The sequence below is a fragment of the Lactuca saligna genome, chromosome 4 (genome assembly GCF_052625555.1).
Source record: "Lactuca saligna cultivar CGN05327 chromosome 4, ASM5262555v1, whole genome shotgun sequence".
Taxonomy (NCBI): domain Eukaryota; kingdom Viridiplantae; phylum Streptophyta; class Magnoliopsida; order Asterales; family Asteraceae; genus Lactuca; species Lactuca saligna.
The window spans coordinates 160,275,360-160,347,448 of NC_136420.1; the positions used below are offsets into that span (position 1 = coordinate 160,275,360).

General features: G+C 35.1%; 4 protein-coding genes, 1 long non-coding RNA gene and 1 pseudogene across 5 annotated transcripts; 1 reads left to right on the forward strand and 5 right to left on the reverse strand.

Annotated features, from left to right (window-relative positions):
- The first annotated feature begins 8,347 nt into the window (after positions 1 to 8,347).
- Positions 8,348 to 9,642, forward strand: LOC145040305 (adenosine kinase 1-like; annotated as a pseudogene).
- Positions 9,643 to 30,597: 20,955 nt separating this feature from the next.
- LOC145043015 (small ribosomal subunit protein eS7-like) lies at positions 30,598 to 32,426 on the reverse strand. The gene is made up of 6 exons (XM_078991549.1): positions 32,289 to 32,426; positions 31,612 to 31,698; positions 31,449 to 31,522; positions 31,238 to 31,358; positions 30,973 to 31,155; positions 30,598 to 30,896 (listed from the first exon to the last, which is right to left on the reverse strand). Exons 2-6 carry the CDS (start codon positions 31,687 to 31,689, stop codon positions 30,777 to 30,779), a joined length of 576 nt encoding a protein of 191 aa, XP_078847675.1. The 5' UTR covers positions 31,690 to 31,698; positions 32,289 to 32,426; the 3' UTR covers positions 30,598 to 30,776.
- A 956-nt stretch (positions 32,427 to 33,382) lies between these two features.
- On the reverse strand, positions 33,383 to 37,053 carry ELF5 (proline-rich family protein). The gene is made up of 8 exons (XM_078991550.1): positions 36,777 to 37,053; positions 35,935 to 36,028; positions 35,522 to 35,607; positions 35,369 to 35,418; positions 35,197 to 35,263; positions 35,033 to 35,114; positions 34,131 to 34,954; positions 33,383 to 33,877 (listed from the first exon to the last, which is right to left on the reverse strand). Exons 1-8 carry the CDS (start codon positions 36,855 to 36,857, stop codon positions 33,635 to 33,637), a joined length of 1,527 nt encoding a protein of 508 aa, XP_078847676.1. The 5' UTR covers positions 36,858 to 37,053; the 3' UTR covers positions 33,383 to 33,634.
- Positions 37,054 to 46,148: 9,095 nt separating this feature from the next.
- LOC145040306 (uncharacterized) lies at positions 46,149 to 49,925 on the reverse strand. The gene is made up of 5 exons (XM_078988252.1): positions 49,805 to 49,925; positions 48,373 to 48,870; positions 47,965 to 48,094; positions 47,207 to 47,831; positions 46,149 to 46,862 (listed from the first exon to the last, which is right to left on the reverse strand). Exons 1-5 carry the CDS (start codon positions 49,923 to 49,925, stop codon positions 46,155 to 46,157), a joined length of 2,082 nt encoding a protein of 693 aa, XP_078844378.1. The 3' UTR covers positions 46,149 to 46,154.
- Positions 49,926 to 63,495: 13,570 nt separating this feature from the next.
- LOC145038892 (uncharacterized) lies at positions 63,496 to 64,187 on the reverse strand. The gene is made up of 3 exons (XR_013679619.1): positions 64,116 to 64,187; positions 63,851 to 63,989; positions 63,496 to 63,743 (listed from the first exon to the last, which is right to left on the reverse strand). It is a non-coding gene; the product is annotated as an uncharacterized LOC145038892 (long non-coding RNA).
- Positions 64,188 to 68,798: 4,611 nt separating this feature from the next.
- On the reverse strand, positions 68,799 to 71,354 carry LOC145043017 (protein NUCLEAR FUSION DEFECTIVE 4-like). Its single transcript, XM_078991551.1, has 2 exons — positions 70,187 to 71,354; positions 68,799 to 70,003 (listed from the first exon to the last, which is right to left on the reverse strand). The coding sequence occupies exons 1-2, from the start codon at positions 70,658 to 70,660 to the stop codon at positions 68,891 to 68,893; spliced, it is 1,587 nt and encodes a 528-aa protein (XP_078847677.1). The 5' UTR covers positions 70,661 to 71,354; the 3' UTR covers positions 68,799 to 68,890.
- Between the last annotated feature and the right edge of the window lie 735 nt (positions 71,355 to 72,089).

Genomic DNA, 72,089 nt, shown 5'->3' on the forward strand with positions numbered 1-72,089 from the left:
GAAATACAAACAGAGGGAGAGGGGATATTATCAAAAGGAAGAGCCGGTGACGGAAAAGAAGGCGAATTTAGAAGATATACTTACAAGATTCATAACCGCGTCCGAGAAAAGACATAATGATCATGATGTGGCAATGCAAGAAACCAGAAACATGTTGAGGAATCAGCAAGCTTCCATTCTCAACATTGAGAAACAGCTGGGACAACTTGCACATCAAGTGAACGAAAGAAGACCGGGCCAACTTCCGAGAGACACCGAGCCCAATCCAAGAAATGAGAACATGAGCGCAATAACTTCCAGAAGTGAAGAAAAATGCACAGAAGCACTAAGGATCTCCAAGAAGAAGGAAGACAAGGTAGAAGAACCGGAGCCAGCTAAGCCCGACCCGACTCGCCGAGTCACTCCTGTGGACTCGATGAGTCCATGCGAAAAAGAGAAACCCATCAAGTCTTCGAAACCTTATAAGCCTCCACTGCCATACCCAACCAAAGCCATGCCTGCAGAAAAAGTTGAAGCATACAGAACCTTCATGAATCATGTTAACGCTCTACAAGTTAATGTGCCATTCGTGGAAACAATACTTCAAACGCCTAAATACTTCAACTTGCTAAAGGGCCTTTTTGCTGCTAGGAAGGATTTGGCTGAAGTTGCAGAAGTCTTGATGAGTGAACTACCTAAAAAGAAGGGTGATCCTGGCAATATGGTGATTTTGTGCCAATTTGGTAATGAGATCTTCACACGAGCATTGGCTGACTCGGGGGCAAGCATCAATATGATGCCTTTGTCATTCTATAAGAAGATGAATCTACCATAACCAAAACCGGTGCATATGAAGATCCATTTGGCGGACAAGACAATAATCTATCCAAATGGCGTTTGCGAAGATCTCCTTATAAAAGTTGACAAGTTCATATTCCCAGTAGACTTCGTGGTTGTTGATATGGAAGAAGACCTCGAAATTCCAATTATTTTGGGGAGATCCTTCTTGAACACCGTGTGTGCCTTAATTGATATAAGTGAGTCTACATTGACATTGAGAGTGGCTGATGAGGCTGTGAAGTTTAAAGCTATTCCAGAAATCAAGCAAGAAGAGAAGAAGATTGAAGAAGTCTCAATGATCCAATTGGATGATGAGATATTAGAAAAAGAGCTTGCACATTTGATGAAGGAAGATCCAAGCAAGTTTGTGATACACTCTGAAGAAGAAGGAGATGTTAAAAAGGACTTGGAAGAATTGGAAAAGCTACTGGAAGGAGCCCACTCAGAAGAAACCCAAGATTCTAGGGAATTCGTACCGACTCGCCGAGTCACTCTAGTGGACTCGACGAGTCCAGTCGATTTGGGCAAACACTTGTCTGACTTACATCTGCTTGCTACTGGTTCTTCACATACCTTGGATTTCAGTTATATACAGGATTCTTTAGAAGAACAAATAGCAGAAAAAGGGAAGGAAAGGAGAGTGCAATATGCCGATGTTGCATGTCTTGATACAGTCCATTTCGAGGAAGGTTTAAGCAAGGAAAAGGATGCAGAGATAAAGGAAAGGAAGGAGGAAGTTGATCACCAATTCACCACTAAACCTAGAGCGCGGACCATCATGAAATGTGAAGTTATTAAATTTAAAGAAAAGGAGGTTCAAGAGACGGTGAAAAAGAAGGGGGTGAAGAAGAAAAAGAGGAAAAGGGAAGCCCAAGCAGCTGAAGATGAAGCAATGAAAAGAAAAAGAGATGAATTAAAAAGGGCTTACAAGAAAAAGATCCACGCTTACAAGACCAAGTACAAATCACAAAAAGTTAGGCGTGCGTTCCCGATGCTCGAAGATGACAAAACGTAGATAGGAAGGAGTCTAGCTCATGACTCCTCAAAAAGAAACGCTTGGCGGGAGGCAACCCGTTATATAGATTTTGCTTTCTTTTACTTTTTAGTTTTCTTTTTATTTTTCTTTTTATTTTCCCTTCGTTTTTATTCTTAATCTTCCAAATCATCGGGCATGTCTGCTTGAGAGTGTGCATAGCCTAAGTGTGGGGTGAAATGATTCATAATAAACAAATTTTTTTTGAAAATTATACAAATTTTTAAATGACTCGCCGAGTCTGACCACGACTCGACGAGTCTACATGGATTTCAGAAAAGCATTTGACTTCGCGACCAGACTCGCCGAGTCTGACCACGACTCGACGAGTCGGTCTTATTTACAGAAAAAAAATATAATTTCAAAATTAATTTTACATTGGGTAAGTAGGGTTTTAACCCTAAAGAAATAGTTTCACATCTACACTCGTCGACGGGCCGCTTTTTGCAATTTCTCTCTCAAGCATTCATCAAGTTCTTCAAGTTCTTCCAAAATTCTCAAGCATAATCCAAAAAGAAATCATGTTCAGAAGGGGACAATCTTCGAGTGGTAGCCAAGGGGACTTTCCATGGCTAAACTTCCCGCAAATTGAATCCGCTTCAACAATGAGGAAGTGGAAGAAGAAGCTCTCCGACATTAAGAAGAAGGAGGTGTATGTGCCGAACAGAATTGATTGGGAGTGGCTGCAAAGTGTTAGATATGAAGAAGAATTAGCTCCTTACCTTTTGAAGGAGTTCCAACATGAAGGCGAGACAATGATCTGCGATGGGTGGAGCCGGGTCTTCCGTATACAAGAGCCGGTCTATTTAGAGCTTTGCTTGGAGTTTTTCTCCACGGTATCTTTTACCGGGGGAGTGGATGTGTATCACCCGGCAAGCTTTACTTTTTGTCTTGGGGGCGAGTATCGTCAATGCTCGGTGGTGGACCTTGCCTGCCGACTAGGGATCTATGATCAACCCTTGGTGTCAACAAACATCTTTCGGGCCTTTTTGGCGAACACTCATATGGTGTTCCTCGATGGAGTAACAAGCACGGGTTGGTGGAATACCATAGGAAATAAAGTTTACATCCCAAAGTCTGCACAAGAAGGTAGCATCCGATCCCCAACTCACCGCCTCATTCACCGCCTTATTTCCTCCACCATCAACCAAAGGAAAGACGATGACAAGGTCTCCAACCTTGACGTTTTCTACTTATGGAGCATAATTACACTCGGCGTCTTTTGCAACATCCCTTGGTGTATAGCTTCATACCTTTCGGAGGGTGCGGTCAAAGATCGCAAAACCTCCCGTATCAATGGTGGAATGTTTGTCACCCGATTGGCTAATTCATTCGGGTTGATGAACCGCGGTGCCTGGAACTTCATGACATTGATCCCGACACCCCCGTTTAATCCCATTCTTTTCCGAAGAGCACGGATAATTGAAAACTATGGTGGTGGCCATTACGCCATCCCAAATGATGACCCCGTTGTTGGTCCCGAAGCACCGGGAAGGAGGGTAAGATCAAGAAGAGAACGGGATGTGGAGGACGAGCCGCCGGTGATTCCGGTCGAGAATGAAGACGTACCAATGGATTGGTACAATGTAGAGATGAGGCGGATGCAGGATCAAATGGCGAGGGGGATGAACTTTAGCAACCAATCCCACATACGACTTTTTGACCACTTCAATATCCCACATATTGATGGTGGGAATTACCCATTCCTTCCATCTTGGGATGAGAGGATTGGTGCGCGACGAAGTGGAGCCGGGGGAAGTGGAGCCGCCAATGATGATGAGGAGGATGAAGATTGATTTTTATATTTTTGTGTTTTTAATCAAACAATTTTAATTTTTTTTTTTTGTTTTGTTTTGTTTTTTTTATTTGGTGTGTATGCTTTGAGATTTTATTATGTTTAATGGTTGTTTGCTTTAGTTATTTTTCAGGATTGAATTATGATTGCTTGCTTAGGATGGTTTAGAGATATAACGCATGGATGTTTTCGCGAGTGAGAGCGAGTCAAGGAAGCGGGTTTTTAACGTCAAAGTGTCGAGTCCGGTCCAAGGGGTATGAGCAATTGAGTCCGAGTGTGAGGAAGAGTTAAAGAAGTTTTTAGAGGCTAAAACAGTTGCAAAATACCAAGATTTTTCGTTCAGTGGCCAACTCGTCGAGTGCACTAAGCTGACTCGACGAGTCGCCTTGTATTTCCACAAATTCTGAGAAGGCGCGCTGCTACTCGACGAGTCCACCATAAGACTCGACGAGTCGTTCAATTTCTATGCCGAAAGACTGCTGATTTGATGCTGATACTTGTACCACTTGCTTCCTTATTCTTCCATTTCCATTCTTGAAGATCTTACACTGATTTTCGCATATTTGGAGCGGCCCACACGAGACGAAACACCCAAGACATGGATGGGATGTTCCCATGTCTAAAGTTGATTGAAGTTGGAGCTTACATGAGAGTGATCAACCTATCCACTGCTATCCCAGGGGAGTTTGTTCCAATTCCCTCTTTATTTTTATGTTTTTATGCATCATATGCAATGAGGGCATTGCATCATATAAGTGTGGGGTAGGGGGTTGGTTACATAATAGTTACATAATAGTCAAATTAAAAAAAATTTGCATACCAAAAGTATTATTTAGGATTTAATTTAGAAAATTTTGGTAAAGTAAATTAGGATTCCATGTTAGAATTGTGTTGATAATTGCATGAAGACCCAAATGTTTAGTTGAGCCTATATACGTTCTAGTGCATTTGTGGCTTCCTTATTTCAGTGAAATCATGAGACAAAAACACGACCTTGCTCAGCCTGAGGGATGCAATATGTTTAGCAGCCTAAACCTGAAATGTATCCAGGAAAGTTTTTATCATTAGCCAATAAAGGTTGAGATTGAGCGCCCCTGCTTAAGCATGTTGGGATTTGAGTGACAAAAGTGAGGTATACATGTAAAAAAGAAAAAAAGAGAGAATTACAAGAAAAATTGTAAGAATTTTGGATCAAATGAAGTGAAGATTTAAAGATCAAAATTCCAAGAAATCCAAAAAGTTGAAGATACCAAAAGTCAATACAAGTTGGTGAATTCAAAGATATCAAAGATCAAATTATCAAGAAAGTGAAGAATTCAAAGAATTCCATAGTGGTATCGAAAAGTTGTAATTCTAGAATATGTATGCTTGGGTTGCTCAATTAAAAATACCTTGAGGGTAAAAAGAGGTTTTCTGAGGATGGATTCGGAGGGTTGCATAAAATGAGCATAGTTCGGGGTGAGTGGGCAAATGTTTATGAGGATTGTGAGTATTTGGAATATGGGGGGTTCTTTAGGAAAAATTTTAGACACAAATGCATGCGTTGCGCTCTTGGCATAATGGCTGGGTTAGATTGGAGTTATTATATGTGATTCTAATGTGTTAAAATTCAGTTTTGCTTGAGGGCAAGCAAAAGACAAGTGTGGGGTATTTTGATATGTGCATATTTAGTGCGTATTAAGTATAGTTTTTTATTCATATATTAGCTAAATTATTGCATATTATGGACAAAAGGTACTTAAAAGTGTTAAATTATGTTTTTCAGTCCAAAGTTGAAGCTCGGAAGCGAAAGGAAGAAAGAGAAGCGGTTAGGAGCTCAAGAGTGGAATGAAGAAAGAAAACACCCATAAAAAGGCTTCTACTCGTCGAGTCGAGCCTGGACTCGACGAGTCCGGTCGCGGAACCAGAAGGATAATGATTCGGAAGTCAAGATAGTTATCGCAATACGGAGAATGTGAGAGGGACTCGACGATTCACCATATGACTCGACGAGTCCGAACGCATATTTAAAGATAACTCCACAAATCGAGAGAGGAGAATTCTGGGAAGTTTCAGAAGTGCTTAGCTGCAAATAAGAAGCCAGAAGAACCCTAGAAGTCGACCAATGAAGCTAGAATCCAATTCCGGGAGTAATTAAGGCATAATTTCATCATTCTACTTATTTCTTTTGTTTTGTCAACATGATTAAGCAACTTGAACTTATTTGTTTGCTGTTATTTACCTTAGTTATGAACTAAATTCTTTAGACTTCTGTTTGGGAATACAAAGTTGACGATATGGTTTGATTGATTGGTAGGATTAATTCCAAGTTGGTGAATTTTTGTTATTTTAGCTTGCTAAAGAACCTTGTGTATGAATGATAATTAATTTTCTGTTAATAGGAAGATAATTGATTAGCATGAACATCTATTGATTATCAACCTCATATGATATGTGACCACTATATCATATGTCTAGAATTAATGAATATGAAACTAGGATTAATAAGGAGATCGAGTAAATTCATGTGCAAGCTTGTAAGATGACCACCAAACAAGAGGTTAATTAAGAATAATGAATTAATTAGCTATTGCAAGTCTAACTTAACCCGAATAATTAATCTAGTAAATATAATTAAATTAAGCAATTGGCCACTATTTGAGTTAGTTTATTTGCTAAGGATGAGGGTAGTGAACATGAACCTAATCACTTGAATCGGTAACCAACGAAAGAATTAATCCATTGCACTATTACCTTAAAATCAACCATAAAGTTAACTGAGTTGAACTAAACAGAAGTTTCTTTCCCATTATTGAATCTAGTTAAATTGTCATTTTCTAGTCTTTAATTAGTTTTAGTTAGTAAGTTTCTAGTCTTGTAAAACTAGAGAAAAATCCCTATTTTCTTAATCAAACTTAGATAGAATTAGTTTTTAATTTAATTTGTCGTTCCCTGTGTTCGATACCCTGCTTATTTAGCTATACCACAATTGATAGGTTCACTGCCTTTTGTGTGTTATTTGATAATTAAAGTAGGATTAAAACTAGTTGGTTTTACACACATTAGTGTTCATAGATGACATTCTGATTTACTCGAAAAGCCAAGAGGAGCATGGAAGACACTTGCGAGAAGTGTTAAAAGTCTTGAAGAAGGAGAAGTTGTATGCAAAGTTCTCCAAATGTGATTTTTGGATTCGTGAAGTCCAATTCTTGGGTCACATGGTCAACCAGGAAGGGATAATGGTTGATCCAGCAAAGATTGAAGCTGTGATGAAGTAGGAACAACCGAAAGGTCCCACGGAGATCCGAAGCTTTTTGGGATTAGCCGGATATCACCGAAGGTTTATCCAAGGCTTTTCTTCGATTGCTACTCCATTAACAGCTTTGACCCACAAAGGAGCTACTTATGCTTGGAATGATAAGCATAAAGAAGCATTCGAGAAGCTAAAGAAGAAGCTATGCGAGGCACCGATACTTTCTCTCACTACTAGAAAAATAGCCTTTTACGACGCGCGAACCATGACACGTAGTGATTTATGATACGCAAAGGTGAGTGTCTAAAAAATAATGTCATCTCTTCCAAAATTTAAAGGATTTCAGACGCGCATTTTTGCGTGCCCTAAAATTAGTGTCTAAACAAAAAAAACATGGAGGGCACCTGCGTGTCGTCTACGACCGTCGCTTTATAAATTTTAATAGAACGCGCGCGTTCCATTCGGAGAAAATGAAATCCAAAAAACTTAAAATCCCCGCCTTCCTTTTTTTTCTCCCTCCACTTTAATTTCCCTAGTAGCTAGGGCTTTTTTTCAAGAACTTACCCCGATTGCCCTCCTGTACTGCTCGTTCTCTCTTCAACTTCCCTTTCTCTCCTTCTCACTTCGACAAACCCTTTCTCTTCTTCTCAGTTCTCGACGTCGACAGCTTCTCCCACCTCCTACGTTTCTCTTGGTGTTGGGGCCTCCCACCTCTGACCTCCGTCTAGCCCCACCCCACCGTCCAACGCTTTCCAGCGTCACCCAGCCAATGGAGCCCCTAATCTTCGGCAATCTCACCTTGCCTGCGCTTGCCAGCAACATCAGGTCCGGTGACCTTAGGGTCACTGCTTCTATTGCTCAAATTTACAAGCCCTATGTCTTATTAAGGTACGTTTATCTTGATTCTAACTTCTCAATGTTTTTGTTCTTCTATAAGATTCTCATGGCTCCTTTACTTTCCATCTTCGTGATGTTAGTGTTTGTACTCCACGTTGCCTCTGAATCCACGAGAGAAGTGGTAGAACAAATCGATGGAGAAGAATTCACTGGGTAATTGCTTTTCAGGCCACTTCCTGATCAGAAAGCTCTTTCTGATTTTCACTTCGAGAGTAGGTTTCCTCCGACAAATTCTTATAGACATCACCACTGGATTTTTCCCAAACCTATCTATTAGCTGGTATGATTACAATAGTTCGTTAGTTACTTTACTTGATCAGATTTATTTTTTTATCTAGGAATTATTTGAATCCTTAGGTTTAACAGTACCAAAAACTTTCTAATTGTTGCTCTGGTCCATCCTAATTGAGTATAGGGTTTAATGATTCATTGATTAGGATGATTTGTGAAGTTACATTATATTATTGTATTACTTTTTTATATAGATTTCAACCAATCGTATTTGTGGTCTAAATTAGTATTTGTGGTCTCATGATTCAAACAATTAATGTGCCACTCTGAAGCCTGAACGATGAGAGCACTAGTGGGTGGACCATTTCTAACAGCTTTTAAGGTTCTGAAAGCAACCATGGCTGAATTTTCAGCTCTTAATGGTCAAAGCGTTTCTTACGTTGTACTCTAGTTCCCTAATGGCACAGTTAACCCACCACACACCCATCCACAAGCTTTGGAGCCGTTGTTTGTTCTCATGGGTTCTTTAGAAGTTGGGTTTGTCGACACTACTAAGAATCCAGGTTTAGCACTCTCTGCATTTGGTACTACAAGCGTAGGGATTGTATCTGTTCCAAATTCAGTTTTCAATTCGACCTCATCAATGATCAGATATTGGCCATGTCATTCAAGACCGACGTTGCTACCATTCAAAAGATAAAATCCGGGTTTTCAGGCTAATTAAGTGATAAGTACTCGCTTAAAAATACCGCATGTTGTCCTTTGCAGGTAACATTTTTTTTAAATAAATAAAAAATAAGGAGCTTGGTGGGGGTTGATGTTTGTATTGTATGCTGTTGCAGTGAAATGGGTGCTCATTTTTCAGCTTGTGGGAGATATCTAGTTACTTGTGTTGCATGTGTGCTTCCTCGGTTTGAGAGCACTTCAATTACTGATTTTATATATATATATATATATATATATATATATATATATATATATATATATATATATATATATATATTCTAATGATGATGATGTTTATCAGGTGCACTATTATGTGGATGAGGGTGCCAACCTATGAGCTGGCAACTGCTACAAGGGAGACCACTTAAAGAAACCAGAGAATTGGGCGTTGGGTAAATCTTTTAACAATTTCAGTCTTTTTTTTAATATATTATACTAAATTACTAATATTAATTATCATCATCATGGACAGTTGAAAAAGGCCAAGTACATCTATATTGCTGGCTTTTTCCTTACAGTGTCTCCTGAATCAATCCAGCTTGTAGCTGAGCATGTAGCTGCAGCCAACAAGGTAATAATGAATGAGTAATACACCGATTCGTATGAACTGAAAATTTCTTATCTTTCTGACATTATTACCCCCTTGTGTAGTTTTTCACAATAAACCTGTCAACACCATTCATCTGTGAATTCTCGAAGGATGCCCAAGAGAAAGCATTACCTTATGTGGATTATGTTTTTAGAAACGAAACTGAAGCAAGAACATTCTCAAAGGTTCATGGGTGGGAGGTAAGAAAAAAAAAATTGGTTAAAAGATGATATGAGTATGACATTGACAAACTTTTTTATATAAAAATTGGTTATGATGTTTTACAGACTGATAATGTGGAGGAGATTGCAATTGGTTAAAGAAAAGCCGATTGAGGAATGTGTGAGAGCTGGATGTTATGCCTCAAATGTGATCATTCAAAGATCAGGCTGCACCTACCTTGAGAAGCCTGACTTTAGCTAGATTTCTTCATGAATGTGGTGGATACTCGCCATTCCAATATAAGGAAATCTCGGGTAAATTCCTATTCCTAAAACAAACTTTGGCCTTATTTAAGAAAACCGTTGAGTTCGATTGAAAATGACAAAAAAAGTTAATTGTTTACATATCTGTGGGTGTGGATGAGTAATTTTATTTAATAAGTAATTTTTAGAGAATTCTTTATATTTTGGATTGTTAATGCAGCACCTTTAAAAGCTCCAAAATGGTACCAATGCAAAGCTGGAGTGTCTTTTGGTTTTGGTGGGAAACTAGCTCGTTTCTTTTCACACAACTGGAGCTTCAGAGGTAATTCTAATGGTTTTCCACTGCATTCTCTTTTGCAAATTGTGGGAAAAAGCAACATACTTTGCCTCTTTACCAATATGGCTAATGCATATTGATTCTAACCATATTGGTAAAAATTTAAGTCTGCATACTCACATTGGTAAAAAAGGAAAACTGTGTTGCTATTATTCATAAATTCCCTGTTATTTTTAGCTTAACATATTTTTTTCAATACTGTTTTCAAGTTGATGTGCATGAGTGGGTTATTGAACATAGTTTAGTTAGCACCTCATCTGAATTCGAAGCTGCATGAGTGGGTTCCATAAAGTTGGCATGAAGTAATTAGATTAAAGAACCTTTTACCCCTGCTACTTAGGACCTCTCATGAATTCTTTGCTTTAAAGACTCTTTTTCCCTTGCCTTTTCATCAGGTGCAATTAGACTCACTATAGATATTTTATATATAAGAGGAAAGAGATTCAAACTCATTAAGTCTCAGTAATTACAAACATGTCCTTCATCCTTCAATGTGTACAATTACAACTTCTATTATTAAATGCCTCAAGTGATAAAGGGATCTTTTGGGGGTTCTTTCTGGATTAACCAAGGAGTTCAACATCGACAAGTTTCTAGGTATATGCCCTTGTATAACTTGTTATAATTTTCTCATTTTACTGAAATTTATCATATTTCTATAATGTCACAGGCTAGGGTTCGACGTGCTACTGTTGTGAGTTTGGATGCGGACCCCTGTTTCAAGAGAATTGCATTCGTATAAATTATAATGCTGGTTAACATTTCTGTGTAAGTAACTATTTTATTCATATCTTGTTTCTCTCTCTCTCTCTCTCATCCAAATCACATTTCCTTTCTATAGTATCTCAAGTAGCAGCATAATTTCAAAGAAAAAGCACATCTGATGTGCTACAAAAGAGATTCACAAACTTGATTTTTTAAGCCTGATGTTTAAAACTACACTGAGTGTGAGATAGAAGTTTATGCAGAGAAGGAAAAAGATAGAAGTTTTTGAGGATGCTGCTGATGAAAAAGATAGAAGTTTTTTAGGATGCTGCTGATGAAGTTTATGCAGAAAAGGAAAAAAAGATAGAAGTTGTTGGCACATAGTAAGCTAGATAATGCAATTGTATATAAATGAGTTCATTTTTTTTTATAACATTTACTCACTATTGGAATAACTATTTGTATTTGACATATTAGTGAAATGAATTATATTTGTTATTTATGGTATTTTATTTTGTACTATGAGATTTTTAATGTATTATTTAATATGAAAAATTAGTAAATCTATAAATAATATTTTTTAAAACATTTAAAATTATGATACGCAAAAATGTGTGTCATCTTTATTTATGACATGGCCTTTCTTGACAGGGGCTTTCTTGATGCGCATTGCGTGTCATTAACACGCGCGTCGTAAGATTACGACACGCGAATGCGTGTCGTCTTCCTTTATGACAGGGCCTTCCTTGATACGCATTGCGTGTCGTAAACGCGCGTCGTAAATGAGCGTCATAAATGCGGGTCGTCTCTCTTTATGACAGGGCCTTCCTTGTCGCGCATTTGCGCATCGTCTGAGCCTTTTACGATGCGCAATGAGCGTCGTAAAAGGTTGTTTTTCTAGTAGTGTCTACCCGATGGAGTTGAAGACTTTGATGTTTATAGCGATGCGTCTGGGGTTGGGTTGGGTTATGTTTTGACCCAAAGAGAAAAGGTGATAGCATGTGCGTCTTGACAACTAAAGGAGCATGAAAAGAATTACCTGAATCATGATTTGGAGTTGGCAGCGGTGGTTTTCGCTCTGAAAATATGGAGGCATTACCTCTATGGCACGAAGTGCAATCTTTTCACTGATCATAAGAGTCTCCAATATCTGTTTAATCAGAAAGAGTTAAATATGAGGCAACGACGCTGGCTAGAGTTACTCAAGGACTACGACTGTGAGATACTTTACCACCCCGGTAAAGCTAATGTTGTTGTTGATGCTCTTAGTCGGAAAGTCAATGTTGAAAGAAGGAGGCCAAGAGCGTTGAGAATTGAAGTTGTCTCGACAATTGTGGAGAGTATAAAGAAAGCTCAAGAAGAAGATTTACAGAATAATGACCGAAAGGAGGAACGTTTGGGTAAAACATTAGTGTTCGGTATAAACAGTCACGGACTGAAGGTGTTCCAAGATCGGATTTGGGTACCTAAGTCAGGAGGACTAAGAGATCTTCTGATGGAAGAAGCTCACAATACCATGTACTCGATTCATCCTGGTAGCACTAAAATGTATAGGGACCTGAAACCCTACTACTGGTGGCCAACGATGAAGCTTGACGTTGCAAAGTATGTGGCCGAGTGTGTGACTTGTGCGAGAGTCAAGACACAACATCAGAAACCATATGGGAGTTTAGAACCTTTACCTGTGCCTATGGGTAAATGGTAAGACATTGCGATGGATTTTGTCACTAAACTACCCAGAACAAAAAGTGGTCACAACATGATTTGGGTGGTCGTTGATCGATTAACTAAGAGTACACATTTCATAGCAGCCAATGAGAAATGGTCTATGGAAAAGCTTGCAAATTCTTACGTAAAGGAAATTGTGAGGCTTCACGGTGTTTCGTTAACGATTGTATCGGACCGTGATAGCCGTTTCACCTCAAGATTTTGGAAAAGTCTACAAGAGGAAATGGGTACCAAGTTATGTTTAAGTACAACTTACCATCTGCAGACTGATGGTCAGAGCGAAAGAACAATACAAACACATGAAGATATGCTGAGAGCATGTACCCTGGAATTCCTAGGTAATTGGGATGAACATTTACCTTTGGTAGAATTTTCCTACAATAATAGTTTCCACTCAAGCATAAAGATGGCACCTTATCAAGCTTTGTACGGACAGAAGTGTCGTACGCCGTCTTGTTGGCTTGAGGCTGGAGAGAAGTATTTTATGGGACCCGAGATGGTTCATTAAACCGCTGAGAAGTTAAAAGTGATCAGGGAAACAATGTTAGCATCTCAAGATCGTCAAAAGAGCTATGCTGACAAAAAGCGAAGACCGATGACTTTTGAAGTTGGAGATTCAGTTTTGCTTAAAGTCTCGCCGTGGAAGGTACTTATAAGATTTGGGTAAAGGGGAAAGTTGAGTCCAAGGTTTATTGGACCGTTTAAAGTTCTTCAGAGGATTGGGAACCAAGCTTACAAGCTAGAACTACCAGAAGAACTGAATGGTATTCATAACACTTTCCATGTGTATTATTTGAGGAAGTTTATGGGAGAAGTTCCCGATATAATTCCAATTTCTGAATTGAGAATTGATGAAAACAAGAGGTTAATTGAAGAACTAGAGGCAATTGTTGACCGAAAGACTAAGAAGCTTCGACGCAAGATGGTCGAATTAGTGCTTGTCCGTTGGAAACATACGAATGGGTCAAATCTCACCTGGGAAACGGAGAGTGACATGTTGAGTCGTTGTCCGCATTTGTTTGTTGATGTGTGATTCTGGGGACGGAATCATCCTAAAGGGGAGAGAATTATAACGCCCGCGTTTCCATGCTAGGCATTACTGTTGATGTAATAGTCTAAGTTAACCTTTTTAATTCTTTTGAAGTATTAATGATGAAATATTTGAGTATTATGTGTTTTATGCTTAGTTGTGTGGCTTAATTGAATTAAGAATAAAATAAGCATCAAAATTAAAGTGCGAGATAATCCCAATATCTTTTCATTAAGTTGTAGTGGTCGAAACAAGGATTCCAGAGATATAAGGAATGCCGAAATCCGAGTTATAACGAAGAAGTTATGACCTGTCGAAGTTTCGCGATAGAAACGACACGAGGCCGAATGATGTAAAATATGAATTTAAGATAGAGCAATATCTAGCCTTAGTGATCTAAATGAAAGTCGTAGGGTTCTTTAAACCGAGAGCGTGCATAAAAAGAACGCCCAAATCTGACTTCGTATGAGGAAGTTATGATTTTTCAAAGTTTCAACTAAGCAGTATGCAGCTCAAATACTCGATTTGAGACCGAGCAGCTTTTAGCCAAAACAATCTGAATGAGAATCGAAGATCTCGTCGATAGTAGTGAAACGATAAAAAGATAGGTTAAAAAGGGTGTCGGATTAAGAAGTAATGAATTTATAACGGAGTTTTCCTGTCCTGGCCTACTAAAAATAAATTCAAAATTAGCCGACGGAGTCTAAACGAAAGTTGTAGATCGTAGTCTCACCTACACGTGGATATAAAGAACGTTGAAAATGGAGTTCGTATGAGGAAGATATGAATTTTTGTAGTTTATTAAATATTTTCGATATTTAATTTATATATATATATATATATATATATATATATATATATATATATATATATATATATATATATATATATATATATCGGATAATATCCGAAGCGGGGAGGAGTCACCGTTCCGATCAACACTACGCCCAGCGTAGTGCTGTACGCCCAACGTACAACTCGAGTACTCCGAGTTCGTAAGCAATGACGTTGAAGCTCTGATGACGCAAGCAGTGACGACTTCGGAGGAGTACGCCCCGCGTAAGGGCAGTACGCCCAGTGTACTGCGAGGCCTCAGCCTCCTATAAAAGGGCATGCGAGGGCAGCCTTATTCTTTTGCCAAATTCTTCCTTTCTCTCTAGTTTTTTTTACTCGATTTGCGTGCCATTTATACCCCGAAGCCCCGGTATCATTCCCGAGCCCCGAAGCAAGTTCCGAAGCCCCGAAGAAGATCCCAAGAAGTACAATTCCCGATCCGATGCTCTGCCCGCGAGGAGTCCGGTTTTTGTGAAGATCTTCCAGATCTACGGAAGAATACTACTTCTACAAGCCGTAGTGCTGTCTGATCATCTTCTGATCAAGTGAATGTGTGGTTACTTTCTACTAACGCATAATTATGAAGTATTTTATACGAAATACGTGTTATGTGTATATTTTGTTGTTATATGCATGAATTTATATTCACTTTCTTCTATCTCATAGATACGATTTATTCTCTATGAAATACGTGTTATGTGTATGTGTCTCATCTGTTGTTTTGGAATATGTATTAAATGAGAATGCTATACAGGTTTTAAACTATGTATAAAAATATATATTTTTATCTACTAATATGTCGGGTAGAACATGAGTAGATAGTTGATGTGTGATAAACAGATGAGACGCCTCGATGTTGTTTTTGATTCAGTCATCTAGTGGAGTTTAGATGACGACCACAGACTTTTCTAGACAATCCTGTGGAACGCTAGCAGGTTTGCCACCTGTAGGTGTTAATGAACTTGGGTGTTCATTCATTGTACTCAATCCCCCTCATGGTTGCCTTATTTGACATATATTTCCGGGAAACCCCCGAATGCATATGTTGTCACCCCGATGAAATATTCTAAGACTAGGTCCCTTGTGTTAGTTGTTTTAGGGACGTAAAGTGAGAATAACGGGAATGGGTAATTGGGTTATTGTTGGTTGGTGGAATTAAATATAATTATTTATTGTGGGTTGAAAAGCCTATATGCTCACCAGGCTCCCAAGCCTGACCCACTCAGTTTATTTGTATTACAGGAAGTGGCGGAAGGGCATAAGATGGATGAACCATCAAGTTGTTTTGTTTACAAGTCTGTATATGTATATATTTGTTGAATGACTTGTAATGTTATCGTTTATGCTTTATGGTCTGTATCGGAACATGACATCCCGAGTTTTGATTATATAATGAAAATACATTTCTTTAGGAAATGCTTTGGTAAATATTATTTTATCATACTTTGTTTTTGGGAACAAATTCCGCAACTCTTTTAAATCAAAAGGATTTACTCTTAAATTATTTTAAAAGCATAAATGAAAATCGGTCTTTTCTGGCCGAGATTTTGGGGATGTCACAATACCATCCTTGTTCAATACCCTACACAAGGAAACCTCAAGCCTTTTAAGAAAACTAAAACAAATAGGAGTCATAATATGATCACAAACTCCTGAATGACTAAATATATGAGAAAGTATGATTTAAAACTTGGCTCTATCTTTATTCCTAGCACCAGTGATGCTGCAGCAGCTACGATCAAGATAATAAGTGTCAAATATTTCCAAGCTTCCCAAAGGAAAATTTGTGGTCAACATAATTAAAATACCCATGGTCGGCTGCAGTTGTAAATAAAAGCAAAGAAGAAATAGTTATTGTAGAGATATAACATACAAAGAAGCTTCTTCCTTTTTTCACAAGATAAGTGTTAGATCCAAAGGAATTTCTCCTGTTTCTTAATTCATCTTCATGTCTTTGTACTTCTTTGTCCAGATTGGTTTTCAACATCTCAGATAACCCTTGCACCTGAAAATATATATAGGTATAGATGTATATATAAAGAGGTTTTGAGTTTTGATAGTGAAGGAAAAATATGTTTGATAAGCTAAGTAACTTGCCCCTCCATATTGATTAAAAGAAGTTAGATTATGGTCCCTGGTCACGGAAACAAGTTGCTCAAGTGAAATACCATAACCACAACTTGGAGATGCAGGAATAATCGCAGTGGGCCCAAGCACTATATATATGAAGGGGAAATAGAAGGAAATTAATTATATGTAGAATGTAGCTAGCTCAACATAAGAAAAGATTATATTTATATCATAAGGGAACTTGGGGGACCAAATACCAACTGCATTTTCTCCAGCCAATTTGAATAACAATGCAGCCTAACATAAGGTGATCAGATGTTAAGTAATATATAACCAAACTTAGGATTGGGAAGCTATATATAAAAATTTATGGACAAAATTACCCTTATGAGTTGAGCATGTGACCTGATCATCCTTCTCCTTTTTTCCTGCTCTTCATTCTTTCTCAAGTCCAATGTGTATCGGAAGCGATGTGAAGCATTAAGCACAAGGGCAGCTTGTTGTATATATAGGACAATAAATTACAATGAGTTCAATTACTAAAGCTACATCCAGTAGTAGTAATCTCAGTATTTCAGCATATCACTTTCAGATCCAAAAAAGATTAACGATAACTACATTAGACGTGTTATTCATTTACTACGAGTGATAATTTTTTTTTGACCTTTCAAGATGTAAATAAACTCAAATCGCAACACAGTAGTAGGAGTGATTAAGATATGTATATGTTAGGTAAACATTTTGTCAGTGTGTCCAGATCCCATAGGATTCAGAGTATCTACTACTTTCCATAAAATTATCTTATCTGGCACGACAAATTTACAATTAGCTATCTCATCATGTTTAGAAACTAGTTTTACTCATGTATCAGGCAGGTAGGTATCTATTATCTAAGAGCCAGGCAAAATGTTAATATATTTAACCAAACCTTATGTAGTTATGCGTATTTAATGATTTAATCCTTTGAGATATGGAAAACTGAAATGCTGAAAGATGCTTACATTTTTCAAGAACTGACTGCACCAAATGTTGGCATCATTGCAGTCAGTCCCTATAAGATTGTTTAGTATATATGTTATTATTTATAAAACCAAGGGCAAAAGGGGAAAAGAGTATAATCTTTTTACCTTCATCTCCTCAATTTATGAATAACAAGAGATCATCAACACACACACACACGCTCATGATCCTCTTCAACTTCAACATTTTCAAGCATACCTTAAATGCAGGAACCGGATAACTGATTACATCAAATGTCTCAGATTATAAAATATATAAAAAAATGGAAAATTTTACCAGTCATCTAATATTTCTGTAACAGGCTCCTCATAAGTTGAATGCTAATAAAGGTGAAATGAAAAGAAATATATAAATATATAATGTTAGTTTTATATAAAAGGATTAAAAAGTTATAAGTGGTTTAATAATTCAGCATGTTGGTTATCTATCAGCTGTGTGTGCATAGACAGGGGTAAAAAGGTCATTTGATCATGAAAAGAGAATGGGAATGACTTACATCTTTAGGTCTTGATTTTCTTGAAGGTGGGTTGTGAGTGTGAGGAGCACGTGACACCCTACCTTTGCATTCCTCCTGTCAAAATGATCAAACTCATGTCTTGAAGCATCTAAAGACTCTAACAGCCTTAGGCAACGATGTTTTTATCAGCCTCAAATTTTCATCAGTCTGGAATGGAATAAATTGATATCGGAAGTTAGAAGGAAAGAAAGAAATGTAAAGTCTAATTCAAAGATCAAAGTGACACCCTACCTTTTCCTTCCTCCTGTCAAAATGATCCAAAGCATCATACAATAAATCTGTTGGTTCTGTGCTCCCAATCTTGAAGATAGATTCAGTAGAAGCTAGGACCCGTTGAAGAAACTCCATGTTTAAGTTAAACAATATCCTAGCTCCATCACACTCTGGGATAAGGATAATGGGTTCATCATAAAGATAACGAACCAGATCTCCATAAAGGCCTACCATCAGAAGCATATCATCCTAATATAGCAATACACTGTCCATTCCACACCAAACAAGTTGCTCTGGAGCTAGGGTAGAATGTAGAAGAAACAAAAACAAGAAATCATTATATAAGGAGAAGATAATGAAACCTGATTGAAGCCTTGAAGTTGCAGGGACGTCAAACTGAAGACAAAAAGAAGAAACAATGTTTTGTGAGAGAAGACACATGAAGAATGTACCTTTTGGGAGTGAACCAAGAAGGAGTGGGATCAGATGGGTCTCCTTGACGGGCGGCGCGTAGGTCAGCGACGGTGGTGGAGAGGAGAGATGGGTTGGAGGAGAAGGCGGAAGCGCGTGCTTAGGTTGATGGCGAGCTTCAGCTTTGATTTCGTTCTAGACCCAATCGCATTCGTTTTCTCAGCCATTGATGGCGGTTTGTGGAGACGATGATGAAATCGTGGACTACGACATTGCGTTCTGATCTTTAACTGGTATCTTAAGATGGCGGAAGTGTGTGCTTAGGTTTCTAGATGCACTCCAAAATCTTAAAGCTTATCGGGTTCGATGTTGGTGGTGGCAACTTAGGGCTTGCAGAGAGAGAGAGAGAGAGAGAGAGAGAGATCAAAGAGAGCAAAGGTAAAGGAAGACGAGCTTATTCAAAAGGATGTGCTGATTCAAAAGGATTATTAGGGTTCCATTGTAGGATTCTAGTGTATATTGAGTTTTTAAGGTTCAATGGCGGTGGTAGTGGCGATGGCTTAGGGTTTACAAAGAGAAGGAGGGGTGAATGAAAAGGGAGATACTGAGGAGAGAGGGTAGAAGCGGGGTTCTTCAAAATTTTAGAATTTCAGACGATTTCGTTTTCCCCCTTTAAAAACGCACGTTTAGGCAAATATATATATATATATATATATATATATATATATATATATATATATATATATATATATATATATATATATATATATATATATATATATATATATATATATATATATATATATAAAGCGACACATTTAGAGGACACACATTTTATGAAAGGCGCCCTCCGCATTTCTTTTTTTTTCTTTTCTGACACTAATTTTAGGGCACGCACAAATGCGTGTCCACTATCCTTCAATTTTTGCAAATTGACATTATTTTTTAGGGCACACACCAATGCGCGTCCTCTATCAACGAGTGTCATTGTTTGCGCTTCATTAAAGGGTTTTTTTCTAGTAGTGTTGTTATGTAGTAATAACAAGAACACCTTTGAAGATCCTTGGCTCTTGAAACCTTAGTTCCCTAAATGTTGCACCTCTAATGGAGTCACAAACACCCAATGCAACAAGATGAGTGGAGAGACAAAGAAAAATCGGCTAGGGTTTATCATCCATAAGCATTGTCCGAAAATCTCATATGGTGGGGTTCTTTATATAGTTGTGGGCTGCTAGGGTTTCTGGAAGAAACCCTAATTCCTGCTTAAGGCTTAAGCACCCCATGGACTCCTCCTTATGAGGACTTGGACAACATCTATAGGGCCTCCCTATATGATTTTGTCCACTCCTAATTAAAGAGTCCAATAGCCCAGTTATGCAGCTATCAATGATTTGCAAAACAACCCCTCCATTATTAATCAGTTCCTTTAATCCTAAAATTAATACCAAATTAATTTTTGATTAAATACTAATTAATAATATGATTTCCAAATAATATATTAATCTTATAATATGTTAATAAAATCATTTTGAGTACCAATTTATTATTTCAAATAATAAATCATACTCTTTCTCTACCAATCATCATGTCAAGTTGAATGAGTGAAGGCAACCCAAAAGGACCATGCTCCAATCAAATCAAGTACATACCAATTATAGTTATGGACTTAGATACCTAGTCTAACAATCTCCCGCTTGGATAAGTCTAATAACTATGATTGGAGGTATGACTTCAAAATTTAACCAGTAATTGTAGCTTTCAAAAGTCGTTGTCGAAATCTGAACTAGTCAATGACGTGTCCTTTAGTTTTGTGATAAAATATTCTACCGTTCTACAAGATATCGTTTGGACATGAGACATGGATTATAATCAATCGCTTTCCAAGATTTGTTTCCCGATTTTTGATTTATGACAACTGACTCAAACTACAATTAAACACATCAACTTAGTCCAGGCTTGGCCAAGCGCTTTAGATGTCATCACTAAATCATCAAGGTGCCCACAAATATCGCTTTTATCCCATTTCGGGTAAAAGGAACGGATAAACTTCGACTCATATTCTTGCACAATTTACTCATAAAATCACACACAACAATACGTTTTATAACATCAAGTTACTAATGCGTTTACGTATTATCAATGCACAACCGACTTGTAAACAACAATTCATATGTCTTCGTTTCAAGAATATAAGATATTATCATCTCAAAATTACTCGTGATAAAATCCATGAAGTAATTCTTGATCATGAGTTTATCCAATACTCAAATTCTTATTTTAGGAGTACTCATGAACACTGCAACAAAAATTTTCCATGTCTAAGCACTTAGACAATCTACAGTCGGATTCATGACGGTCTTAATTCACTACTTACTTCCAAAGTATGATCGACTGTGGATGTTTGAATAACATAGTTATTCGGGAAGTAAAACATGCGAAGTGAAACATAAGAATAACCTAATTAACTATGGTCTCAAAACTTTTGAGTATAAATAAAACACTTATTGTTTTATCACCATATTAATTAGACTTTATTCATTGTATAATGTTTCGAGTAATCAACTTAATACTTGAATTAAAACATTAGTCATGCCATGCTCCAAGCACCCACACTATGTTTATATATGGTCCTTTCTTTGTGAAATAGATCAATTGAACACATTTCCAATGATGCTCATTTCACAATTCCAAATCCTTATCACAGGTATATGAATACCAAATTCTTGTCACTACTAGAATCCGTTAGAGTCTAAACTTACATGAAATGATCCTTTTGTAATATATAGGCACCAAAGTCATAGAGACTTGGCAAATGATATTACAAAACATTCATTGGAGATTTGTTACAAAACAATTCCATGGAAATGAAGTCTCGCATTCAAAGAACATTCCTTGAACATCCTTCTTGCATTAAAGCTTCTAACTTGCACATATATCTCAATATCCAACTCCCATAATGGAAACATTTCCATATGACTATCAATTCTGAACAAAAGTCACCTCTATTCAGAACATGTCACTATGGTCCGTCCAAATTAATATTATACTTCCAACTGTCCACAAGCAACCAATCTTTAGTAAACCTCAGATTGTCCTTGATAGTTGTTTACTACTTTAGTCATATCCGGTTCTAGTCATTTTCCCTCTTAATGCCCTGGGCATTTGGAAAATCAGAATGAGTGAATATTATAGCATATGCAATCGATCCTTACTTGATCAGTCTTTTGCTACAATATTACCATATATATTGAATTTTCTATGTTGAATCATTTCAACATGATATTCATATATATCCATGACTAAGTTTGATTAAAATTTCAATCTAAGCTTTTAGATTCGAAATGAAGTATAAATGCCCTCTCCCTTAAGCCTTACTATAGCTAAACAATTTCCAAATTCTGCAACTATACAAATTTAGAACTTTGTTTCCTATAAATAGCATTGCTAACTTGCAACAATTTACATAATAATCATGCTCCCATTATCATAACAATTATGTTCTCACCAGCATAACAATTATGCTCCCACTAGCTTTGACATGTACTAATCTAAAGGACATGTCATTGAGTAGTTCAGAGTTCGACAATGACTTTTGAAAGCTACGATTACTGGTCAAAATTTTAAGTTATACTTGCAATCATAGTTATTAGACTTATCCAAGTGGGAGACTGTTGGATTAGGTGTCTGAGCCCACAACTATAGTTGGTATGTACTTGACCCGATATTAGCATGGTCCTTTTGGGTTGCCTTTAATCAGAGCAATTTGATAGAATGGACTTTTGAGAAGAGGTTATTTGTGATTTATTATATATTATAGGTATAGTATATTAATTGAGAAATCATATTATGTAATTAGTATTGATCAAAAATTAATTTAATGATCAAAAGAGACTGATTAAATTTACAGGGACTGATTAAGTAAATTGGTAGTACTTATAGTATGGGCCAATGATCCATGGTTGATTAGGGTGGGCTAAACCTATTTGATAGTCTATGAAGGTTTAACCCATGTAACCTAATAAATATTAATGGTCAGGGTGAATTAGGGTTTCCATGGATGAAACCTTAGTCTTTACCACACTATAAAAGCACCCCCTTAACCCTAAAATCGGACTATGCATTCTTGTGAAGAACTATAACTGATTTTGGTGCTATCTAGCCACTTCTCATAAGCCTCCTCTTGCATTTGGTGTTTGTGACACATTAGAGGCATCACATTTGAGGTGCTAAAGCTTTTAAAGGCCAAGAACCACAAGCTACATTAAGAGGTATCCATCTAAATTGGTTTTATGTTGTATATCTCAAATTGTATGCTAGTTAGGGTGTGTGCTTTGGAAAATTGAAATTTCATATATAATTAGAGAAAGCTTAGATCGAAAGCATCTAGTTTGCATGTGCACCATAGGAGTGTTATGGTGCTCAAAACCCAACAATATCATCATCATGTCTATGATCCTCAGCGTGTCATCGCATGGAAGCGGTTGTGGCTTGTGAAGCATATAGTCACTTCAACCTTGAAGTTAAAGGAAAGTAATGCATTCTCTTAAAGGGTACGCGCGACCATGTGGAAAAATTTCTCGACGGTTTGTACCTGTCTGCATTGCAAAATTTGCACTGATAAATCTTGTTGTCTCCCATCCAATATATCATACATCTAGACCTGCAGCAGCCAATCAGCTCCACAGGCAAACCTAGTGACTGTATTAGCTTTTTGCTCTCGTATAAACTACCTGCCATATTATTCTCCTCCGGTAACCCATCCTTCATCAATTAACATATAGCATCATAACATCGTTCAAGTATGCAATACTTCGATTTTATATTCAATAGTCTAACTACAACATATTATTGTGTAGCCTTTTTACATCCAGACCACGACTCTATATATGTTACCTCTAGCATATTAAAAAATAATTTATCTTTTGCAATTGGCTCCTCCTCAGGATTACTAGTCGTAAAATCTGGAGCCATTGCATTTATTACCATTTCTCTGTAACTATATTCATGCTTTTCATTCAACGTTGTGTATGAATCATCTACCCCTAAAGACGTATTTTCATCAATGGATGTTTCACCATGTTTATCCCAAAACCAATAACTTGGTACAAAACCTGACTTGTACAAACGATACTTTGCAGAATCAGGTTCTAGATGTGGTATGTTACGACATTTGATACATGGATATTTGATTCTATCTTCGTCCATATGCATTCATCCATATTTCCGCACTTTTGTGATTTTGGGATTGTATTTTTATAACTATTTTATTTTGAAATACTTTTGGATGATTTGAGATAAATATTTGATGATTTTGGGTTGAATTAAAACTGAAATTTTTACTTGTGGTTTTTGAGATGTTACACCAAGAAACCAGTTAATTTATCAAATTTAGACCTTTTTGACTTGTTTAGCAGGTGATGAGATCAAATCATAAATTTTTGCAAAATAATGAGACTTTTCTGCAGATTTCATCAAAATTTGTACATAATGTATAAACATATTTTTTTTACATATTTATATGTATTTATGTTTTTTTTAATTTTTTATATGTATATGTTTATATATTTTTATGTATTTTAAATGTATAAATGTATTTTTTCCATATTTATATGTATTTTTAGGTATTTTAAGTATTTTTTATGTATTTTGATATGTTATTTTTTATGTATTACATATTTATATGTATTAATACGTATTTATGTATTTTTTAAAAGTTTTTTACATATATGTATATGTATTTTAATGCATTTTAAATATATAAACGTATTTTTTCGATATTTATATGTATTTTACAGTAATTTACATATTTTTATGTGTTTCTTTATGTATTATGCACTTATAAGTATTTTTACATTATTATGTTTTTTTTATATAAATGTTTATGTATTTTGAATGTATAACCGTATTATTTAATGTATTCATATTTTTTTACTTCAAGTCGTCTGCACAATTTCATCTAGTTCCCACAACTTCTTCGAGTATGTCTAGTTTGTTTTCCTACATATCCACAAATTTTCAGCTATTCTCGTTCACTTATTTTGAAATTAAAAAATAAAATAATAATTTATGCACATAGAAAAACTTATAAGTGAAAATATTTTCGATGTTTAATTTGAAAACTTATAAATTACTATTTTTTTAATTCGATTTTTTAATTTCAATATAAACGAATGAGAAAAGCTTAAATTATTTGGGTATACTCGAAAAAACTGTGAGAATTGGATGAAATGGTGAAAACGACTTAAAGTAAAAAAACACATAAAAAAATAATACAGTTATACATTTCAAATACATAAAATTATCTATATAAAAAAACTTTAAAAATAAATAAATATGTTAAAATACCTATAAATACATAATACATAAAATAACACATAAAAATACATAAAAAAATATGTAAAATACTTAAAAGTACATATACATACAAAAAAATACGTTTGTAGATTTAAAACACATTAAAGTATAAAAACATCTATATAGAAAACTTAAAAATAACATAAATAGATAAAAGTACATATAAATAAGTAATACATAAAAATATGTAAAATACTTAAAAATACATATAAATACATAAAAAAAAATATGTTTATACAATTATAATACATAAACATCTATATAAAAAATTTTAAAAATACATATAAATATATAATACATAAAAAATAACACATAAAAAATATTTAAAATACTTAAAAATACATATAAATACATAAAAAATATGTTTATATATTTAAAACACATAAAAATACATAAATATATACATGGAAAAACTTTTAAAAAATTATATATATATATATATATATATATATATATATATATATATATATATATATATATATATATATATATATATATATATATATATATATATATATACACACACACACATTATACACAAAGTTTTGACAAAATTAGTAAAAAAAGTCACATTATTTTGTAAAAATTAACAATTTGGTCTCATAACCTACGAAACGGATCAAAATGACTTAAGTGATGACATTCAAACATAAAATATTCGGGCAAAAACATCGTATTTAATCTTATCAAAAACTCAACTTTGATGATAACATTTTTTTCAAGTAAAAGCAATTATATTGATACTTTACTAAAAGTAAAAATATTAAAATCATCAAAACTTTATACAATCAATTTTTAACAATTAAGCTGTTTTTCACTATTTCCAAGAATGTTATCAAAAATAGTAGAAAAATAAGATTGTTATCTAATGTTCTAAAAGTAGGTATGGTACCACTATCCGAGATTGTATGAAGTATAATATGACTCATCTAATGTTCTAAAAGTGGCTTGATACTACTATTTAATTTATTTATGTAGAATTAATAACATTTATACAAAAAGTAAAATTGGGTTGTTTGATAGATTTGTATATATAATGATATTAACCTTTTGTTTTATTACAATGTTACCTATGTTATCATCTTGATTTTTTTTTTTGTCAAAATAGTATCTCTTATAAATAAACCCACTTTGACTTTGCATGTGGAAGGGGCTATCAAACGTAATAGAATATGAAATGTTAAATGATGTTAGGCAGCCTAAAGATTAAAATAAACAAGCTGAACAAACAGCTAACTCGCTAAGGTAGAGGCTTAAACGTGAAAGCCAACATGTAAATAGGCTACCCACTACTTTCAAACTAATTAGTAATTATCCATTAAGCATACTTTTTCATCCATTGGTTGCACCTATCACCCTACTAAACATTACAAAATACAAAGTAAACGGTGATAATGTGGATATTACATGTATCAAAATCGGGCATCGGATTACTTGTTAATCGGTTATAACTCCGATCTAGAATGGAAGTACGGCAACCCAATAAGTACATAACCTGTTTTTTATTTTATTTTTATTTTTTATAAGATTACTAAAAAAATAAAAAAAAATAATTTTTAATAAAAGTTTACTCCAATCCAAGTAGGGGTGATGATGTGTTGGGATAGATCATAAACACGTTGATACGTTTAAATAAACGGATTGAAAATATCTATCCATACCAAAAAAATAAAAAATAAAAATAAAAATAAAAAGAAAAAATTGAGAATTGCAACTCAACTCAACCCAACACTTTTAGTAAAGAGATAGATTGAAATAGATTGACATGTTTATTGTATTTTTCAACCCAACTTATTTAATAAACATGTTGATCATTTAAATTTTCGAAAGAAAATAAAAAAACCTTGAAAATCAAATAATCATCTAAAAAGAAATTACACAAAACTTAAAAAACTTCAATGATTTTTCATGTTTGAAAATAATACAACCATAAAAGTTGATGACACAAACACAAATAAAATGTTTACAACTATAAAAACACTATACATATTTTATTCATAGATGCTACTAAACTCGCTTTCATTTTAATCATCTTGAATTCTAACAATGGTTACTAACCCGTGTTTTATGAGAGTAACGAAAAAAGGAAACTTATTAAGGTAATTAACTTTTCGATATGTTTATATTTTGGTAACTATCTTTTTTTGTACATATCTAAGTAACAAACTTATTGGGAGTGTTCACATATAACCATTATGACCTGCTATAGCAGGTTAAATCCTAGATACGAACGCTTTCAACAAGTTCATTACCTAGATGGAAAACAGTTACCTAAATATGAACAAAACAAACAGTAAAAATTAAATTACACAAATTGTCCCTGTGGTTTGGAAGAATTTATGTTTTTGGTTGCTAACTTATTTTTTTTAACTTAGATGGTCCCTACTGTTTATTTTTATTGTGCGTTTGGTCCCTGTCTTACCTAAAAGACTATTCTGCCCTTATTAATTTATTTTTTAATTAATTTTCTTATTTATGTATTTATTTTTTACATATTTAATATATATATATATATATATATATATATATATATATATATATATATATATATATATATTACACATATTTGTATCTTCTCGGATGAACCCTACTGTTTATTTTGAATTAATTTTTTTTTTAACTCGGATGATCCCTACAGTTTATTTTTGTTACGCGTTTGGTCTCTGACTTACCTAAAAATACTATTTTTCCCTTATTAATTTTTTTAATTAGTTTTATTATTTATGTATTTATTTTTTTATAAAAAAAATTAATATACCCCACATATATGTATCTCCTCACCGTAAACCTGAAACCACATTTGAGAAATTTAATTTAGGTTTTATTGGTTACCATCTCATCTCTAATCCTCCTCATCTTCTATTTCTTTTCCATCTTTAGTAACATCGACGTCTTCATTATCCTTCTTTTTTTTGGTACATCAACTCTGACGAACCAACACCATAACCTATGTCTCTTCATCTTTAGTGAGTTGTGGTGTTGATTCGACGGATTTGAAGAACCGAAAAAAGAAGTGATGACGAAGACGTCGATATCACTAAAGATGGAAAATAAATAGAAGTTGAGAAGGATGAATGATGGGATGGTGAGGAAATACAAATATGTGGGGTCTACTAATTTTTCTTAAATATATAAAGCATAAGTACATAAACAAGAAAATTAATTTAAAAAAATTAATAAGGGCATAATAGTCTTTTTAGGTAAGACTGAGAGTAAGTTTGTAACAAAATTAAACAGTAGGGACCATCCGAGTTAAAAAATTAAATTAATTAAAAAATAAACAGTATGGATCTTCCGAGGAGATACAAATATGTGTGGTCTATTAATTTTTTAAAATATGTAAAAAATAAATAAATACATAAATAAGAAAATTAATTAAAAAGTAAATTAATAAATGCACAATAGTATTTTTAGATAAAACAGAGACCAAACACGCAAAAAAATAAAACAGTAATGACCATCCAAGTTAAAAAAAATAAATTAGGAACCAAAAACAAAAATTTCTCCAAACCACAGGGAACATTTGTGTAATTTAATTTTTACTTTTCATTTTGTTCATATTTGGGTAATTATTTTTCTTTTACACATCTAGGTAACGAACTTGTTGAAAACGTTCACATCTAAGATTTAACATGTTATAACAAGTCATAATGGTCATATTTGAACACTTCCGACAAGTTTGTTACCTACATGTGTACAAAAAAAAGATAGTTACCCAGATGTAAACATACCGAAAAGTTAATTACCTTACTAAGTCATATTCCCACAAAAAAAATCAATAATATAATAATACTAAAAAGCATAAATAAATTTAAAAAAAAAAAAAAAAAAAGGTATTAATTAGTTGGTTGAGTTGGAAAGTTCGAGTTGGGATTGCCAATTATAAATCAACGAGATATTTATTTTGTTTAATTATTTAATAAATGAAGATTAAAATTATAAAACATAATCTTTTCTCTAAAGGTACAATTGTAAACATCTTTGTTATTTCAATTGTCTAGTCTTGGATGTTGAATTCATCATGGATATCAACTTTTTGCTCTTGGATATTTTTATAGTGTCTTCCTCGTTGATGTTTTTAATAATCTTCTTCGTTGACCTAAATGGCTAAATTAGTAGATGTTCATGATAAATCTTTTGTTAATTATTTTTCAATCTTATTTTTCGTCGTGCTTCATCTCACATTCAAGTGAAACAATGTGTTATATGTGTTTCGCTCCATACAAATAATATTTTAAACTAACTCAAACCTTCAACTATTGTGTTGTGTTACATATATCTATGGAAGAGGGTTTAATTGCTTTTAGTCTGCTTTATTTCTATTTCCTATTTTACTTAGTAGTTTGAATTTAAATAGAGGCTTTTACTAGTAATCCATCATATTTCTTCTAATTGAATCAAAGAGACCATAGATGTTAGGAACGCTACTAGCCTAACCATGACAACATAGAAGAACAATAAGGTTTCATTTTCTAAAACCAATTGGTAATGAAAAGTATTACACATTGCCTTATATGTTAGCATCTAGTTTCTCTTTTTACCGGTATAGGATTGGGTTTGCACCCCAACGTTCTTCCCCTCAAACCCAAGTTCTACTCTTGTCCTCCCCTTCAACAATTGTTCATCTATTCAAATCCTTTTTAATAACGCTGATACTCTCGAGACATACTCACCTAAAATGGGCCATTAGGAAGACTTTTGATACAAAGCTTCACGATCAACTTCGTTGGCCCAGGAAAATTCATACGACTATAGCTCTGATATCATATGTTAGGAATGCTATTAACCCATCCATGACAACATAAAAGAATAATAAGGTTTTATTTTCAACATAAAAGAATAATAAAAGAATAATAAGGTTTTATTTTCAACATAAAAGAATAATAAGGTTTTATTTTCTAAAACTAATTGATGATATATGCTAGCAACTATATGGGATTGTGTTTGCACCCAAACAATAGACTCCTCTCAAAGATTCATGAAGCACTCAAACTCTTCTTGCATGATAGTAGGTTCCCCGAGCCGACTTGTCAAATTGTGGAAAATACGAAGATAGATCCTGCACAAAAATTAATTGAGATAAAAATGTTCGAAATTGTTTATTAAGTTATGTTTTAAGTTTAGGTTTAAATCATTCATGTTTTTAGTCGTTTTCATGTTGTAAGTCAAGTATTTTAATATTATTATGCTTGTGTTTTTAAAAATTAATATTTGTTTAACAAATTAAAATTTGCTTACCAAATTAAATATTTGTTAAAAAAAAATAAACAAAATTAAAAAGAAAATTATTTGACATACACTCCCCCTTGTTAACATGATTATATATGTCTAGTTGGAAGGCAAACAGAAAAGATACCAGCATGCAAGCACACAACCACTCATTCTAACCTTAATATCGACCTTCTGAGTGATTGATGTCTTTAAATCATTCAGTGATCATATTAAACTATTAATCAAGAAACTAAATCCTTAGAGTCACTGGGTGCTAAATTATGGGACATAAATGTTATACATAAAACGCTTACAAAATCAGCAGATGATCTGGCAAGGTCTTTTTAACAGAAAATCGTTCCAACTTTAATGGTCATTTTAGCAAAAATAGTCATAAAAATCCAAAAGACAAAATCAAGATAACTTCTAGAAGCAATTGCTTTAATACCCATATTCCTAATCCAACTACAATCATGCCCCAATAAAAGAAGCAAACGTCAATTTAACTAACACCAAAGAACAACTGATGATATACTTTTCAAGTCAAAATTTTCAACATAAAATATAATTCAACCAACTCAAAACCCTCCAAACACATTTCAAGCTTCTGTAATTGGGTACTCAAACACAACATCTTTCCCAGAAAGCTTCCTGTAAACTCCACTGAATGTCTCCAACTTGTACTCAGTGTCATTACGAGCTTTTGGATCCAAATAAATCTAAAACAAACACACAACAAAAACCATTAACACAAATCCAAATTCCAAAAAACTTTATACAAATAACTACATTTACCTTGATGATTTTGGATCCATCGAGCCTATATCTAACACGTTTCCCAACTATCTCAGCAGGGTGCACCACATCTTCCAGCATGGCATCATGGACAGCTGTCAGGGTGCGTGAACGAGGTCTGGTGGCTGCTGAGCCTTTCTTTGGTGGCCTAACAATCCTTCTGGTTGCAATCACAACAACATCCTGTAACAAAATTTATAACTTTTAAATGATTGAGTTTTGTTATAAAGAAATACAAATGGGGTGTTGTGTAAATATTAAGTACCTTTCCACTGAACTTCTTTTCGAGTTCTCTAACAAGCTTAGTGTGGATCTTGCGGAATGGTTTTCTTAATCTGTAGGGGACATGGATCACAACAGCCTTTTTGTTTCCAACATCAATTTGACTGGAAAAGAAGCATCAAATTGAGATTAATATGTGATATGATGGAGGAAAGGGAGAGAATTTATATGGGAATAATGGGTTTGATTCATACTTTGCAGAGTTGATGTACAAGTCCTTCAAGTCACTCTTGAGCTCTTGGTGGGTGTTTTCCAAGTCAAACAATGCCTGGGTGGAGATGAAAGATTGAAATTAATGAAGAGATTGTTAATAAAAGAAAGAAAGTTTGTGGAAGAATGACATTAATGGGGAATTACCTGAGCAACACTCTGCTCGAACTCAGTGGGTTCTGCATCCTTGTTGTCCTTTTGGATCTTCTTCATTGAGGTATACATCTTGAAGATCTGGATTAACAGCTATGATGGATTAGTAATGTTATATGTATATAGGTACAGATCAATCAATTGGAAAATTAGGTTACAATAGCTCATACAGCTTAGACAATTTAATGATCATTGTAAACTGAATATAAGATATACGCCAAAAAACAGTTCAATGAAAACAGAATTAAAGACTCCATTTTCATAACACCAAGGCAATGCATGTCCGGAGCGCTATGAGAAGAACAAAGCTTCGGGCTCACCCGTTCTTCACTCGAGGCTCCATAACTCTACTGCTACTATTACTAAGTAAACGAAAGCTACACTCTGAATCCATAACAATCTCCTTACAATACTCGATCACAAGCACATGTACAACGATACAAACATCGAACAACTCAAAAACACTCGATTGAAAAGTAATTACCTAATGTTGTATCGTGTAAGCATACAAGAAGACTAAAACCAAAGTGCATTCACAGAAACTATTTCTACACATCGGATATTAATAACGAGGATGGTACAAGAAAGTAATGCGACTATGAAACGATTTGTTAAAAGGTTTGAAATCAAATGGATATTCATTGAGATGAAGATGAAGAATGAATACTTACGTTGAATCGAAGGGTGGATCCTCTTGGAGGAAAACCCTAACCTGCTTGGAGTTTCAGCTCGGGAGGAGAAGGCTGCTGCTATGGATGTTGGGGACTCAAAACGTATTAATCAGAAGGGTTTTGTAATGCCCTACTTACTTTCTGGTTTCTAGGGTTATACTTGGGCTGAATCTACGGCCCAGTTTTATATCGGGCTGAAGGTTATAATTCTCTAAAAAGATCAAATTAATTATTTTTCAAAGATATGGTATTATCGTAAAGATTAGATCATTGGATCAAAGAATTTTTTTTTTAGGTCTAAAATCTAGATCTTTTTTATTTTAAAAAAAAACATTATTTCAGTATTTTATAACGCTTGAGTTTCATTCTGTTAAATCTTTTACTAATGATTGTTTTTCTTATATGTTTATTTTTCTGTTTCACTCTGTAAAACCTTTTACTAACGCTTGAGTTTTATTTTTCTCCAATTAAGTTCTTAAACCCAATTAATTTTTATGGGAGCCAAACTACTTCAAACAAGAATATTAACTTTTATCAAGGCACTTAACCGTAGGTTTAAAAAGATCTCACAATTAGTGTTTAAAGTATGAATAAAAAGAATCTATCAAACTAACGAATCTCAAACACCCACTCTAAAAACCTATATCATACACTCCACAACTGTATAATATAAACAATATTTTTTTTTTTTCATAAATAACAATTTATGTTTTACTAAGTTATACAATACAACAATTTATATTTTATAGATTTATATATTTTATAATCGGTTGTGTGTGGAAGAAATATGTTTGTGTATTTGGCAAAAATAAAAATAGTTGCCTCCCTATCCATAATCTTTCATATTTAGGAAAAAAAAAAAAAAAAAAAAAAAAAAAAAAAAAAAAAAAAAAAAACAAGATTTTGCAAAATGAGTTACAAAACCTAGATTCGCTAAAACTATTTAGCAAAATTAAACGTACTTTGCAAACTCCTTAGTCCTTATCAACCCAAATTTGTCAACAAAATAGTTTTGTGAATTAATCTACTCTTGCAGACATTTTTGCAAATAGAAAGTTAATTTTTATACTAATGAAAAAAAAACAGCTCCAATATTAAAAAAACTAAATCCAAAAGTTGATTAAAAATCCTTTTACAGAAATAACATTTCCCTACCTTAGTGTTAAAGTCTTAACCCATGGCATCTAACAGCTGACATGATCCAACACAATTTAAAATCAAAGGACCACTTAAAACTAAAAGCCATAGATTTTTTTTTTTTTTTTTTTTTTTTGAAGTTCCATTACATCAAAATAAAGAGAAAATTAAAATGGATGACAACAAATATATATCCAATGCTCTCATTCTCAGTTGTCAAGAGCACCAAGAGCTTTCATATCCTCCAAGAACGCCATGTAAGAATCATCCACACTTGCAGGTTTCACTGATGAAGAAGAAGATGATGACAACACTTTCACTGTTGACTGTTTCATGACAGCTGGCGTTACTACGCCAGGCTGGACAGAACCAACTGACACTGATGAAACGGATGGCTTCGGTTTCACCTTCGGTCCAGCTGTCTCTCTCCTCACACGTACTGATGCTGGCACCTATTAAAATATATTCAAAACTAATTAAATACTAAAAAAATTATAAACAATCTTTTTTTTTAATTCTTCCAAATATACCCTTTATTAGTTATAACATACTCAATATTCTACATGCCCTTTTATGTCATTTTACATATTTCAGCTAGTTTTACCAAACGTCATTTTTTATCTGCCAGATAGATTATCAGTTATCAGTTTTGCAGCCAGCAGTTAGCTTTTCAGCTATCAGTTAGATTTTCAGGTAGTGACTTACCATGGCGGTTAGTTGTGGGGTATGTTGAGCTAAAGGCCTTTTAACAACAGTGGAAGCGGCTGATTTCACATATGATGGTTTTTGAGGTACAGTTGGTGGTCTTGAAAACTGATCGTCCATTGGAATTGGTGGTGGTCCGGGAGGAAGTGGCGGTCTCATCATTGGTGGCGGCCCGAATGGCGGCCTTGGCATCATCATTCCCGGATGAGGTGGTGGTGGGCCGGGAATTCCTAGGGGGGGTAATGGTGGTGGTCGCATGTCTGGAGGTGGTGGTGGTGGTGGTAGTGGAAAGCGAGACATCCCTGGCGGTAGCATGTCTGTTGGTAAAACCGGGATCATCCCGGGTGGTGGTTGACGTGGAGGAGGTGGTGGTGGTGGAACCATTTTTGAGAAGTCCTTGGCTTCTAAACCACCTTCAGATTGGTTTCCGGTGGGCTTTGGTGGTGGTGGAGGTGGTGGAGGAAGCTGAGAAATGTTGGAATCTGATTTTAAAGACTGAGATTTCTCCCCAGTTCCGGCAGTCCCCGGAGGCGGTGGTGCTAGGGTGGATATGGATTGTGGCAGTGGAGGAGGGGGTGGAAGAGGGCCAGGCGGTGGCGGCAAGATAGTGCCGCCTACCTCTGTTGTGGCGGGCTTTGGCGGCATTGGTGGTGGAGGTGGTAAAGGTAAAGACGGAGGTGGAGCGTCATCTCCGGCCTCTGTATCGCCGCCACTTTGTGGCAGAGGAGGTGGCGGTGGTGGTGGAGGAATCGACGAGTCAACATCATCTGACTCTAATCCTGCAGCATCACTTGTTGAACCTTCCACTAAGGGTATAATTGGTCCTGAAATCAAAGCAAAATAACTGTTTCAGATCAGTAGAGTGGAGGGGTAAAATGGTCAAAAGTTAAATGAAACCTAACCTATCGATGACTTGTACATTGGAGGCTTTCCAGGTGGAGGTGCACCAGTTGGATTCCATTGAGGATGATAATAAATAGAATCCTGCAATTACAAGTTTACAACTCTTTGAGTAAATGACCATTTTGCCCTTGTGTATGCATGAATTATGAAGTCAAAAATTTACCTCAGGTTTTAGGTTCTTAGCTCTTTCTTCTTCCTCAGCAGTCCGTCTTCTTGGTAGTCCCAGATGACTGGAGGAGATAATAGAAAATTTATACGATTAAACTTTATAAAAATGAGGTCTTGCTTTTTTAAGTAAATTTTATATTTCACTTGCAAATTTGTATAAACTTAACCTGAACATAACTGGAGCTTCACCCTTTTCCTTCATTTTTTCTTCATATTCCTGTCAAAAAAAAAAATGTGAAGTAGGCTATAAATTAAATATACACATTTGTTGATATATAATTAGATTTTCATATGATGATCACCTAAAATATATATGTTACCTTTCTTTTCTTCATAACAAGATTCAATGTGTCCTCAAGTTGTCTTTTTTTGTGTTTTCTGGCTTTATCCAAAGCACCATCCGCCTCTGTAACAATTATAAGCAAGAAAATAAGAATCTTGAAATAGTCATCAAACAAATATGCTTAAAATTCAAAAATGATAACAAGTTTGATCATCAAAGAATTTTGGCACTTAAAACACTAAGCCACCAACAATTACAAGAAAAAATTCAAATACATAGACTTCATGGCTAAAAGATTCATTTAAGAGAATAGAACTTTATTGTTGAAGGAAGGAGGAGGTTCAGATCAGTTTCTTACATTTTGTTAAGAAGAATCAACTCATCAATTGATACACACACATGACACATTCATACATAAATACTACAAAACTTGGATCATTTAGAACTTACTCATTGCTTCCAACTTGTCGATTTGCTCCTTGAGGGTTTCAGGATCCTTCTTCAGTATCCCTACTTCTCTTACTTTCTTTCTTTCTTTCTTGTTCTGTCATAGATAAGCATACACATAACAAAAGAAACAATATTAGAAAGTTCCATCTATAACACGGATATTAAATGTTGATAAATAGTGTCATAATAATGCCAACTCATCACATCATTATAAGCTCATCTGGTATTGTAAATAAAACAAAACTAGGGAAATTTGATTCAAGATAGCTTGGAAATTGGCATACAAGGGATTTGCAAAGATAAATGATCTGTGTGCATCAACATGACATCAAAAGAGATAAAAGCATCAGATTTATGTCTAGCATTTGTATGCTTGAAATTCAAACCTATTTGATTCGGAAACCCTAAACATCTCAATCACTTATATAGCTGAAGCAACGAATAAGCATGCATATTGTCAATGAATGTAAAAGTGGTTGCTCTTTGCCCAATGGATATCAGTAACGATGTATTTATCAGTAATGTTATTCAATCGGCCATTTTTACTGCACCTGAGTATATATTACCTACATTTCAAGAAGTTCAAATAGTGTAGGCATATGAAACTCAGTAATTTCTAAAGTCAAAACGTGGATGATTCCTCCGAAGGATTATTAAATCAAAATTTACAATTTCCATTCATTAACATAAAGCCGAAACTTTCAAGAGCAGGAACTGAAATTAGAGAAATGACAGAGCAGCACGGTTCGATTAAAATTAACATGATCATAACAATAACAAACAACAACGACTTTAAGAAATTGTTGAAGAATAACATAATCAATTCAAAAGGGAAAACTTACCCTCTTCAATTCTTTCTTGCGAAGCTCCTTCCTATAAGCGTCGGTAGGGTTCATGACTTTGCCCCCCTTTGTCGTCTTCATCTTGATAATCTCTGTATACTTTATGTATCGAATTATATCTTGGATCGAATTGCAATCAAAGAGGAGGTATGATAAGAAGAAGAAGTTGGTGTGGTGAGCTACGATTGTTCGTTGCGTCTTCTACCTCAAAACCTCAATGGGGAACTGAACCTGTGAACCTCTCTTTCGATTTTCACCTCCGTTTTTTCTTTTAAAACCCCCCTTTGTCTTGATTTACATTATTACATCCGTACGATCATCGGATCAAGTTGGAGTCCAAGATCCGGGTTCTGGGCCTATGTTTTGGGCCGGGTAATTTAGACCACATGGTATGGAAACCGTAGGTTTTAATCTTGACATATGTTTTTAGTTTATTTTAGTATTTGTTTTTATTTTGTGAGTCAAATAACTAGGTAGAATAGGTCATGTTAGGAACTGAGTATTTGGGGTAGGTTATGTAGGCTATAAAAGCCTCTTATTTTCATACGTAATTAAACAATACAATGTGCATTGTTTGAGAGGGAGTTGAGGGCCTGATTTCCAACATTTGGTATCAGAGCCTAGGCTCGATTAGAAGAAGGAGGTGGGCAATTACATGTAAATCGCATGAAGGTTTGAGGATCGGCTGCACAGCAACAAAACTAGTGTGAAGAAAGAAGAAAGAAAGAAGAAAGAAGAAAGAAGAAAGAAGAAAGAAAGAAGAAAGAAGATAGAAATAAAGAAGGAAAGAAAGAAAGAAAGAAGAAAGAAGATTGTGACAACCCGTTGTTGTCTACCTGAGAAAGAAAGAAACAGAAAGGTACAACTCTTTTTACCAAATTACTTGCAAAAGAAAGAAGAATGGCAGGAGGATTAAACCAAGGAGGATCAAACCAATGGGGTTCAAAAGAGATTGTAGTTCAAGGTACTGTTGTACCATTTTAATGCCCAAAATTAACAGAAACTAACTACACCACTTGGTCTATTATGATTGAAACTGTGTTAAGGGCATATGGACATTGGGATGCTATAACCAAAGATGTGGTTGAAGAGAAGAAAAAATATACCACTAAAGGTATAATTTTTCAAACTCTACCGGAAAATGTTCTCTTGCAGGTTGCTAAACACCAAAGTGCCAAAGAAGTGTAGGAATCAATCAAGGTCTGTTATATAGGAGCTGAACGGGTGCAAAAAGCAAGGTTGCAAACTTTGAGAAATGAATTGGAGACGCTGAAGATGAAGGACAATGAGTCAATCAATGATTTTTCGGGCAAAATAAGTGGTATTGCTGCCAAATTCAAAAGTCTTGGTTCAACTCTTGAGGAGGAGGTGATTGTAAGAAAAATTTTCAATTCGGTTCCAAAGAAGTATTTGCCCATTGTAGCTCCCATTGAACAATATTCCGATCTAGAAACTATGACATTTGAAGAAGCGGTTGGAAGGGTTAAAGCCTATGAAGAAAGGTTTCAAAGCCTTGAAGAAAAGGAAGGAGATCATGATCAACTGATGATGGCGAGTGAACAAAAACATGGTGAAAGTAATGGACACGGAAGAGGACGTGGAAGAAACTTTGAAAGCGATGGAAGAGGCAGAGGAAGAGGAAGAGATCAAGGTGATAAAAGTGGATTTCGGTGCTTTAATTGTGGAGACTTTGGGCACTTTAGTTATGAGTGCACAAAGCGGGATGACAAAGACAACAACAGAGAAGCAAACTTGCTCAAAGAGGAAGAACCGACACTGCTTTGATGAAGAAACGAGTCAAGATTAAGGGGGTGAATGTAGGTTTTAATCTTGACATATGTTTTTAGTTTATTTTAGTATTTGTTTTTATTTTGTGAGTCAAATAACTAAGTAGAATAGGTCATGTTAGGAACGAGTATTTGGGGCCCTGTTAATGGATGATTAAAATTAGGGAACGTGGGCTTAGTTGAGTTTAGTTTGTTTAGCTCCATTAGGTTATGTAGGCTATAAAAGCCTTTTATTTTTCTGGAAATATATGCAGCCGTATGAGTTACAACTACTCTTTCTCTTCATCTTATTTTCATACGTAATTAAACAATACAGTGTGCATTGTTTGAGAGGGAGTTGAGGGCCTGATTTCCAACAGAAACTTCTTCAGCGCGGGACTTCAACCCTCCAACTCAATAAGGGAGCGCAACAAAATTTTCCTCGTTCTTTTCTTCTCACCAAAGTATAAGAAATTATCATTTTTCACTGTATTTCATTTTTATTTTATTTTAAATAAAAATAATTGATTTTTAAGATTTATAATTTAAAAAATAAATATAGTTTTTTTAAAATGATTAATAAACACAAAAAACAATAAAAATTAAAATTCTTCATTACATAAAATAAAATTTACATTCAATATAAAAAAAAACTTACAAAATAAACAATATTAAAAAAACACAACCTAGAAAGCATAATTAAGCATTACATAATATTCAAATTTGAAAAAAAAAAACAAAAACAAAACAAACTACGCCACTCAGAATCATCGTGATCCTTGTCATCGTCATCATCGGCATCGTCACCCTCGACGAACATATCTGAATCTTCATCTAATTCGTCAAACAAATCATCGTGTCAATACTTTTATGTCCGACTGTATTAGAGTCCTATAAACATGTTCCACTAAATCCGCACAAAAGACGTGATGAATGCCGCGATCATGTATGTCTTTTCTATTTGCTCTATACTTTTGCGTACCGACGGCTAATTCTTCAACATTTGGCAAAACTTCGTTTTCATTATATCAGCATATCGCTCTTCCTTTGTCTTCAAGAATCATACTATGTAATATGATGCACGCATACATTATGTGTTGCAACCTTCTCACTTCAAAAGCATGCCCCTGCTGCTAGTACTTGTCAACGCCTCTTGAATACACCAAATGCTCGCTCCGCGTCCTTCCTAGCTGACTCTTGTGCCTACTTAAACTTTACTATTTTTTGTTGTTTGAACATGCGAACGATTTCACACAAACAAATAAGGTAGAATATATCTCGTCAGTAAGATAATATATGCGGTTATATGCTACCCTATTTGCATGAAAAAGTACATCGTGCGACTTTCCAAGGCAAATGTCATTGAGTATCGACGACTGTTATAGAACATTGATGTCGTTGAATACCAGTGTTTTAGTGGTTTCTTTTGGAGAGAATATGTATAAATTCTATAAAAATAAAGTTGAGTTGGTTTGGTATTAATAAAGTGATAAAAATATTATATATATATATATATATATATATATATATATATGTATGTATGTATCTATGTATGTATGTATGTATGTATGTATGTATGTTTGTATGTATGCATATCAATGTTGTGAAAATCGTTTGGTGGTCGACTGGCATTAAGCAATTAATCGGACTAGGCGACGATTAATCGGGGACCCTAAATTATTAATACAATTATTTAAAAAATGAATATATCCTACAAAAATAAGTATTTGAAAATTTATATATAATGACCCAAATTTTCAAATAAAATTTCATTTTTAATTAACCAAAACATCTCATAAAATAAGAAATAACAAGGACAATTGTTCTCAAAATCCATAACATCAACATTTATTTCAAATATCAGATTGTCCCATCAAATCAAATGTTGAATAGTGCATGTCGCGCCATCAAGCCTTGCCCTTGCCCTTAGGCTCAGATGTACCTGAAACAAATCAACAAACTGTAAGCTAATGCTTAGTGAGTTCCCCAAAGCATACCCCACATAATCCATATTAGCTATAAAAGCTACATAAACCACATAAACCATGCATACAAACATATATGGATGACGTGCGCTCCTCCCAGGGTCTTACTTCAGGATGTTATGGGCTCCCCTACATGGTCTTACACCTAAGTTTCATGGGCTCCCCATGATCTTTAGCTGCAAAGTCATGGGCTCCCCTACAAGGTCTAACATCCAAGTGCTATGGGCTACCCCATGGTCTTTACCTGAAAATCCATGGGTTCCCCTACATGGTCTTACATCCAAGTGTGGCTCCCCCATGGTCCTTGCTTGAAAAGCCATGGGCTCCCCCACATGGTCTTACATCCAAGTGTTGGATTAGGTATTTATGCACATAACTATAATTGGTATGTACTTGACCCGATAGTAGCATGGTCCATTTTGGGTTGCCTTCACTATAACAATTTGATAGGATGGATATTTGAGAAAGATGTTATTTGTGATTTATTAATAGATTATAGGTATAATATATTAATTAAGGAATCATATTATTTAATTGGTATTGATCAAAAATTAATTTGGAATTAATTTAGTGATCAAAAGAGACTAGTTAAATTAATGGGGAATGATTAAGTAAATCAATGATACTTATAGTTTGGGTTAATGATCCATGTTAATTATGGTGGACTAAATATTTGTGGAGTCCATGAAGATTTAGTCCAAAGGGTTTATCATATGGATTATTGGAGTAAGGCCCAATGAAGTTGATTAGGGTTTACAAGTTGAAACTTTAGGAATTTCACACTATAAATGTAACCCATAATGCACCTAAAGTTGACCACACTTGCATGTTTTTTCCATTAGGGTCAATCGACACTTTAGAGAAGAGGAAATGAAAGAGACGAAGAAAGGGCGTATAATAAAATAGAGAGAATCATGGTTTAGGGGCATTCTAATAGGTTTTTTTATATAAAATGACGAAAGTATCCCTCATGTGCGAAACACGTGGGGGGGGGGGGACTTAACGTTTGGAATTGATGACTAACGGACACATAGAACAGGCGGGTAATAAAAAAGAAAAGGTGAGGATGGTTCGAGTGCAAAACAAAAGATAGGGACCAAACGCGCAACTTTAGCCAAACCATAGGGACTATTTTAGTAATTTGTTCTAACTTTTTTTTTTTTTTACCGTTGAGGGCATCTCCCTCTAGTATCCTCTTCGGTCAGCTTCCGTGTAGAAGATGTGTACCTCGAAATATACTCTTAAACACCAACGATTACTGATTTGGGGGCAATAGAAGAGGGATGAAAGTTGGAGTCTTCGAGAGAGTACTGAAGATCATGTCCACTTTATAAAACTTTCACATTTTATGGGTTTTAGAAAGGATAATACCATCTTATGTAAAATGAGAGGAGGAATCAATTGCATCTATTGGGGCGCTTTGATAATCATGTATGGTTTATTAGTGATAAAAGTCAAAATTAGATTTAAATCAAAAACCCGATTACCAAAAATACAGGAATGTAAATTTGTGTTATTAAATATCTTCCTAATTTACTCTTAGATATTAATTAGGTTATACATTCATACAATAGTTAATGGTTATATATGATACTCTCTCTCTCTCTCTCTCTATATATATATATATATATATATATATATATATATATATATATGATACTCTCTCTCTCTCTCTCTCTCTCTCTCTATATATATATATATATATATATATATATATATATATATATAGGGTTAAGTTCAAATGAGAACACTATTTAATGTGAGAACGTGAGAACAATACTTTATGTTACTATTCTACTATGAATTTTATATATACAACGATATGACATTATTCATCAACAAATATACGAACAATCACACATTAATATTCACATTAAAATTTTGTATGTATAGCTTTATGATATTATTCATCACCGAATATATGAACAATCACATATTTAACATTCACATTATAATTTACTAAATTACTACACATATATATATAAATTTTATAGTAGAATAGCTATATAAAATTGAATATTCATATTATAATTACTACAATACTATACATATTAAATTCATAATAGAATAGTAACATAAAGTAGTGTTCTCACGTTCTCACATTAAATAGTGTTCTCATTTGAACTTAACCTATATATATATATATATATATATATATATATATATATATATATATATATATATATATATATATATATATATATATTAAACATTCCAAAAGCTTATTGTTTGAAAATAGGCTCACTAACAAACAAAAGTTTTCATAGTTTTTGATAGTAGTATTTGATAACACGATTATCTATATTCATATTATTTATTTGAAAATATGCTTGAAAATTATCTAAATATTTGAATAATATTTACACACGAGAAATTAAATTCTTATATCTTTCTTTCTATTTATTTTTCTATCCATTTGAAATGACGACAAATATATTAAAATATAATTAATATTATCTGAATATAACACTACTCACATTTTCATATACATAGGAATATAATAAGAGTATAAGTAGAAAGAAAATAGAGAATGATATTTAATTTCTCTATTCATATAGAACTGAAATTTCCGGGTTGCATCTGTACGAATATAATAGAAGTATATATAGAAAAAAAAATGAAAAATGATATTTAATTTCTCTATTCACATAGAACTCGGTTGCTTCATTCCCACATCGCCTTGTAGAAAGAGAAGAGATAAGTATCTCACCTATAAAAAAAAAGGTTTGACAACCAACATGGAATCTTACATTTGCTTGGTGGCTTATCTTCTGTGCTCAGTTTTTGTTTTAGGCTTGAACCTTTTGGTGTTAAAGGTTTTTTTAAAGCTCATTTGTTTCATTTGGCCAATTTTAAAAGTTTTTGGGTTTAGATTGTATAATAAATTGAATCATATGCATGCAGTTAAAAACCAAACATAACTAATAAAAAATGAACAGTATAAAATAACCGAATAATCGAACTACAAAATAACTGCACCATTTGGTTTAGTAAATGGAATAACCGTATATGTGGTTAACAGTTCGGTTTTAGCCAATAACCACACCAGACTGTACCATATGCTCACCCCTATTTCCAAGAGTATGACCACACGGCATGTTCTACATCCCTATCTGCCACGTCCGCTAGGTTGGATTCTCTATAAATAGGACTTATTCTTTTGACATAGAGAGATATACACACCACCTCATAATTTCAGTTTGGAAATGCAGTAGGGATGTTTGCACTTCCACTTGCGGATGGGTTTTTTTTTTGGAAACATGAATGCACTTTAGTTTATAAGCCAAGGTGAAGAATGTAAGGTAAATGACATAAGTAACTATGTAGGGGTGTTGTGTAAATAAGAGAGAGTCATTGACTATATCACATTTAGATGGTAACTTGTTAGTGATTGTCGCTATAGTAGCCCTATAGGAACAACATGTCGTTGCCATAAAGTTGACTAATTATTTTTGACTTTTGAAGCTACAATGACCTCTCGTCTCAACATGTTTAGGTGGGAACAAAAGTGAATTTGACACGTTCTTGAAACATCCGTGGGGACAACTTATCGCTCTAATAAATAACAAAAATTAAAAGTAACATATTTTTTAAATTGTTTGACAGAACTAAGACGATGTAGTATGGGACATGTTTGCTTGTTATGGGCTGAGATGGATAGCCTAATGCCATTGTAACGGGGGAACACCTCCCCCTACTCGTTGCTTCTCGTCGTGTTACAATTCGTGCTCGTTACCACCGGGGCGTTTCTTCTCCAATTTCTTCTATTTTTCTTCTTTAATTTTGCCTCACGACGGTGTTGTGAGTTGGAACACCACCCCTGAAATCTACGTAACAATTCAGTGACGTTTTTTTTGGTTGCCCGTACCATACAGCCTAAAGGTTTGACATCGTTTTGGGATAGCTATAGGGACGACTTGTCGTCCTCATAGCTCTCTATGCCCAAAATTAGAATAGCCCTCTCGTTTCATTCACGCACGCTCAGTCATCAATCATCGGTCTCTCTCTATCGATCTATCAAAGATTCTCCCCTGGTGACTTCCACACCTCCCACTCTTGGCAAATCTTCTTCCTCTCTCTACAGATCCTCATGTTAGTTGTCGAAGACCACCGATGATTCTTACTACCAGCTTCCTTTTCACCTCCGGTTAAGAATTCTAACGATTGCAAGCCCCACTCCGGCGACATAGGTTACTAATTCTCGGTTAGAAACTGGAATTGGTGTTTATGTTAGTAATTATGTGTTTGAAACTGGAATTGGTGTTTATGTTAGTAATTATGTCGTCTGGATAGCTTCACCAAAACGACATCGTACTCCATTTCTGCAAGATGGATAAAAAATAAATCAAAATTAATTTTTAAGCACCCTATAGAGACGACATGTCGTCTGCATAGGGTGACCAAAACGGCATCATCTTGCTTTTCTGCGGCAAAGAATTAAAATAAATCGAATATATGTTTTTAATTCCTCTTCCCGACGACATGTCGTCGGTATAAAAATTCGAAATACCACCAATATTTTGCCGCTTCCCGCCAAGCCTATGCAGACGACATGTTGTCTATATAGCTTTTCTGGTCAACAACATATGGTCAATGTTTGAAAACTCTATCGAGACGACATGTCGTCTCTATAGATCGACTTTTGCCAACGACATATGTCGTCTGGATAGGTGTCGTCTGCAAGGGTTATATCCTTGTATGTTTGGCTAGTGTAATTTTAAACATTTTCAAACAGCTAGAATGTTTTTGTAAACTTGTATAACACTTTAAATGTTATGTGAAATTATCGTATTTTAATGTTTCGCAATTAAATTCACTGTTTTTTTTTTTTTTTTTTTTTTTTTTTTTTTTTTTTTTTTTTTTTGTAAATTTACTACTTTAGAAATTCTGTGACGTTAAAACTTATACATAATAGCATTATGAGCATACCTATAGAGACGACATGTCGATGGTATAGGTGCATCTATAGAGATGACATGTTGTCTCTACAGGTACATCCACCACGACAATACATTGTTGCTTTGGGATGACACGTATTTACTGTATATCTCTATCTACGGAGACGACATGTTGTCTTTATAGCTGTATCTATGGAGACGACTTGTTGTGTCGATAGACGCACCTATAGAGACCGGAGATGACATGTCGTCTCTATAGCTTTATCTATGGAGACTAATATCGTATAGCGACGAACCAAAAAAGAACGACATGTTGTCTCTAAAGACTACCTATTGCGACGGTATTTATAGCGACCACAAAAAGATGTATTGCAATGGGGCTATGGTGACGAGAGCTATAGGAACGACATGTCGTTCCAGAAACCTATAGGGATGACTTTTGAACCTATAGAGACAACATTTGTCGTCCCTATAGGTCCCGTTTCTTGTAGTAAGCAATAAAGAGTTAAATATCGTTCACTCATAGTCCTCTTTTACTTCTTTTAAATGCATCACATTATATGCTTCCGTTTAACGCGATATTATAAGCGAGTTTTGTAGACTAAGATGCTGAGCCATACAACTACCTTCTGAAACCCGATATCATTAAATGTCACATTTTCATGTCTCGTCTTATGGAATCAAACAAAATTATTATAACAATTATTGAATTATATTACAATATTAGAATTATTGAACTTGCAACAGTTTCCATATTTTCGAAGTACATCTTGAAATGAAAGGTACTGTAAATGGAAACCACCTATGTTTAGAGGAGTTTTCATAGTACAGAACATGTTTCCTGGGCTGAAAGAGGTACCTAGAACCATACGTCCACTGAAATACGTCTTTCAACAACGGAAATTGCAATGTAGCAAATAAAAGAACCGGCATTGTAGCAAACAGGGTGATAAGAATGGGTATCCATTTCAGATCTTTATGGTATAGCACAAAGAAGCTAACACTAAAAGCAACCATCATGGTTGTTATCGAGAGGAAAAGTGTTGCTAGACCTAACATTAGCCTTTTGGGTAATGACTCCAAGAAATCACGTTCGGCGTAACGAGAAGTAAGGATAGATAAGAACATGAGTATTGATGTTGATGCTGAGAACAAAGACATAGCATCTGCCAACACGAAAAGTGTAAATGTTCTTTTTCGATAAAAGAAAGGGATACCATTGTCTTGATTGTATCCACCTGGAACTGTAAAAGCCGCCGCGAATACAATGGTGGCAATAAGCGTCGCAACCACCATACACTGACTAGCCGTTCCTTTCATCCATTCCTCACCTTGTTTGACTAAATCTTTGTGTTCCTTAGTGAATAAATCGTGTGGTGTTAGACCATCTTTGTTCTTCATTTCCCGATAAGAAGGAGGGATCATCTCTTCTACTTCCTACAACATAAAACCGAGTAGATCGATTTAAGTCAACTATGCAATTCAATCATAAAGAACATGAACATGCATGGATACATGAAAGTTTCATTGATATAAAACAAAAAAACTAAACTTATACATAAAAAAGAAGAAATTTCATAGGGGCATCCCCCCTCCGCTTAGTCTATAGATATAGATCCGCACATGGTTGCATAAACATAAGTGGGTTGCATTTTAAAAAGTTTCCTACAAAATCCTCTAACAATGTATATTACACAAATGTCAGATATTCACGGATGAAAATGAGGCAATAAAGAAAAAAAAAAAAAAAGGAAGATAACGTAGGGAGAATTAATACATACCCTGAACCACAATAGTTCTCGTTGCATCTGCAATGCAACTCCAGATACATCCTCAAGTTGCTTTTTCTTGGCTTTCCTCCCAACTAAATGCAACATATTGTTGTCATTTTTATCTTTAAGAGGAGTTATCAGGTCCTTCATTGAGCCTATCTCATATAATATATTGTAGATCCCCTCGTGACGATGTTTGACAGCAATGTGAAATATACTTTGGCCATCATCGTTTAGTTTCCATATCAGATCAGGATATTTACGGATGAGCTCAACTAGAAATCTAGTGTTGCCCATCTTTGCAGCAACAAATAATATTCGAGAAGAGTATTTTGTTTTTACATTATGCTCCGATACTGCATTCGGACCTTCTGAAGCTGTAGCAGCAGGCTCTTTGTTTTTCTGCATTTTGACGACATTATCAGCAATGAGTTTTAGTAGTTGCAGTGTTTGATTGTCCTTGTCAGAAGCTGGTTTATCATCTTGATTGATGGGATTATCAGGCGGCCCTCTGAGTATGTTATCAATTTCCTCCTTTGGCTTCTCCGCAATATTTTGCCAAACGATTTTTAGTAATTCTAATGCTTTCATTTTATTTTCCTTCTCAGAAACTCCCATCTTTGGATGCATGACCCTAAAAACTAAAAGCAACAACCAGAAAAGAAGCCACGTTCATAATGTATACCAGATATTACAAGGATGACATTAATTAATTTGAAAGTACTAGGTTTGGATCTCCAAAAATCAAGGAGTAGAGAAGCTTACGCCAATATATGGTTCTTTTGATGATATTAGATTCTGTTTCAGCAAATGCTTCGGTCTTTCGAGCCAAAATTTGAAGCAAACTTCCAGTACCACAAAGTTCCTGGCGATCTTTTACTATCTGTAGTGCGATATCTGAAGAAAAATATTTGACAATCTCTCTTTGTGAGGGGAAAATTAATCTATTTGACAAAAGCAACAAAAGCCAACAATGAAGGAGCAAAGAAAAGTACAACAATGAAGGAAGGAGTATGACCCTGTAATTATCCTTTATATATAAAAGGCAAATTAATAATAACAGATTGTAACTAGTTACAACATTTTATTACTAATTTGCCGTTTATAAAGGATAACTACAGAAACACCCTTCGTCATACTCCGATAGATCAATAACTAAAAGCTAAATCGCTTACCAAACATATTACTCTCGGCACACTTGTGAAGAAGCCACTCACAATTTTCAGGTGTCCAACAAGTATGACGCAACTTGTGGGACCTTTCATAAAAATACTTGGCCACGTCTTGATGTCCAAACAGGACAGCCATATACAGTGGTGTCATTCCGTTACCACAAACCATTCCCACTAAAGCTCTATTTTTGTTCACCATAATCTCAACTATTTTAAGGTTTCCAGCTGCAGCTGCTAAACAGAGGGCAGTGTTGGAACTGTTATTACGAAGTTCGAGGTCCTTTTCATTCATGTATGTCAGAAGATGTTCCACAAACTCTTCCACATGTTTGCTTCTTTTTGCCGATGCAGCAACATGAAGTGCGGTTTCATCATTTTCAGTGATACTATACCTTACCAACTCTGGCCTTTCATCAAGAATGGCTTTAGCAGCTTTCCAATCACCTTTAATCGATGCTTCATATAGAGGGACGGCAGTTTTGATGTAATCTTTTCTACTTCCTATGAAGTATAGTTACAATGCAAAATTAGTACCACATTCATCCGGGACAATTGAAGTATATATTCTTTAAACTCTTTAGCATCATTAAACATTAATACTAGTCCATGGGCGTGTTTGGCAAAAGTAGCTGTTAGCTGGAAGCGGGTAGCGGTTAGCTGGTAGCGGGTAGCTGGTAGCTGGTAGCGGGAAGTTGTAGCTTTTATTTGTTATATGAATGTTTGGCAAAAGTAGCTGGAAGCTTTTGAAATATATAAAATTACATAAAATGACAATTTATTAAAAATAAAAAATATATATAAATATATTTTTAAGGGTAATTATGGAAATTGATTTCAAAAGCTCCGGAGCGTTTTGTTAAAAGCTACATGAAGTAGCTTTTAGAATCGAAGCGTTTTGTTAAAACTAAAAGCTAAACGCTTGTACTGCCAAACGAAGCTTTTTGTTTAAACTAGAGCGTTTTGTCAAAAGCTAAAAGCTAGAAGCTCCCAAACGCTTCCAAAAGCTCCATGCCAAACACGCCCCATACATCATATTGAATAATATGATCATAGAGGATGAAGGAAAAACAATTTGTCACTGTAATGAAACTAAGAATTTAACAATATTGGAAAGAGTAGTTATTGGTACACCATAATATTGACTTGGCAACACAATTACTCTTCTCCTCTCATTCTTCGTGTCATACATGCATATGCAAAGCATGCCTCTAGCAGTTTATGTTTACTTTCATTTGTTTGAATAAGTCTTTGCCTAGTTGACAGTGGTTTCCTATTTTTCCTAGCTTAGTGGTTAGTTATTTTCCTTGCAGTTTATGCTCTCGTTTGTAAGCCTATATGGCAGATTATCTTCTCTATTTTTACGCATCAATATACACAAGTTAGGTTGTGTTAGTATTTTTAGGTTGTGTTTGTTTTAAAAAAAAGCTCTTCTAACCTCTTAATGCTGCATGGCGCAGCACACGCGCAACACTTTTAAGTTCGCAGCAGTTTGTTTTTCCGTAGACTTCGGGCTCAAAAACCTCTTCCCGTTCTCTTCCCCACACAACATTAGGCATGACTCTTCTAACCACTTATAACCTCATCTAAAAAAACACGCTACAAAAAAAAAAAAAAAAAAAAAAAAACGCTACAACCTAAACAAAAAAACAACGCTCCATCCCCCTTCTTCTTCTTCGTTCTCAGCTCCAAGATTGGTCGTCGCTGCCCCTCCCTCGCCGGTCGCCAATGTTGCTGCCAAGAGCAATTTCTTAGCACCCTTCGCATCAGGTTAGTTTTTTTTTTTTTTTTTTTTTTTTTTTTTTAAATATTTATAATAGGGTACAGATTCTGTTGTACTTGATATTCTATTTGGTGAAAATGGACGATTTGGTCTATCAATAGTGTTATCATCTTTCCACTTTGTTATGCAAGAATGGAATGAATCATCACAAGGCAATGAAAAAGCATATTCGTTTGTTTCAAAGTTAGCTTCTGTGATGAAGTAATGATTAGGAATGTCAAAAAGTCCTGTGGGACCCCGATCCCGCGGGGGCTCCGTCCCGTATGGGGCATTTGTTGAAAAAAATCGGGGATGGGGGCGAGGGCAAGGTTAACCCCCGTTTTAATTTCGGGGGCGGGGGCGGGGGTTGGTAGTCCCGTCCCGAAACCCCCGTGGGGTCCCCGTTAATAAATTATATAAATTGACACGTGTTAATTATATAAGTATAATAAACAAAAAAAATGATTTTTACGTACAAAAATTCAACAAAAAACATGTTTTTAAGTTGTTTGTAACATGTAAAATTATGTTATAAATATCTATTTGTTATGCAAAAAATAGTTTCTTTTAGCCAAAACAAGAACTTATTTTAGCTCAAAATCAATCGGGGGCGGGGGCGGGGGTTGGTAGTCCCGTCCCGAAACCCCCGTGGGGGCCCGTTAATAAATTATATAAATTGACACGTGTTAATTATATAAGTATAATAAACAAAAAAATGATTTTTACGTACAAAAATTCAACAAAAAACATGTTTTTAAGTTGTTTGTAACATGTAAAATTATGTTATAAATATCTATTTGTTATGCAAAAAATAGTTTCTTTTAGCCCAAACAAGAACTTATTTTAGCCCAAATAAGTTAGCTTAAAATCAATCGGGGGTGGGGGCGGGGGCGGGGGTGGAAAGGATGGAGATTTCGGGGGTGGGGGTGGGAGAACGAGAAAATTTTGGGGGCGGGGTTAGGAGATGCAATCCCCGTTCCGTTTGCCCCCGTTGACATCCCTAGTAATGATAGGCTGAATTGAATGAACCATCTTTGATGTAATGAAAACATGTCTTTTTACCATGTATAAATATGAAAGATTTTTTAAGAAATTATTATTTGCTATTTGATTGATTTAATTTCTTAATTCAATACATTTTTCATTCTTTCAACAGAAAAAATTTGTTGATGAGATTTGAATAATCATTGGTAAAATCTTTGTTGAAATGGATTTTTTTTTTAATTTATTTGCTCAATTGTTATCACTTGTATTTGTTGAATGGAGATCAAGTTTATGCTTATATGCAAGTTTGTGCTTAAATATGTTGAATATGCTAAACTTTTTTGTTGATTGTGTTGTATAATCTTTGGTTATATGGTTTTTTTTGTTCGTTCATGATGCATTGTTGTTGAATATGTTAAACTTATTTGTTGATTATGTTGAAATATGATTAATCTTTGTTGCTAAAGTATGTATTATATATATATATATATATGTGTGTGTGTGTGTGTGTGTATGTGTGTGTGTGTTATTAGCAATAGGAGATCAAAATACATGGACCAATGAGCAAACAAAATGCTTATTGCTCACTTGTATTGAAGAAGTACAAACCGTGGGTAGAAAAGATTTGAGTTTGCATAAACAATCATGGCACAAGTTAGGAACAACCATTAAGGAGAAGTATGGCGTGGATTTGAATCAACGACAATTAAAAAACACATATGATAACCTTAAAGCCAAATACACAGGATGGTTATACTTAAAAAGCAAAAGTGAAAACTTTTACAATCCACAAACAAATACTTTTAACTTAACAAATGAGGAGTGGGAGGACTTTAAAAAGGTATATATATATATATATATATACACACACATTTTTATATGTATATTGTTTATATAGTTGCCATTAATTCTTATATTAGTTTTGTTATATTGATTGGATTTAGGCACATCCGAAAGTCGCTTCTTTGAAAACCGTCCCATTGTTGTTTCCATAGCTTTGTGCAGAACTCTTTGATGGAAACAGTGCATCTGGTAATCTCAGTTATGCCACATCCCAAACACCATCGGGATAGGGATAATCTTTTTTCCATGTCGCACCACTAAAGCTTATGGACGCCCCTTCCATTAACATAGATAAAGACGATTATTTTTCCAATCATACTAGTGCGCATTTTACTCAACAACCACCTTTTGTTGCTTCACCTTCTGCTGTTTCACCTTCTGGTAACCCTAACAAAAGAGCTAAACCCTCAACTCTTAGACCTCGAGTTCATAGTGCCTCACTTGATCCACCTTTGTGTGCCTCGCCTAAAGCTTCTATTACTACTGATGATTTAGAGAAGCTTGAGTTGCTCGAGTTAGGCCCAGTAGACCCTCTACGATTTGTTGTGTATCACATTTTTGGAGGGACCATGAATATAAGAGAGATATGGGTAATTTGCCCAATGATCCAAAGATACTAAGAGGATGGATCGAGATGACAACTACAAGTTTAGGAGTTCTAAAGGATGGAAAGATTGTTTGTTAAGTTTATGTGTTTGAGTTGTTTAGGTTTTATTTGCTTGTTTTGGAACTATATGGTTATGTTTTTTGGTTATTTGCTACTTGGATGTTATTTGTAGTATTTGGTACTTGAATTTTATTTTTTTGGTACTTGAATCGTATGTTATTTGGTACTTGAGATTTATGTTATGTTATGTTATTTGGTATTTGAATATAATGTTATTTGGTATTTGAGTTTTATGTTATGGTTTTTGGTATTGGAGATTTATGTTTTTTTTGGTACTTGAATCTTATGTTATGTTATGTTTTGTTGATTAATAGGTTCGTAATGGATCACGATAAAAAGATACTACTCATAATTCTAATGTACTTGTACGTCCGCTACTTTTGGAAGAGGGGTGTCAAACGAGTGCGGGGAAACGATTCGGAAATGACATGACATGAATTTACGTTAGAGTTACTTCACCGTAATCCTCTACAATGTCTTTAAGTTCTACTCATGTCCCGTGAATCATTTGTCTGACTATGTTCTCAATTTACAGTAAACTACGCGTTAAAGGATAGCAAACATGTGTCAGTTGAGGAGAAGATGACAATGTTTTTGATGATGATTGGTCATAACCAACATTATGTGATTATCAAGCGGAGATTTCAACACTCAAAGAAAATAATTCATAAGTTTTTTCATGATGTGTTGGACAAAATGTTGCTTTTCGCACATGACATTATAGTACCAACTTCTTTTAATCCAAATCCAAACATTCCGGGACATAATAGAGGCTACGGCGGATGTTCCAAGGAGCAGTTGGTGCACTTGATGGCACTTTGATACATGTTGTTGTCCCTGCAAACAAATGATATTTATATAGAAGTAGGGGAAAAGACGATTGTTACCAAAACGAATTGGCAATATGTGACTTCAACATGATGTTTACATTTGTTGTGGCCGGTTCGGAAGGGATAACACACGATTCTAGAATTTTATCATAAGCATTAGCAAATCCACATGCACCATTTCCGCTTCCACCATCAGGTAAATTTATGGTTATTTAAATAGTTTTATCTTAGTTTGAAAAATAAATCTTTTTTTTTGTTTTTTTTTTTTTACAGAAAAATATCATCTTTGTGATGCCGCCTATGCAAACATTCGAGGTTTTATGGCACCATACCGTAATGTAAGGTATTGGCTTGGAGATTTTCGTCGAAGACATGCATTAAAGAATAAAGAAAAATTTAACCATGCACACGCAAAACTTCATAATGTCATTGAGCGTGCTTTTGGTGTCTTGAAAGAACGATTCCCTATATTGAAGAGGATGTCACAATTCTTGTTGGTTACACAACGAAACATTACCCTAGCATGGTTTGCGCTTCATAATTTTATAAGAAGAGAGGGACTACATGATGAGTATTTTGCACGATATGATGAAGCAAATGTCTCGGTTCTGAATAACAATGCAGTCGTTGATAATGATGAAGATGAGATTCCAACACATGGTACTGCAACGGACCGTGAATATATGACCCAGTTACATACAGAATGAAATTGGCGAACAATTGATGCAAAATATGGAATGAGAATTATTAAAGTTTGGTTGTATGATTTTTATTTAAAAATGTTATTGTAAGACTAATTTGGATGTTTGAACTTTATTTCAATGTTTTAAGACTACAATTATTAAATTTTTGGTATTAAATAACTATTTTCGGTTTATTAAATTACTTTGTTTTAAATTTTTTAATATCTGCAGCAGCTTGCAGACGTTAAAAAAACAAACACGCTTCTCATTACAGTCTGCAGCACTTTGGTCCACCTTTTCTGCTGCAGATGGCTGCAGAGGTGGTCTGCAGACTTCAGATAGTTTCACTTCGGAAAAACAAACAACACCTTAGTGTTGTGTAATTATCTCTCTTCTACATATAATTTTGTGTCTCTTGTTTTGTACAAGATACATAGCTTATCTTTAAGTTAAAAAACTAGTATCAAAGCCAATCCATTGCTGAACTCTAAGTTGTTGGTGGTGTGAAGAGACTCAGCAATCAAAATCACAATACGTGGTCCACTTGCATCGTATTTGCAAGGTCAAGATCTGTGGGAGGTTGAAAAAGGTGTTGAGACAATTCAACCTGAAGTGGAAGACAACAATGATGTTTTACAGAAATGGAAGATCAAGGTGGGCAAAGTTATGTTCATTTTGAAGACAATGGTAGAAGAAGATTTGATCAAACATATCAGAGACGTGGTGAACCCAAAGGAAGCAAGGGACACATTGTTTGTATTATTCTCAAAGAAGAATGAAACTAAACTCCAGCTTCTAGAGAACGAACTTCTTTTGGTATCATAGCATGACATGACTATTCCTCAAATTTTCCACAAAGTCAAAACTATATGCATAAAAATTATGAAACTTGATTAGAGGCGCGAATTGGTGAAACAAGGATGAAATGTATCCTAATTCATGGCCTAAAACCAGAATTTAGAAGTTTTATTGTTGCGATCCAAGGATGGCCAACACAACCATCTCTTACTGAGTTCGAGAATCTGTTAGCAAGACAAGAAGCTTTAGCGAAAGAAATGCATGTTGTATAATTGTATTTGTAAAAATAGAAGAAGAGGCCTTGTATGTGGAAAGAGGGAAGGGGAAAGGAAAATTCAGGTCAAACTAAAGCTATGTCCAAAAGCATTACTCAGAAAGACATAAAAGTCAAGATTCAGAAAAGAAGTCTTGTCAATTTCTCAAAGAAGGGTCATCGAGAGAGAAGAATCATAAATATGTTATGAAGAATAATTCGATTTCTGTATCACAATTAACTTTAGCCTAACACTTTGTATTGCTTGGTCCTGATGACATCAAGACTTACAAGCAATTTCATAATCCATCAACAACAATCCTATAAGGACATCAGTGTGAGTCCATCTATGTTCTCTCTTCCGAGTCAACGTATGTAGACAAGACAAAAAGAACCAGAATGTAGACTTATGGCATATACATTTGAGCCATGTCAACTATGAAAAGCTTGATTTAATGATGAAGAAGAAAATGGTTAATGTTTTACCACAAATAAAAGTGAGAAAAGATATTGTATGTAATGGTTGTCAATATTAGAAGGCTCATCAACAACTATATGAAAGATCAAGCTATCAACCTAAAGCTCCTTTGGAATTGGTGCAATCTGATCTGTTCGGACCAGTCAAACAACCATCAATTAAAAGTATAAAGTATATGGTGACCTTTATAGATGATTTTTCACATTATGTATGGGTATAATTTATGAAAGAGAAGTCTGAGACTTTTTCCAAGTTCAAAGACTTTAAAGATGAAACTGAAAGAATGGTCAAAAAGATTATACATTGCCTTCGTTTAGATAATGGTGGGGAATATCTTGCAATTGAGTTTGCTAACTACCTAAAGGCACATAAGATTGGAAAACACTTAACATGTCCCAGCACCACACAACAGAACAGGGTCTCTGAAAGAAAAAATCATCATTTTGTTGATATATATGGAAGTATGATACATGACAAAAAAATCCTTGGGTGTTTATGGGCTAAAGTTATGAGAACAACTGCTTATGTTATCAACATAATTCCTCATCAAGGTATGCAATATGTGTATCCATTCTAAAGAGTGATGAATGTCAAGCCAAATGTAAGCCATCTCCAAGTTTTTGGATGTGTATGCTATGTGTTTATACCAGGGCATCTTGGTCACAAGATGGAAAAAAAAGCTACTAAATGCATATTTGTAGGGTACCATCAGGAAAGAAAAGAATGGTGGTGTTGTGATCCATTCGCCGTGAAATGTTATGTGTCAAGAAATGTTGTCTTTAATGAAACATCATCATGGTGGTCAACAAACCATGAAATCCTACCAGATTCTGAACAACTTAAGGGGGAGTTAGAGTCTTTTAAAGTTAGCTTCAATCTTGATGAAAAAGAGATTGTAGTTGAAGATAATGAAATTAAAGTACAAAACCAACAACCATGGCAAACCAGTGTGTTTAATCAAACCAATGTCACCGATGAGAACGTTGAAGCGACAACCCCTAGAAGATCTACCAGACTCAGAAGGCTAAACCCTAGATATGCTAATACTAAAATAGTTGAAAGCAATGTTGTTGAACCAGATTCGTCTGATCAAGAACACACAAAACAGGAGGGGGTCAAAGCGATAGAAGAAGTGGTAGCCCTAATGAGAAACGAAACTTGGGAATTGGTTCCAAGGACCAGTGATGTGAAATCCATTTCATGTAAAAAGGTAGATAGAGTCATCCCATCCGATGCCTTTTTCATTACCGCTCCGTGTATACAAAGTAAAATATCGAGCAGATGGTACTATAGAGAGATTCAAAGCCCACCTAGTAGCCTATGGATTCTCTCAACAATATGGCTTGGATTATGGGGACACTTTCAATCTAATAGCCAAACTCACTAGTATACTTGTTCTCTTAGCCCTATCAGCAAATAAGCGTTGGAATCTGTGGTAGATGGATGTGAGCAGTGCATTTTTATATGGCGATCTTGACCATGTAAAACACATGGAGCAACCAGAGGTTTTGAAAGTAAGAAGTTTCTCAATCACGTGTGTAAGCTCAAGAAATCTCTCTATAGACTTAAACAGTCACCAAGGGCATGGTTTGGCAAGATAGGTTAGTTTCTCGAGCATAACGTGTGTAAGCTCAAGAAATCCCTCCATGACCATGGCTGATGCGAGTCTCTTTGTGAAGAAAATTAGAAACAAAGTGGCAGTGGTACTGGTGTACGCTGATGACTAGATTATTACAGGCGATCTTGATGAACATATTGTACAATTGAAAGAGAACTTGAGCACTCGTTTTCATATGAAGGACCTTAGCAAGCTGAAACACTTTCTAGGGTTGGATGTAAACTATGAAGATGACGATATAGTGTTGCATCAACGAAAATATGCTACTGATCTGTTAGAGAGATTTAGCATGCTAGAGTGTAAAGATGTTGTGACACCTATGGACTCTAATGTGAAACTATGTGCCAGTATGGGAAGAGAACTAGAAGATACCACAATGTATAGAAATATTATAGGAAGTCTCATCTATCTCAGTCTAACAAGACCCGATATAGCATTTGTGGTTAGTGTTTTAAGTAGGTATATGCAAAATCCTAGGAAGCCTCTCCTTGATGCCATTTATATAGTAATGAGGTACATCAAAACAACCTTTAAATATGGAGTTAGGTTCAAGAGGGAGAAAGACTGCACAATATCAAGTTATTGTGATGTTGATTACGCAGGAGATGTAAACACCCATCGCTCAACTATGGGTTATGTTTTCATGCTGGGTTCGAGTGTAATATCAGCCCTAGAGAGTATTTGTCTTATGCTGCTCCTGCAAGATTTGAACTAGGTGGTCGATTATAGCATTCATATTTTTTGTGATAATGCGTCTTCCATACATCTTGCTGAGAATCCAACTTTTCACACCCGAACCAAGCACATTGAAGTTCATTATCATTTTGTTCTTGAAAAAGTTCTAAAAGGAGAAATTGATTTGAAGTATGACAAATTTATTATTAAAAGCTTGACAAACAAGAAGCTAATTGAATTCTGTGACAAAATGGATATGGTGGAACCTTGTGTTGAGAGGGAATATTGAATTGGAAACACAATTACTCTTCTACTCTCATTCTTCGTGTCATGCATGCATGTGCAAAGCATGCCTCTAGTAGTTTATTTTTACTTTCCGTTGTTTAAATAAGTCTTTGCCTAGTTAACAGTTTTCTATTTTTCCTTAGTGGTTACATCTTTTCCTTGCAGTTTATGCTCTCGTTTTTAAGCCTATATGGCATATTGTCTTCTCTAGTTTTTATCAGTGTTCTAAAAGGCGCGCCATGGCGTGAGGTGTGACTTCGCCGTTACAAAAAGCCTCATAACGTTGCTGTTAGGCGTGGTGTGTGGCAAGACGTGATATGACATGCCATGGCGCATTATGGCGTGTTATGGCGCACGTTTTTTCGTTTGAGACACAGTTTTTTGCTCTTTGTTATGTCTTTTCTAATCGGAGATACAAGTATTGTGGTTTTTGTTAACTTTTTGTTATTAGTTATTAATCTAACACTTCTAAAAACTAGTTATATTTAATATAAATTTATATTTATGTAGTAATATAATTTTAAATTAATACAAAATCGTCGCATTACATCACGCCTTCTTTAGTTTTGGTGTTGATTCTTAGTGTTAGGGTTTTCTAACCCTTTTAGAGGTTGATTAAGGGGAGCATTTGGTCCCTTCTCGAGTTTGTGTCTTGGATCTGGACCCAAAGAGGTCCAGAGACCTTAATCCTTGGAGCTTTATGAGTCATTTTGGGAGCCATGAGCTTGGGATGTCATTTTTGGGGCTAAATCACCAAGTTAGACCATTTTGATGTTGTATGTGTGTCAAGGTCTAAAATTTACATGATTATAATGCTTGGGAAGGCCTGATCTACGAATGTATGGAACAGATCTGGCCTCAGGAGTTGTATGGAGTTTGTGCATGGCATTAACTCGCCGAGTCCGAAGAACAGACTTGGCGAGTAGCATGAAGGTTTCCCGTAAATCACTCAGTGAGTGGCCTTACCGAGTTGGGGAATAACTTGGTGAGTCAGGGAGAGTCAGGGGGGACTGAGTTCAAGATGGAACTCGCCGAGTTGTTCTTGAGACTCGACGAGTTGAGTCAAGGTGGCCCTACGATTCATGCCAGGTGGAACTCGTTGAGTCAGGGGAAGTACTCGACATGCCAAGAGAGGGTCAAGAGAGTCAGTGGACACGTGTAGACTCGCTGAGTCGCCCTAGAGCACTCGACGAGTCGGGTCAAAGTTTGACCATTGACCTTGTTGACTTTTAGGGTTGAGTACAATTGTATTTATGAGAGTATTTACTTTATGTGATTAGGCGGAGGCTAGATCACATTTATACCGAGTCAGATACTTACCGAGACATCGAGGTGAGTCTTCTCACTATACGTTACCTAGAGTGGTATATTGTGTGGACCAGAGGGTCATATGTGTTATGTATGAGATTATGTGCTATGTGTTATATGTATGTTGTATGATGTTATAGACCGGACCGAAGGGTCCAACGATACAAACCGATCCGGAGGGCCCAGCGAGCTATGACCGGACCAGAGGGTCCAACGAGCTACGGGACTGGAGGGTTCCGCTGAGACACACCGACCGAAAGGTCGTATTATAGCCTCGAGTGGCGTATATGTTGTATGCGGTATTTTGAGGAACTCACTAAGCATTTATGCTTACAATTGTTGTGTTATGTGTTTCAGGTAGTAGTGATGAGCGCGGGAAGGCGTCGGCATGATTCTTACACACACACGCATTGGAGTTTATGTTGGAGATTCTGGGGAGATGTTTTGTGATGATAACATTGATACAATATGTTTTGACATTATTTTATGAGAAAATGTATGTTTTAAAAATGAAAAAAATTGTTTTGAAAATTTACGCTGTTTTGAGATTCTGGGCCTTACCACCACGCCACACCTCACGTCATTTAGAACATTGGATTTTATGCATCAATGTACACAAGTTAGTGTTATGTAATTGTCTCTCTTCTACATATAATTTTGTGTCTCTTGTTGTGTACAAGATACATAGCTCATCTTCAAGTTAACACATAATACATAATGAACAGACGGGAAATATACGATAGCATTAAACACCATGACCTTTGTGCTGATTTGGTGGAACATGTCTTCAATGCTTATATAAATCGAGTTGTTGACAATTGGTACAACGATTAGTTCGACGATAGAGATGAAGAGTCGGGAATGTTTGAAGGACATTCTGATGATGATTTTGACGATGTTTTGAGTGAAGATGAGCAACGATGAACTATTTTAATATTTTTAGTTTCGTTTGAATTTTAATGGAATAGTTTTTTATTTTGATTAAGTATTTTTTAAAATTAATGAAATAGTTTTGTTTTTATTAATCTTATATAACTATTATATTATATTTTAATATATTTAACAAAAAAAAAACCGAGAGTTAGTGAGAAGTGACAATTTCCTATCTATTAAGGGGTGAGGGAAAAATAACGCAGGGCTAATGTGATAGACAAAAAGTTAGAGGAAGTCACAAGCCTTAGTGAACTAAAGTGAGAGGTTGGGAATTGGGTTGTTCAAAATTTTTAGTGTAAGATTAGGAAGAGGTAGATCTGGCAATGGGATGGTTTTGGAGCGAATCGACCTTGATTCAAACCCTTTTAACAAATTTGAAAATCCAATCCAAATCCGTTCCGTAACCCGCAAGGTTTTGAATAATCAAATACATACCCTTTTCCACCGAATCAACGGATATCCAAACCCGCCCCGCAACCCATAGGCTTTTTGAATTATCAAACACATTTTACTTAATTCATAAAATAATATTTCTTAAATAAAATAAATGTTGATTTAGAAAACACATTAAGTACTCGAGGACTTCCGATTGGAATTAAAAATCACTAGTGTAGTAACTTCTGATTTATTTTTTACTGTCAATTGTAGTGATAGAGAATAACAATGACAAACTATCTTTAAGTTTGTGAATGAGTTTATTGATTTATGATGAAATGTGATGATTGTTTGATGAAATATAATTGAAATGACATCATAATTCTTAGTAGAAGACTGGAAGTCTAGAAGTTGACTCCTTGATTTTTATGTATAAACAGTTTGGACTTTGGCATTTTCCCTTTGGACTTTCGATTGGAATTAAAATTAAACTTTAAGTAATATAAAATATAAACCAATAATTTAAAAATTATACGGGGCGGGTTATAATCGGAGCGGATCAGTAATGATCCATACCCGATCCTTTTAATAAAAAGGTTAGCGGGTATGAGTCGTTAACGGGTAAACGAATCAAAAACTATGCTCCAAACCCGTATAATTCTTAAGAGTTTGGATCGGATCAAGGTCAAAACCCGCTCCATTGCCAGGCCTAGGAAGAGGGTAGATTTAGGTTTATGTATTGTGTTTTAATTCTCTATTTGCATCAAAGAAGTAGTAAGTGTATTTTTGTTTTTTGTTCAGTTGTCCCTCTTACCATGAAAAATGAGGTTCGATGAGACTCACCTCATTCCCGAGACTCATTTGAAGAGGGAAGGCGAGGCAAGCAAAAGGAATAGAGGTAAAGGATGATATGATCTTGTTCCCAAGTTTTTTTTGGGACGATTTGGAAAGAAAAGAAGAGAAGATAAGGGAATATCTTCCTTTCTAATCTTCCTCCTAAATTGGAGAGATTTGGAGAGAAGTCGATCGTATCCTCATCCTTTTTTTTTGAAGTTCACACAATTACCCTTTCATATCACTATATAGAAAGACGATGTAAACCAGAAAACATATTACATACAAGATTTTGCACCATTCAACGTCTTTAAGCTTTGTCCACGCAACCTCAAAGGTAAAAAAAAATGTTTCTACGTTCTTATTTTAGGTCACTGTTATTATTTGCTTTGTCCTCAACCATGAACTGATCCTAAAGTTTTGGCTTTTGTTGATTTTCCCCCTACTTTATTTTCATACTTCCGTTGCTAGTGTATTTCTTGGCTTGTAATTTATTTTGAGATTAGTACCTTATATTTTTCTTGGATTATTAAACTTCAACCCATCTCATAGTTTCATGGATGTTATTGGTTATTTGATTTACTGTATATTCATTTTGTTTACATGGGTTTATATACAAAATAACATGGAGCTACAACTAAACTCTATATCCATATAATCACAAACTATTGACACATGAATAACATAGCCAAAAGACTACGACTGTTTGACTAAGTTAAAAATACTAATTCATATGAAATTAATGAGTTGTGTATTAGCCATTATTAATTAGAAACTAGTTTTTTTTTTCTTCATAAAACACGTCACATTGTCAATGGATATTTTTGACCTATCTTCACCAACTCATATTTTGAAATTAAGAAAAATGCAATAGTTCATCTAATTTGTCTGGTTCTTTTTAGTTTGGTTCATTTTCGGCCTATTGATATTTTACTTTTGTATTATATGTTGGTGGTATATTTAGCACGAGGGGCATAATTGTACATTTGTAATTTTTGTTTGATATCAAACTTATCTGATATTTATTCTTGAATTCCGTTATTCCCCTGATAAAAAACTTGACTTTTGTTTGTTTTCTAAAACAGCTAAGAAACATTGGTATTCTTTTCTAATTCTGGTAGGAAGGTCAAAAAAAATTTATATATATATTTTTTTAGCGAACAAACAAAATGAATCATTAGATGATTTAAAAGAAAAAATTCTAAAAAAATTTGATGATTCATTTTTAATTAAATCTAAAAAATCACTTATATGACAATTTTAGTTAATAACAACAAAATCATCATAAAATGAATAATCGATATGTTTTTTTTTTTCAGTAATTTTCTTTTGCGAGTCATTTTATTTTTTATTATTCTAGTAATTCTTTTGTTTTGTTCAGCAAAAAAATATATAGAAAAAAAACTTTTTATCTTCCTAGAAAAAAATTTGTTGTTAGTGGATCTATATCCATATTAAACTTTGATACGGATATATTTAATAGTTAATGGGTTTTAAATTAATGGTACGTCAATTAGTCGATGGTTCGTAACTTTATTTCATCTTTTCATTTTTAAATTAACAAAAGTATATAGGTTCTTTCAATCACTCATAATTAGCCTAGCTATGCCATTTACATAAACAGTATAACCACTTCATGTTCAGTTGTATACCTGCTAGACTAGTATTTCGTAACAATAAATGCATTGTGTAATTTAAATAATAATAATAAAACTCTGCAAAAAGAAACATAGAGTTGTTGATAATCTGGGCATGAATACGGCACAGTTGGCAAAACAACATTAATCGTTCCGAACAAGGGTATAATTGTAAAGCTGCATGTTTTCTTTTTCTTTTCTCTTCAAATTTGGAACACATTTTTTTTATTACCCTTTCTTTTCTTTGGAATTCGAACTTAGGAACACGAAAATACAATTCCTTTCTTTTCCCTCGGTATACTCATTCCCTTTTCTTTTCTTTCCTTTACTGAGACGTGGGAACAAGGTGTGATAGTGGAAATAGCAAATGGAAGGTTGTGAGCACATTCAAGAGTGTTGAGAGGTTCTTTGTTTCTCCAAATGCGGATATTATTAGTCAGTTTTTGTAGAAGTTCTGATCTCAACAAATGGAGCAATGCATCTAACGAAATAAAGAATGGAAAATGGCTAACAGAAGTTACCTAGAAGTAGATTCTGACACGGTTTTGAGTGTGATCCTGAAGCAGCCGGAATTTGAATTTCGTGCCACGAACGATTATGTTCATCAATTGCGGCCAAGCCTGAGCGCACACCTGCTGATGGTTGTGAACGATGGGACATCTGCACAAAGACATCATTCTTGATTAGAACCCTAATTGATCGACACCATGACTAGAAAATCAGAATTTTTTTTGTTCAACTGAATTGACAATGTGGATTTGGTGTAATTAACTGAACTGAAAATACCTCTACGTCAGTGAGCCAGTATTGCTTATGAACGAATGAACAAAAATTTAGAAGGCCTCAAGATATTTAAACCATGTTTGGTACGTGGGAATCAGGTAACGAATGTAATTGCTTGTTATGAGAGAATGAAAAAGCAAGCATAGGAATCACGTTCCTTCAAAAAGCGTGTTTCTATTCCACATAGACACCATGTGTTATTTTTTATTCCTTTCCTCAGCGGAATGATTTTACTCTATCATTTTGGTTTTGAATCTTCAAAATCACATCATAAAAATCTATTCAAATTTATCTATTTGAAATAAACCAAACGAATATGCAGGGCCGGCCCAAGCCTAGGGCAAGCTGGGCCACGCCCAAGACACCAAAAGTAATGGGGGCATCAATTTCATGGAAGTTGTTATGGGTATCTTAAATTTAGGCCAACAATTTGATCCATAAGTCCGACAACCAAGTCTACTCCTTTGAAAAAGGGAGGCATCCTAGACGTGCGCGAAAAAACCGCTTCACGATCCGAACTGAAAACATGTTCACCCTTGAACCGGTCCAAGCTAGAACCGATCCGATGCAGAACCAAACCATCAGTTCCCACCGGTTCGCATATATTGTCACTATAACCGGTTTGAGACTGGTTTAGAGTGAACCGGTGTGAAACCGGTTTGTAAACTGAGCTGAAAACCACCATCTTTAGAAAGGTTGTACCACCGAGAACCATCACAAGAACAGGAACCACCGTTATTAGCCACAAACCGGAGACCATCACAACCCACTTCCTCTATTACCGAAATCACTACCCACTACTAAAACACAAATGTAAATCATAAATGGGTTTGTAAGTGTTTTGTAGTTAGATTGTGAAAAGGGATAATGACTTGAAAAGGTAACGAACTTTCGATTTTTGTCACATTTAGTCACTAAACTTTTTTTCGTTATCTATTTGCCATTGAACTATTGAAATTGTTCACATTTTACCCTTATGACCGGCTGTTACCGGTCATAAGGGTAAAATGTGAACAGTTTCAATAGTTTAGTGGCAAATAGATAATGAAAAAAAAGTTTAGTGACTAAATGTGAACAAAATCGAAAGTTCATTTCCCTCTAAAAAGTTCAATGACTAAATGTGAACAAACTTCCTATTGTATTATGTTTTAGCAAAATTGTTTATTTTTGTTTAATTGTAGCAACATTTGTTGATGAAGAAATCTATGAAATAAAAAAACAAAATGTAACATCCGGATTTCTAGATATCATCATTTAAGTATTTTTCTTTTGAGTTAAGAAGAGAGACTCGATGAGTTGACGCCTCAACTCGTCGAGTAAGGTCGCGACTGATGACTCGGATTAATGAATGGACTTGACGAGTCGGTGAGGCGACTCGACGAGTCCGCGCTGTTGGCAGAAACCCTAAATCTTTGGGCTCGAGCCATATTTAAAGGCACTTATGGCCTTCAATTGTGAATACCTTTCCCATAAGTGAGAACCCTAGCGAGCTTGAGTGTGTAGAGTGAGAGGAAGGGCTATCTTGAGCTTTTTGGTGTGACAGATCTGGACCCTTCTAGGTTCAGAGAGCCAAGAGTATGAAGCTTTAGTAGAGTAAACCTTGGGGTTCAAAGTTAGGAAGCATTTATGGTATATATAGTTACTTTCATCTTACACATAGATATGAAGTATTTTATATAAATTACGTGCTATGTGCGCATATTATTTGAATACTTGCTATCTATGTTGGATAAACGATTTTATACATATTTTAAAAGATTTAAACGATATATTTATTTTATATCTACAAATATGTTGCGGATGAAACATGGGTAGATGAAATAGTTGGTGTGTGATGAAATAAAATGATGAGAGATAGGTGATGATAGAAAGGTGGTGATAATTAGATAAATAGATGATGATGAATATGTGATGTAGGATGAAAGGAGATACCATAACCTTTACTAGAAATGTGGCGATGTAGTCATCTACTAGAGTATAGATGGCGACCACGGACTATTCTAGACAACCCAGTGGAAACACCAGCAGACCCATAACCTGTAGGTGGTGAATTACGAGTTCAGGCGATGTTGTAACTACGTATTCATGTGATGATACTCTAACGCCTTACTACGAATTACGATTTCAAATGATGTTGTAACTACATCTTCATGGGATGTCACAAATTTCGTATGCCAAACCAATGGTCATAATTCACATCAATGAGAATGATTCATTTTTTTTGTAAAACCAAAATCAGATTGGAAATTTTGATGTATTTATTTTGGAAAATATCAAACCATTGGTTTTTTATTTCGGTTTTGGTTTTTTGTTTTTTTTTTTAATATATTTTCAGGGTTTTGTTTTGTTTTGTTGTTTTTGTTTTTCATAGATTTCTTCATCAACAAATGTTGCTACAATTTAACAAAAATAAATAATTTGCTAAAACATAATACAAGAGGAGGTTTGTTCACATTTAGTCATTGAACTTTTTAGAGGGAAACGAACTTTCGATTTTGTTCATATTTAGTCACTAAACTTTTTTTCGTTATCTGTTTGCCATTGAACTATTGAAACTGTTCACATTTTACCCTTATGACCGGCAACAGCCGGTCATAAGGGTAAAATGTGAACAGTTTCAATAGTTCAATGGCAAATAGATAACGAAAAAAAGTTTAGTGACTAAATGTGACAAAAGTCGAAAGTTTGTTACCCTTTCAAGTCATTATCCCTTGTGAAAAACAGGAAGAAATTGTAGTTTGCTTCAAATATATGTTTATGGTGGTATGCAGGAAAGGAAGAAATTGTAGGTTGCTTCAAATATATGTTTATGGTGGTATGCAGGAAAAGAGAGAAAGAAATGGACAAAATATCATGTGATGCGTGCTTGTGTTCGAGACACTATAAAGCTACAGCAAAGGGACAAAAGTGATCAGTGGGTTCTTAGACTGTAGGGAGTGACCACAGTTTGAAATTGTGGTTTGCCACGTGTACCGCGAACATCGCCTCCTGGATGCGTTCTCCTGCGGTTTAGGCTGCAGTGTGCCGCTTTCTAACCGCGTGTTTTGATTCGATGGAGAATATTTTGACCGTTGAACGGTCCATCGTGCAGAAATTATATTATTATTTTTATTTATTTATTTATTATTATTATCATTATTATTATTATTATTATTGTTGTTATTATTATTATTATTATTTTTACTATCTTTTTTCTTCAATTTTTTTTTTTCAAAATGTCCTCTTTCAAAAGGCTCACCAAAGAAAAAACACCCACTAGAAACACCCCAACCCCAATACCTTCATTCGAACCGAGTTTTTCGCCTCCGTATTACCACTATGACAGTATGCTTCTGTATTTTCCACAACGACCAGCACAACCACAACCACAAACACTACCACAACCCGACATAAATTTTAATCAATTTGATTTTTTGTCTCAACCCAAGTTTGTTCAACAAATACAAGCACAACCACATACAGTCGTTTCTGATTCCGAACCGGAATTCGTTGAAGAAATTCAGCCCACTCGAGCAGCAACTAAAGGAAAAGAGAAGACACATGCTAAAGGTTGGGAACCCCTAGAAGCGTTAGTGTTGGCACAATCTTGAATCGATATTTCAAAAGATACGTCGATTGGAAAAGACCACAAGCATGACCGTTTTTGGATTCGGGTTTTACATAGATTGCATAAAGGAATGAACCGTCGATAATACCGTTCAAAACATCAAATGTACTCGAAATGGGGGAAGATGAACAAGGAAATCATGTTGTTTAATGATTTGTATACCAACATGAAATGTCAATGGAAAAGTGGAGAAAGCGATTATTTGATTTAACAGAAAGCACTGAAAGTGTATCAAAAAGAAAACGTAAAGGCTTTCAAGTTTCTTGATGTTTGGAATTTAGTGAAGGATAACAAGAAATGACGAAAAAAACAAAACATCATACGAGAAAATCGTAGCTAATTTCTAGTTTTTTTTTTCTTCAAGTTTTTAAGCGTTTGATGTGTATATGTTTGTGTGTGTGTGTTTTTAAGTTGTAGGTTTTATGTTCTAATTAGTTTTTCTAAATTTTTAGGTTTTTTTTAAGTTATGCAATGTATGACATTTTTATTTTTAATTAATGAAATATTATCTTTTTAATTAACTTATTTAAAAAAAAGGGAAGAGTGTGACACCACTCATTGTGTGGCAAAAAACCACACTTGTGTGGTAAAAAATAATGTGGAGCACATGTGACAATAAAAAGAGCGCGGTTTCGGTAACACCATTCCTTCCAGCCTTATAGTACAAATCTTCTACTGTTTGGAAAGGGACATATCTTTTCTAAAAAGGTAAGTATGATGGATTAGAAAGCAGAAAGATATCGACTTTACCTCCAGATTTAAAGATCTTACACTAGAACGGTTTGCTGAACCATTTTACTGATAGACCGGTTTCCAAAGAACAAAATCAGTTTATAGAATTCACATATTTTTATTGAAGAATCAGTTTAGAACCAAACCGGTTTAGTCTTGAACCGGTGTTTACTATGTTGATTTGAACCGAACCGGTTTGGAAAAAAAACCGGTTTGTGCACCAATAAGGCATCCGCCTAAATTTGAAAGCAAGAAGCGCCTCAAAAAATTAAATGGCACACCTAGTTAAAGAAGAGGAAGGAATTCCAGGAAGACGAGTGTATACTAACCATAGGGTAACCCCTTCATTTCTTTCAACACAAACAAATTTCATTATTGATTTTATCTACACACTCTTACACTTAAACGACTAATCAATAAGATAATCCTCCCACTTTTTTCAACTAGAACAACTCTCTCTTTTTACGACAATCTTTTCATACAACCCTCTAGTCCGAAAGAACAACCACATAGCAACCATAGACCCCATAAACGTCACAAACGCCATAATAACAAAAGACAACCGAAAACAATGAGTTCCACTGCAATACTCTGTCACCCCTCGACCCACTTCTCTGTCATAAAGATACCCAATCACCCTCACAGAAATAAAATACGACCCAATCGGACCCGAAATTGTAATAGTATTAAAAATCGTCCCAAAATGTGAAACCCCAAAAACTTCAGAAGCAATTGTAGGCATTAACGACCATTGTGACCCATAAAAAACACCCACCAAAACAAAACCCACATAAAGAGCCCCAGGAAACCCATAAGCAATCACACAATGGCCTATACTCATGAACCCTAAAGTGATTGCTATGAAAACCGGTCTACCCCATTTTTTAGTATAAAGAACATGATCCGAAACATACCCAGCACCAAACCGGCCCACAAAGTTCCAAATACTCCATAATGAGGCTAGAGTCGTAGTCTCATGGCTACTGTAGCCTAAAGACTCACCCACTTGGGCTAAATTGTTTACAGTTGCTAACCCTGTACCCATTCCTGTTGCTGTTGTAAGAAATAAACACCAGAAGTTTACTGTGCATATAGCTTGTAAAAGATTCTTGTCGTGTTTGATGGATTCAGATTCATGTTCGTTTTCAAGTTCATGTTCATGTTCATGTTCTTCTAAGATTTCTTGATTGGTATTTAGTGATTGGTAGTTTTGAGTTGAATGTGATTTGAGTGTAATGTAGAGAGGTGATGCTAGAAGAATGAGAAGAACCAGGGAGATGATGATGCGTGTTGGTAAGTTTAGGGAAAGTGTTTGTTGTATGATTATGATGGAGAAGAGATACGCTGCAATGATTAGGGAAATGAGTGATAAAGTGTTGAGATGTTTCGTTTCGTTGATTTCTTTTGTTTGGAAGGATTTTACATTGCACATGAAGATCAAAGTGTTTAGAAATGGAAGGAGGGATAACATGAGAATGTATGGGGTTGGTTCGTCTTTGAATATTGTTTGATATAGTTGAAGTAGTATTGCTCCACTCAACCCAAGAAACCCCTGTTCAGATAACGAAAAGGTGGATACTTTATGTTAGACAAATTATCAAACACTTGTTGTGCGTGAGATAGTTACCACGATTCATTCGAAATCTAATTTAAGAATTAAAAGGCAAAGATATGAAGTAACTGAAGATGGATGGAGAGAGGGAGAGAGGGAGAGAGGAAGAGGGGGATGGAGGACCTTCATGATGCCGACAATGGTGCCACTGTGATTAGGGAAGTTGAGAACAGCGGTGACAACATTGGCCGTGTTGAGGAAGGTGACTCCATGAGCAGCTAACAGCATGAATAAACACATGAAGGGTAGTGGTGGCCGAGGAATCGTTCCGGTGACGGAAAGCCACATCAGAAAGTAACCGACAAAGCACTGAATCGCACCGGTCAAGAGTACAATCCACGGCCCACCGCAGCTTCTTCCTCGGAAAGTGATGGTGGAGGATGGAGAGGCGACGGCGGAGTAGAGTAAGCCGGAGAGGACACCGGAGTTGGCGCCGAAGTCTTTGAAAACGGAGACGATATCTAGGGTTGACTGATCATATCCTTGACTGGCTTTGATCGCCGGAGAATAGAAGGAGAAAGTGTAGAGTGAGCCACTTGTGCACTGAATCCATATGCTGGCAACCGTAGCGATCCATTTGTTGTTATTCACCGCCATTTTTTCCGGCGAGAGAATTCTAATATCCCCGGTCAATTCCGCCTCCGTGATATCTGTTTCTGATTATATTTATTTTACTTTTCTTCTTCATTAATTATTATATTATATGTTTATAATATTTAAGTTTTATTTATATCGAGTAAAAATGAATCAATCAAGTGGAAGCAATATCAAAAATCACACCAGAATTTGCTTCGATCGTCTTTGCAAAATCAACGCATAAAACCCTCTGATGCGAAGATAAACAATGATCTCCCCAATCTGTATGTGTGTAAAAACACATCACACACAAAACCACCATCAAATCGGCCAAGAATGTTCCATATGCTCCATAGACAAACCATCGCATTGATCTGAAAAGTTGAGTAGTCGAGAGACTCACTTATTTGAGTTATATTGTTGATAGTCCCCATTCCCGATCTCATCCCAAACACCATCGCTAGAAATAGTAACCAGAAATTGACGATTCCCACCGCTTGCATTAGATTCATTTCAACGACCCCATCTTCGTCAGAAGCTACAATCATCGGTGCCATGGCTAGATGAAACACACGAGCATTAGCTTGGACCAAGAAATCCCTTACAAATTTGAAGAAACAATTTACTTGAGTAAAATTCTTCCTTTTTCAAATGTACGATCAAACAAGAAAATCATATTACATTTGAGGTGTTGAAGAAAGTTTGAGTGTGAGCGGCCATGAACATGAAGAAGCCGTTGAAAGATATAAACCAGGCAAGGGAAATTTGGTCAAGAAAATAGTAAGTACAATATTTGTCCTTGTTGTTAAGATCGGATTCTTGATTGTAGTAGTATCGTAACTACGATCATACTTATAAAAACATTGTCAAATCGTCATAAGATCGTTTTGTATATAAGATTGTAAACACGATCATAAGATTCAAATCCGATCCCATCCTACCAATCAATGAAAAGTGCCGAATTGTGATATGAGTTTTCTTATCTTTACCCACTAGTCAACCCGTTTTCCTTAGCCAAAGGTCAAGCCTCATTCTTGTACCGTGTTAAGAACCATAAACGACCAACAAAACCAGAATCCTTTTTCTCCTTTTACGTCTTACTCTTATTGATGTTAGTATTTGAGATTTAGCTTCGAATAGTTATAAGTTTCTTCATTCAACAATAGAGGTGTGCATTTTTCAAGTTTCATTTCCCCTTCCTGCTCAAACTCTTTTCCTTGAGAGATTTAGAAATTTTGGTTTTTAATTAAGCTTCAAAAGTTGAAAATGTTGTTGATTTCTATCTTATAGTTAAAGCAAATAACGAGCTAAAGATTTAAACCAGATAACATGACGGTTGTGACTATACCTATGCAGTTATCATGGTTAAAATTTCAATATCGATTACAAGCCACTATTTGAAATCATGGTTATCATGGTGGTATAACGGTTTTTTAATATTACAAATAAT

What these genes read in the sequence shown, in the direction of transcription:
- LOC145043015 (XM_078991549.1), bottom strand. Translation starts at nt 31,689, where the DNA reads ATGTATACCTCAATGAAGAAGATCCAAAAGGACAACAAGGATGCAGAA. An exon ending in TTGTACATCAACTCTGCAAA is followed by an intron (nt 31,359 to 31,448) that starts GTATGAATCAAA and finishes CTTCTTTTCCAG; the next exon opens with TCAAATTGATGTTGGAAACA. An exon ending in ATGGATCCAAAATCATCAAG is followed by an intron (nt 30,897 to 30,972) that starts GTAAATGTAGTT and finishes TGTTTGTTTTAG; the next exon opens with ATTTATTTGGATCCAAAAGC.
- ELF5 (XM_078991550.1), bottom strand. Translation starts at nt 36,857, where the DNA reads ATGAAGACGACAAAGGGGGGCAAAGTCATGAACCCTACCGACGCTTAT. An exon ending in TTGTTATGAAGAAAAGAAAG is followed by an intron (nt 35,419 to 35,521) that starts GTAACATATATA and finishes TTTTTTTGACAG; the next exon opens with GAATATGAAGAAAAAATGAA. An exon ending in GAAGCTCCAGTTATGTTCAG is followed by an intron (nt 35,264 to 35,368) that starts GTTAAGTTTATA and finishes TATCTCCTCCAG; the next exon opens with TCATCTGGGACTACCAAGAA.
- LOC145040306 (XM_078988252.1), bottom strand. Translation starts at nt 49,925, where the DNA reads ATGCCTAATGTTGTGTGGGGAAGAGAACGGGAAGAGGTTTTTGAGCCC. An exon ending in TGCCGAGAGTAATATGTTTG is followed by an intron (nt 48,095 to 48,372) that starts GTAAGCGATTTA and finishes ATTTTTCTTCAG; the next exon opens with ATATCGCACTACAGATAGTA. An exon ending in GAGAACTATTGTGGTTCAGG is followed by an intron (nt 46,863 to 47,206) that starts GTATGTATTAAT and finishes TTTATGTTGTAG; the next exon opens with GAAGTAGAAGAGATGATCCC.
- LOC145043017 (XM_078991551.1), bottom strand. Translation starts at nt 70,660, where the DNA reads ATGGCGGTGAATAACAACAAATGGATCGCTACGGTTGCCAGCATATGG. An exon ending in CCATTGTCGGCATCATGAAG is followed by an intron (nt 70,004 to 70,186) that starts GTCCTCCATCCC and finishes TTATCTGAACAG; the next exon opens with GGGTTTCTTGGGTTGAGTGG.